We start from the raw sequence: 72,089 nt of genomic DNA, 5'->3' as shown, positions 1-72,089 counted from the left end.
CATTATAGCAAGGCGTGCTGGCAACCAGATTAAACTATTAGAATATGTGATGTCAGGCTGCATTTAGAAAGAAAATGGGGGGGGTTATAGTTGCACAGTTTTGTTTCTCATCCAGCTGTCCCAGGTTGAGTGTGAGTAGTTATTATTCCAGCCCACCCCTGACTGGGTAACTCTGGGCAAACTTGGTCCAATTGGACAACTGCAGGTCACTGAGGTAGCAAAAGAGGCAGTCATTCTGATTGACTGTTTTACCCCCAATTTGGTTTGGGTTTCCACTTTCCACTAGAGTGTCCACTCTAATAAGACCCAGGATGTGACCTGAAAACATGTGCAACGTAATTAATTCCTCAATATGATTGAGTGGTTCAGAATTTGACACCCATCAGCATTTTCAGAGTTTTTAAGTACGTTTTGAACTTCACCTCCATTTGGTAGGCCGGGGCTTTTAGGTAAAACGATTCAACACTTACAGAGTAATTGCAGACGTTTCAGAATCTTTTTAACGACATCCTTTTGAATTGCAGTTCAAAAGAACGTAATTGTGCCAGTTTCTCAACCAAATGAGCTGAATCGTAATGATCACGTTGTAGGAACTGGTATAAGCTATACCATTCCTTTTGTGGTGGGTGCCACTCATATCGCTCTGAAATCATTTGAATCTATCTTGTCTTACAGACCTTGGCACTGAAAACAGACCTTGGCACTACTCAAGGTGTGTATTTCCGAGATGTTTCACAAAGGCTTCTTAAGACATACACAATGGCCCTCTGTAATGCAGTGGTCCATCATCGTTACTATAGAATGGTTGGGTCTGGGCAGATCTGTGCTCCATCAGGAATTTGTTTGGTGTTCCCAGGTGGGCACTGTGATGGATGATCCAAATCAATACAAAATCCCTGTCATCACTGAAACATTCCAATGTACCTATGCAGTGTATCAGTTGGAGCAAGAGGGTAGAGGTAGAGAAAGCAGAGAAAAGAGTGACGATGTTGTTGTTCGAGAATTTTAGCATCCTTGATATCAATCGGAGTGGACACTGGCATGTTAAGGTCAAACAACACATTCTGTTTTGCTCCTCTAATTGCTCTGTCCTGATCCAAACCTAACAACACATTTGAAGTACTTTTTTTGAATAGACAAAAACGCACGCACACACACAGTTTCAAATCCATATAAATATAAATATACAGTTGAAGTCGGAAGTTTACATACACTTAGGTTGGAGTCATTAAAACTCGTTTTTCAACCACTCCATAAATGTCTTGTTAACCAACTATAGTTTTGGTAAGTCGGTTAGGACATCTACTTTGTGCATGACACAGATAATTTCTTCAACAATTGTTAACAGACAGATTATTTCACTTATAATTCATTGTATCACAATTCCAGTGGGTCAGAAGTTTACATACAATAACTTGACTGTTCCTTTAAACAACTTGGAAAATTCCAGAAAATGATGTCATGGCTTTAGAAACTTTTGATAGGCTAATTGACATCATTTGAGTCAATATGAGGTGTACCTGTGGATGTATTTCAAGGCCTACCTTCAAACTCAGTGCTTTTGCTTGACATCATGGTAAAATCAAAAGAAATCAACCAAGACCTCAGAAAAATAATTGTGGACCTCCACAAGTCTGGTTCATCCTTGGGAGCAATTTCCAAACACCTGAAGGTACCATGTTCATCTGTACAAACAATAGTACGCAAGTATAAACACCATGGGACCACGCAGCCATCATACCGCTAAGGAAGGAGACGCATTCTGTCTCCTATAGATGAACGTACTTTGGTGCGAAAAGTGCAAATCAATCACAGAACAACAGCAAAGGACCCTGTGAAGATGCTGGAGGAAACAGGTACAAAAGCAAGGAAGAAGCCACTGCTCCAAAACCTCCATAAAAAGCCAGACTACGGTTCGCAACTGCACATGGGGACAAAGATTGTACTTTTTGGAGAAATTTTCTCTGGTCTGACGAAACAAAAATAGAAGCGTTTGGCCATATTGACCATTATTACCATTATGTTTGGAGGAAAAAGGGGGAGGCTTGCAAGCCGAAGAACACCATCCCAACCGTGAAGCACAGGGGTGGCAGCATCATGTTGTGGGGCTGCTTTGCTGCAGGAGGTACTGGTCCACTTCACAAAATAGATGGCACCATGAGGAAGGAAAATTATGTGCATATATTGAAGCAACATCTCAAGACATCAGTCAGGAAGTTAAAGCTTGGTAGCAAATGGGTCTTCCAAATGGACAATGACCCCAAGCATACTTCCAAAGTTGTGGCAAAATAGCTTAAGAACAACAAAGTCAAGGTATTGGAGGACCATCACAAAGCCCTGACCACAATCCGATAGAAAATTTGTGGGCAGAACTGAAAAAGTGTGTGCGAACAAGGAGGCCTACAAACCTGACTCAGTTACACCAGCTCTGTCAGGAGGAATGGGCCAAAATTCACCCAACTTATTGTGGGAAGCTTGTGGAAGGCTACCCGAAACGTTTGACCTAAGTTAAACAATTTAAAGGCAATGCTACCAAATACTAATTGAGTGTATGTAAACTTCTGACCCACTGGGAAAGTGAAGGAATAGTTTGAAATAAATCCTTGTCTCTACTATTATTCTGACATTTCACATTCTTAAGATAAAGTGGTGATCCTAACTGACCTAAAACAGGGAATAATTTTTACAAGGATTAAATGTCAGGAATTGTGAAAAACTTAGTTTAAATGTATTTGGCTAAGGTGTATGTAAACTTCTGACTTCAACTGTAGATAATTCCTCACACTTCACAAATGAACGACAGACTGTGATTATGCATTTTCCAAGCAGTAACGGCTAAGGTTTGTTTTCAGTTTTCAGCACCACTGCCTTTCCACATTTTCTCGCTCTCTTAGAAATCCAACGATGGAATGAAGTTATGAAAGGAAATGACTGGATGGAAACATCACCTTGCTGTCTGTCGCCTGCTGCAGAACAGAACAGGAGTGTGAGGGGAATAGTGAATTAGGATTAAAGCATCTGTAATTCCAGTGATTATTTTTTACAATTCAGCCACTTCACCGCTGTCCACCTTTTCTATTCGATGTTATATAAGCTTCACAGCTGTGATTCTACATTATACATATGGCAACCAATACTTTGTTCTCAGAAGGCATGCATTAAATCCTTTCAATTTAAATCTGAGTGAGGAAGTAATGGTCAGAAATGTTAAAGCTGTAGCCATGTACTTGTTAAAGGACACTTTTTTTTTTTTTACCAAATCTAAAAACATTATGTAAATTGCATGCTAAAGAAGTGTTCAGACACTTTTTTTGTGTGATTTTACTTGATTTCGAGAACATTACCACACCATCAACCTCCTCAGACTTATTTGGCAGCACACATGGAAGAAAGGGTTCCGAAGGGATTCTTTGGCTGTCCCCATAGAGAACCCTTTTGATTCCAGGTAGAACATATCTGGTTCCATGTAAAACCATTTTGGGTTCCATGTAGAATCCTCTGTGGAAAGGGTTCTACATGGAACCCCAAAAGCTTCTACCTGGAAGCAAAAGGATTCTACTTGGAACCAGAAAGAGTTCTTCAAAGGGTTCTCCTGTGGGGACAGCTGAAGAACGCTTTGAAATTTTAGATAGCACCGTTTTTTCCAATAGTACACGCAGTTCAAAATCGTGGACAATCAATTTCAGGCATTAAAATTACCTTCAGACTTCAGCATTTTTTCCCACGCTGGGGCCACCCAAGCAAACATTTATGAAAGCATGACTGTCAGTCACTTTGGATAAAGCGTCTGCTAAATGGCATACATTATTATATTATTATTTTTTTTTATTTTTTTTATTTTTTTTAAATTTTATCCCCTTTTCTCCCCAATTTTCGTGGTATCCAATCGCTAGTAATTACTATCTTGTCTCATCGCTACAACTCCCGTACGGGCTCGGGAGAGACGAAGGTCGAAAGCCATGCGTCCTCCGAGGCACAACCCAACCAAGCCGCACTGCTTCTTTTAACACAGCGCGCCTCCAACCCGGAAGCCAGCCGCACCAATGTGTCGGAGGAAACACCGTGCACCTGGCCCCCTTGGTTAGCGCGCACTGCGCCCAGCCCGCCACAGGAGTCGCTGGAGCGCGATGAGACAAGGAAATCCCTACCGGCCAAACCCTCCCTAACCCGGACGACGCTAGCCCAATTGTGCGTCGCCCCACGGACCTCCCGGTCGCGGCCGGCTGCGACAGAGCCTGGGGGCGAACCCAGAGACTCTGGTGGCGCAGTTAGCACTGCGATGCAGTGCCCTAGACCACTGCGCCACCCGGGAGGCCCCCATTATTATATTTTACATCAACATTATGAACTGCTATTTGGTTGCAGTTTGGAACATATTGACACTATGGCACAACCCTTCACACACACACACACACACACACACACACACACACACACACACACACACACACACACACACACACACACACACACACACACACACACACACACACACACACACACACACACACACACACACACACACACACACACCTACACACACACCTACACACACACACACACACACATACACACACACCAAACACACACACACACACACACACACACACACACACACACACACACACACACACACACACACACACACACACACACACACACACACACACACACACACACACACACACACACACACACACACACACACACACGCACACACACACACACACACACACACACACACACACACACACACACACACACACACGCACACACACACACACACACACACACACACACACACAGCCAAACAGACGCATGCTAGACACATCTGTACCATCCAACAATTCTTCAGCCTCCCTCTGAGCGTTTCCCAAAATAGCTCCCTCAACAAGATGAGAGAGTGTGAGAGAGAGAGAGAGAGAGAGAGAGAGAGAGAGAGAGAGGGGGGAAGAGAGATAGAAAGGAGAGCAAGAGAGAGCTTACTCAAGGTCGTCTCCATCCCTGCTGGTACAAACTATGATATTTCCAAGAAGATGTAATGTCTATGTCGCATATGCTCTAGCTCTGGTGTAGAACTGCATGAACCCACTGAGCATTTCCCATGGTTTTGAAGAGAAAACCCACTAAGCATTTCCCATGGTTTTGAAGAGAAAACCCACTGAGCATTTCCCATGGTTTTGAAGAGAAAACCCACTGAGCATTTCCCATGGTTTTGAAGAGAAAACCCACTGAGCATTTCCCATGGTTTTGAAGAGAAAACCCACTGAGCATTTCCCATGGTTTTGAAGAGAAAACCCACTGAGCATTTCCCATGGTTTTGAAGAGAAAACCCACTGAGCATTTCCCATGGTTTTGAAGAGAAAATCAGTGGCCTTGGAGACTAAGAGGTTGTGCTAAAATGTTGTTCATTTGAACTGAGGCACCAACATTATTTAGTCAATGATTGAAGACAGAAGTCCACCTTTTTTTATTCTGTTGTGATATAAAAAGGCACACTGTGAAATTCACTATTAAGTAGAAAATGTTTTGCAACTGTTGGTGCCAATTTTCTCTCAATATTCAGCAAGGTTATAGATGAAAACAACTCCACTTGATTGGATTAAAAAAAATATTTTTTTAAATTGAAACATTTATTTAACTAGGCAAGTCAGTTAAGAACAAATTCTTATTTACAATGACGGCCTACCCAGGCCAAACCATAACCCGGACGACACTGGGCCAATCATGGCTGGTTGTGATACAGCCTGGAACGAACCAGGGTCTGTAGTGATGCCTCTAGCACTGAGATGCTGTGCCTTAGACCGCTGTGCCACTCGGAAGCACAATTAAAGATAATAGATATTTACTTTTCCTTAAGCTGCATCATCCAGGTCAGATCTATCATCAGGGCCATCAAAGCTGAATAGTCTATCACATTTTTTATGCTACTTTCAATGACACTCTGATTGTTAAATATAGCAAGGGATTTGAGAAGGCAATTCCTGAATGCATCATGACTCATGCGTTATTACTGGATAATCATTATGACTTCACCTGACTCTCTAGAAATGAACACTATGTGTATGACACTTGTTGTGTCAGACCATTTGTCTCTTATATTTGCAGGTAATGGGTTTGTAAAAGTCCTCCCTCTTGCGATATTCTCATTAGAACTCTGTCTCTGAAATAGTGGCATGATATTCTGTTTAGGTCTAGCATCAAATTGGCTAAACCACTGTCTCCAACAGTTCTTCGTCTATTGAGCCCGGGCCTGTCCAGGAGGGCATCAGGATCAGATAGTCTCCACAGGCTTTCCTGTGGTACCTTTAATGTGTAGCCTGTCTGGGGTGGTTACTGGAAAGGGGTGTGGCCCCAGCTGGACATGGCCAATTGAGGAGGAGATCACAGAGTGGCCAGGACAGCTGGTCCTGTTCCTCTCATGTCTCTCTCTAAGGGATGAAAGGGATGTGGGGCATCCCCCGCTAGCCCCTGTCGATCAGCATCCTCGTGCACATCTCCACACTGCCAGACCCCAGGTGGGATGTGTGTCCCCAGGGGTAGCAGCAACAGCCGGGCAGGTAGGAGATGTGGGTTCCCTGGGAGAGCTGGAACACCTGAGGCAGCCCACAGGCAAACCCTACTGGGGCATGCAACACTTCTATCACGCAACACTCCTATCACGCAATACAGCATAGTATTGGCTAAACTATGTTAGCTTCAAGTTTGAAATATTGACAAGGCACGATTAATTGAGGACACATAACAGGGAATAATTTGGTGCATATGTTTTCAGGATGCATACAACAATATAGATCGATCTAGAAGGTTGACCCTTAAAAACTAAAGTGCCCCAAAGCTTATAATATCCGCCGATATTTAATTTGCCTCTTGTCTGCCGCTTTGTCTCAGACCCCAGTTCTCCTAGTTAATTTGAGGAGAGTCCTCCTTCACCTTTAATTGGTGTTATTTTTCCCTCCGCATTTCTCTGTAACGAGTCCATTCCTCACCCTATTTAGCATGTGCTGTCACGGCTGTCTGGGAAGTGTTCTGTGTAGAAGGCAGCAGAATCGGTTACAGAGAGGGAGAGAAAGGGAGAGAGGGACAAAACCTCGAAAGTCTGCAGTGTGCCCGCCACTCTGGGGAGCCATATTTAAAAACTCTGGCAAGGGGAGCTTGCCAGCTGCTGCAATGGTATTATAATTCCTCTATTTCTCAGTTGAGTCAAAGACAGCGCTAATAACTCTGCCAACTGCCCCTGCAGTCACGGAATTGGAGGGTATTTTAAGACGTTAAACTCTCCATCCATCACAAGGCGGACAGATTTGGCTGTCTCACCCACTGCCTGCAACCCTTGTCCCCATCTCCTACCTCCTAACCACCACACCTTCCTGCCTGCTCCCCCGCACTGTCACACACAAATGCACGCACGCACACATACACACAATCAATAACTTGATGGCACAGGAGAATGTTCAGAAGACCAGAGAGAGGAAGAGGGAGAGAGAGAAACAAAGAGGGAGAGAGAGACAGTTAGTGATGTCTTCAATGGGTGGAATAAATCTGACTGTTGATGGAAAAATCACAAAAGCAGCTGCAGGACAAGGTAACAGATGAGTGTTAATAAATGTTTACCTCTGTCAGAATGGGAGAAAAGGTGCAGCATAGTTGTTTAATTAACTGGCCCTCAGCAGCTCCTCTTCTGATTCTGTGGTGGCGTTGGCCCCGGGGGCCCCTTGTAGCCCACTCAGTTCAACTCATAACCCACCTAATTTAATCAGTTATTGCGTTAATTGCCGTAGTTAACTGTTTTGCCTGTCTTAAGCCCATGAAGATACATTTTCCCAGTGCGATTGTTGGCAGGTCTGCAGCCCTCAAGGACAGAGAGTAAAAATCATCACCTTGATGACTACCTGGATCAGGCTACAGCTATTAGGCCCCACTGTCTCTCAGCAGGGGTGTTACTGTCAGGAACTCAGTTTCACTGAAGGCCATGCAGTGGAAACCTACAGACAAGCAACTGGATGTCATTAAAAATGTATACCTGCCATTTCGGAGCCTCTTACACTACAAGCTATTTTTTGGGTGTCCTCGGTGATGCCTTCCCCCAAAACTATTCCCACATAGCAACTAGAGGAGGATCAGTTTGACATGCACTCTCACATACCCAGAGTTCTCTCTGCCTATCTGCCATGGCTATGTGGTCTCCGTCTGGCACCGTCCCATGATCCCCCAGCCTCCTGGGGATAGCCATCTCAGCCTAACTGGAGTGTGGACATACAGCTACAATCACACCCTACTTAGCCTACTGTATGTGTCAAGTGGAGGGGAATTATCATTATTCCATATTACAGTAGAGAATGAAACGAATGAGTCTGTTGAACGGAGGATATAATAAAAGTGTGCTGGGTAGATCGACTGGCAGACTGGACACTTCTCTACAGGTGTCTCTCTGTTGGAAAAGCTGGACAGGCTTGTCTCATTAAGTGTTTTTCTACCGTTATTTACTCTCAGGTTGACGTTTATTGGGATGAGTCTTGTACTGGAGGCAGAACTGAGCGATTTCCGCTAGACGGGCCAGCTTCAAAGTCAAAATTGGCTATATTGTAAAAGTTAATGAAAAAAAGGTTAGGGTTAGGTTTAAAATCAGATTTTATGACTTTATGTCTGTGCCAGCTAGTGACCACATTTGTTACACAGATAATAATTTGAAATCAATTAGGTACCAGCACCCAAGCTTGCCAAATTGATGGGCTTCACTGCAGATGTAAAGCCATTTGAATACAGCAATAAACTGAACACAAGTCCTGTCCGCTGCTTTTTAGAAGAGTTGGGCAAATTGTAATGGCATTGAGTGATACCTTTGATGTTTACTTCCGTTGTTGGACAACTAGCTGTGTATGTAGTAGTTGTCACGGGTGCTCCCTCTCCGGCCTCTAGGTCACCAGGCTGCTCATTATGGCGCACACCTGTCACCATCGTTACGCGCCCCTGCGCATCATCAGACTCACCTGGACTCCATCACTTCCCTGATTACCTTCCCTATTTATGTCACTCCCTTTGGTTCCTTCCCCAGGCGTTATTGTTTCTGTTTCATGTCTGTGTGTTGTTCGTGTGTTCTTGTTTTGTATTGTATTGTGTTACGTTTATTTATTAAAACGCTCACTCCCTGAACTTGCTTCCCGACTCTCAGTGCACTCCTTACAGTAGTTGATGTAAAGAAGACCTACTGTAGCTACTACCCTAACAATCTGTATTGAGAAACTTGGATGATAAGATCTCTGACAGTTTGCCTCTTACAGTATGTTGTAGTGCTCTGTCCTAGCATCGAATCCTTCAGTCTGCACCTGGTGGGATGGTTGAACTAGACTCACTACACTGGAAAACTGTTGTATAAAAAGAAGTTCAGCTCTGAGATACAACATGCCCTGTTATCTGTTGTCACCTTCTCTCTCATTCTCCAGCCTAACACGTACACTCTGCTCCTGTGATGGGGTTGGTCAGATGAGGCAACGGGCGGGACGTAGAGCTAGCTGTCAGTCCTCTAGAGATGGACGATGTTTGTATTTCACAATTTTCCAGGATTGTCAAGATGGACGTATAAATCATATCTGCGCTCTGACACTTTAAATCGGTTACGTCAAATTAACCTGATAAATCATGGCAGGATCCTGCAATTTCAAATTGGTTTTGTCCCAATGATGAGAGATGGGCTCGTATTCATCAAGACTCTGTTTTATTCAGTTTGCCTGTGGCTCGTCTTATTTTTGCTTCAATCACTGAGTGAAGTCAAAGGTGATGTGGTAATTTGTCATCATGAGTAACTGTCATTATAAGATGTCTCTAAAATAGATACAACTCCTACCTTTAGTTAATATGTCTGGACAGTGGACAGAGCCAGATGTAGGCTATTGATACGCTGCAGTCTCACCCGGAGACCCATATAGCTCTATACCATCTGGTTCATGGCTGGCTGTCAGATGTGGAGTTTAAAAAACATTACTTCCACTTTCCTTCTATGCTTTAGAGAAGATCAATAATGGAATAAATCATGGAGGAATTAATGAGCATTTCTCCTCTCCTACCAGAGACCATTGGCTCAATAAACGGGACAGTGGAGTGTGTTGGTGGGAGCATACACAATGACTCAGTGTGTTGAGAGATACAGTCTAATGCTGATGGATCCATCACTGTAATCCTCTCCCACTGTTGACGGGACTGGGTTTGTGTGTGTGTGTGTTTCTTCATTTTTGTTTGTCTGCATGTCTGAGCGTGTACCTATCCATCTGTTCATATACAGTAAGTAAGGTTTAGGGGATATATCTTAAATGTTTACTTCAGAAAGCACTTTAATAAACGGAGTCTGGGGATAGATTACATTAAATTGGCATCGAGTAAAGTTATCAAAGAAAACTTTCAGAAAACTTTTCAGACAGATGTCTCATTACCGCCTGCTTAGAGTATGAACCAGAATCTGCATTCAGATACTGCAGTTTGTGTGTCTGTGGGTCCGTGCGTGTGTGTGTGTGCATGCGTGTGTGTGAGTGTGTGCGCGTGTGCCTGTGTGTGTGTTGAAGAGGTTCAGTCAGTATGTGGTTATCTCACCATTGCATGCCCTGTTGAGATGTGTCTAATAAACACAGCCAAAGTAGGATGTGTCTGGTCCTGGAACTGCTGGGTTCACGTCACTAATTACAGCCTGACAGCCAGTGTTCACAGACATGAGTGACACTTATTCACGTCTCCTGGTCCCTGCCACTAGCACATTACCAATACATTATAGGGCCAGAGCCAAAGGAATGTGCAGGATGAGGGGAGGGGGTTTTGTGTCTCAATTAGAGCACCAGCCTGCAGTCTGGATAACAACCATTTATTATTATGGCAGCAGCGTCACACACCAAGCGCACACACACATATAGGAAAGCTGGCAGACAGGCAAGCGGGAAGAGATGAGGTGAGGCCACATACAGTCAGTGGTGTAAAGTACTTAAGTAGAAATACTTTAAAGTACTACTTAAGTCGTTTTTTGGGGGTATCTGTACTTTACTTCACTGTTTATATTTTTGACTACTTTTACTTTTACTTCACTACAATCCTAAAGAAAATAATATACATTTTCTCTGACAGCCTAAAGTGCTCGTTACATTTTGAATGGCTAGCAGGACAAAAAAAATTGTCCAATTCATGCAGTTATCAAGAGAACATCCCTGGTCATCCCTATTGGCTCTGATCTGGCACACTCACTAAACACTGCTTCTTTTGTAAATTATGTCTGAGTGTTGGAGTGTGCCCCTGGTTATCCGTAAATACAAAACAAGACAATGGTGCCATCTAGTTTGTTTAAAATAGGGAATGTGAAATTATTTACACTTCTACTTTCAATAATTCAGTATATTTTTGCAATTACATTTACTTTTGATACTTAAGTATATTTAAAACCAAATGCTTTAGACTTTTACTCAAGTAGTATTTTACTTTGTGACTTTCACTTTTACTTCAGTAATTTTCTATTAAGGTATCTTTACTTTTACTCAAGTATGACAATTGGGTACTTTTTCCACCACTGCATACAGTACACACACACACACATGCACTCTGACGCACGCACTTGAGTGGCCTCATTCCCTTGTTGGAGATTTGACAGACTGCTCCAACTTTTTCTACCGGGCATATCGAGAAGAGAATGGTAATTCTACCAAGGCAGCAGAGGACTCAAAAATGTACCATGTTAAAATGTCTGACAACAACCACTACTGTATTTCTGCTGACAATGGAAAGTGTCTCATCTGCTTCGTTTTGAAAAAGGTGCAAGTTATGTATGAGTCTATGAGGCTCCTCTGAGGATTTGAGGGAAACCCATTTTTTAAAGGCCTATTGTACGTACTGTCCATGTCTCAAGCACTCGCCATCTGCAGTCCTGTTATCGTTCACTCTCACTACTCCATCACTCACTCTGCCCATCTCATCTCTCTCTGGCTCTAGCTATACAGTGTAGAGCAATGAGATCACTGCTTGGCAGATTAAAGCTTGTAGCAGCTTTCTGTTCTCAGAGAGATTTGGGCTAGTGTATTTAACATAGGCACTATAGCATGCCATACATGGTCAAACCCGAAACCTATACTTATAGAATAATTAATGAGGACTCTATCCACACTCACACACAACGGTGCATGCAGGTACAGAAGAACAGAGACGTACACAGGCTATATTGGAAAGACGTAAATATGCTTTCTTACAGGAACCACAGCTCTACCTCCAAATCAAACCAATAATGTGTGTTGTGTTTTTAGGTGCCCAGTTGTAGATTACAGTAATTTTGTTGCTTTGACAAAGTCATTTCTGAAGATTATTATTTATTTAATGTGATTAGTGATTCATTTATGTTTGTCCCTCATTTTTAAGGTCAACCCAGTTACGTGAACTGAACTCTTGTTTTAATATGGGGGAAACTATTCATTTTAAAATATTTTTTTCAAAAGAAACATAGAACATCTAATAGTCAAATCATATTGTAAAAGCAGGTGAGCCGGTTCTACTCTTTTTGGCCATTTTCTGGTGTTTTGTGGTGGAAAACTGAGCGGGTCGAGCACAACATGTCAACCCTGTTACTCATAGATAGACAGGCTAGAAAAAATCTTGCATTCAATTGTCCCTCCCTGTTGCACACAACAAGCTTCCATTCCCTCTGTCACAAAGGGTTTCATGGCTAATTTAAGATAAAATCATCAACCCTGTTACAATCAACCATGTTACTTTATTAGGCAATAAATAAGTACTTACTATAGTCATTTTTTATTTAACCTCTTGAGATGGGAAAACTTGTTTCATTTTACGAAGTTGAACATGTTCTCTTTGTGACAGAATGTCACATTTAGGTGAAATCTGAATAAATACATTTGACCAAGCTACTGTACACTTATTAAAAGGCACCAAATTGGTGGAATGACCCATTAACCTTCTCTAATGCTGATTTAGATTTAGAGAAGAGTAAGACAAATCCAGCTCAAGATTCTGCAGTAAATTCACTCCAACATTTCCCCAATGGCCTGTATTCAAAGCAAGATAGAGATAAAGAGGAGCTCTTCAAAGCTACACTAGATTTCCAAATTAACAAAATAACAACATATTTTCAGCATGCTTACAGAGAAGGGCACTCAGCATGTACTGCACTGACACAAATGACTGATGATAGGTTGAAAGAAATTGATAATAAGAAGATTTCAGTGCAGACTTCGATATTATTGACCATAAACTGTTGTTGAATAAACACGTATGTGTTATGGCTTTTCAACCTCTGCCATATCGTGGATTCAGAGCTAGCTATATAATAAGTCAGAGGATTTTCTTTAATGGAATCTTCTCTAATGTCAAACATGTCAAGTGCAGGGCAGGAATACCTGTAGGGCAGCTCTCTTGGCCCTCTTCTCTTTTCTATTTTTACCAATGACCTGCCACTGGCATTAAACAAAGAATGTGTGTCCATGTATGCTGATGATTCAACAATATAGGCAACAGAAACCACAGCTAATGAAGTCACTGAAACCCTTAACAAAGAGTTGCAGTCTGTTTTGGAATGGGTGGCCAGTAACAAACTGGTCCTGAACATCTCTAAAACTAAGAGCATTGTTTTTGGTACAAATCATTCCCTAAGTTCTAGACCTAAGCTGAATCTGATAATGAATGGTGTGGCTGTTGAACAAGTTGAGGAGATTAAATTACATGATGTTACCTTAGATTGTAAACTGTCATGGTCAAAACACATTCATTGGTTTCAAATGTTGTAAATGGTTGTGGATGTAAAGATGGGGAGAGGTCTGCCCGTAATAAAGAGATGCTCTGATTTTTTGACACCACACTCCACAAAGCAAGTCTTGCATGCTCTAGTTTATTCTTATTTTGATTATTGTCCAGTCATATGGTCAAGTGCTGTAAAAAAATACCTAGTTAAGCTGCAGCTGGCCCAGAAGAGAGTGGCATGTCTTGCTCTTTCTTGTAATCAGAGGGCTAATATTAAACTATGCATGCCAGTCTCTCTTGGCTAAAAGTTAAGGAAAGACTGACTGCCTCACTTCTTGTTTTTATAAGAAATTCCAAATTGCTTGCATTGTCAACTTACACACAGCACTGACAAACACACTTACCCCCACCAGGCATGCCACCAGGGTTCTTTTCACAGTCTCCAGGTCCTGAATAAATTCAAGGAAAAGTACAGTATTATACAGAGCCATGAGTTCATGAAACTGACATCCATCTAATATAGCGCAAGTGAACAGCAAACCTGGTTTCAAAAAACAAATAAAGCAACACCTCATGGCACAATGCCGCTCCCAATGTGACTTACTTATTGTGTGTATGTACTAACACTACATGTTCATGTTTTTAAATGTATGTAAAAAGTATTTTGGCTGTAATGTATTTTTCATTATACAGTACTAGTCAAAAGTTGACACCTACTCATTCAATGGTTTTTCTTTATTTTTACTATTTTCTACATTGTAGAATAATAGTGAAGACATCAAAACTATGAAATAACACATATGGAATAATTCAGTAACCACAAAAGTGTTAAACAAATCAAAATATATTTTAGATTTGAGATTCTTCAAAGTAGCCACCCTTTGCTTTCTTTGATGACAGCTTTGCACACTCTTGACATGCTCTCAACCAGCTTCACCTGGAATGCTTTTCCAACGGTCTTGAAGGAGTTCCCATATATGCTGAGCACTTGTTGACTGCTTTTCCTTCACTCTGTGGTCCAACTCATCCCAAACCATCTCAATTGGGTTGAGGTCGGGTGATTGTGGAGGCCAGGTCATCTGATGCAGCACTCCATCACTCTCTTTCTTGGTCAAATAGCCCTTACACAGCCTGGAGGTGTTTTGGGTCATTGTCCTGTTGAAAACAAATTATAGTCTCACCAAGCGCAAACCAGATGAGATGGTGTAATGCTGCAGAATGCTGTGATAGCCATGCTGCTTAAGTGTGCCTTGAATTCTAAATAAATCACTGACAGTGTCACCAGCAAAGTACCCCACACCATCACACCTCCTCCTCTGTGCTTCACGATGGGAAGTACACATGTGGAGATCATCCATTCCCCTACTCTGCGGCTCACAAAGACACGCCGGTTGGTACCAAAAATCTCAAATTTGGACACATCAGACCAAAGGACAGATTTTCACTGGTCTAATGTCCATTGCTCGTGTTTCTTGGCCCAAGCAAGTCTCTTCTTATAATTGGTGTCCTTTAGTAGTGATTTCTTAGCAGCCGTTCGACCATGAAGGCCTAATTCACAGTCTCCTCTCAACAGTTGATGTTGAGATGTTTCTGTTACTTGAGCTCTGTGAAGCATTTATTTGGGCTGCAATTTCTGAGGCTGGTAACTCTAATGAACTTATCCTCTGCAGCAGAGGTAACTCTGGGTCTTTCTTTCCTGTGGCGGTCCTCATGAGAGCCAGTTTCATCATACTGCTTGAAGTGTGCGTTAGAATAAACTTCAAAGAAATTGTCCAGATTGACTGGCCTTCATGTCTTAAAGTAATGATGGGCTGTCATTTCTCTTTGCTTATTTGAGCTGTTCTTGCCATAATACGAACTTGGTCTTTTACCAAATAGGGGTATCTTCTGTATACCACCCCTACCTTGTCACAACACAACTGATTGGCAACAAAAATTAACTTTCAACAAGGCACACCTGTTAAATTAAATGCATTCCAGATGACTACCTCATGAAGCTGGTTGAGAGAATGCCAAGAGTGTGCAAAGCTGTCATCAAGGCAAAGGGTGGCTGCTTTGAAGAACCTGAAATATAAAATATATTTTGATTTGCTTAACACTTTGGTTACTACATGATTCCATGTGTGCTCTTTCATAGTTGTATGTTCTAACTATTATTCTACAATGTAGAAAATAGTGAAAATAAAGAAAAACCCTTGAATGAGTAGGCGTGTCCAAACTTTTGACTGGTACTGTATGTCGGACCCTAGCAAGACTAGCTGTCGCCATTGGCGTCGGCTATTGGGGATCCTAATAAATCAAATCCAATCCAAACTGCCTCAACTCCCAGCCTTTTCATCATCTGAAGTCAACTAGACTTTCAATCTCCATCATGTTAATTTAAATGTGCTGTTTGTTTGTTTTGCTCCATGCACTCTAGGGACCACAATGGAAATAAGTCTCTTACTTTATTGTGTTATCCCTGTCACATTTTTTAAATGTATTGACTGTGTGTAATATATGTGTTTTTATTTTACTGGCAAATAAAATCAATCAATCAAAAAGCCCAGTCAAAGTAGATTGAGTATGATTACATCCAGTGCTTCCAGGCACAGGCTCTTTCTCCAAAAATGCTAACTCTGTCACTAAAGCCATTCCACAACATTACCACCTCAATGGTCGATTCCTCCAGCCCGTGGATTTGTAGATGCAACTGAATCGACAGGGGTAGTTTCATTAGGAGCTTTGATTTAACGATGCACAGGGTTAAGTTTTGACCCTGCTCATTGGAGTACCCTCTCCCTCCACCCCCATCCTGCTCCTGGCCCTAGGCTATAGCCCACCCCCACTCTAGATGTAACATTGGACTGAATAAATATTTAGAGTAAGTGCATAGAGACAGAGGGTGAGAAGGCATGTATTGTCATCAAAATGCTAATTGCTATACAAATATGTCTGTGCTTTAATGTATTATTTCTCAACAAGGTCATTTTGTTCCCTTCGCTCCAAAACTGGAAGAGGCGATCAGAGGCAGAAGACAGAGAATTGAGTGATAATACACTATATTACCTGCCCTTTCCGACTAGCAGCACTTTCGGGAGAAATATAGTCTTTCCTTGCTGCAGGCATAGTTATTACGTTGTTGGTTGTTCTCTCTAGTGTTTATATGTGTGCGTTATCACCTTCCTCCAGTGTTCCAAACGCCAACCCCTCTCTCTCCATGACGTGGACTACCCTTCCAAGAATGTGGCTTTTGACATCGTAAGTAGTGAACCAGGAAGGAGGAAGCAGACGTAAATACAGATGTAGGATCTTCATTTGATCCAGTTTGCTACAGCAGGAAAATAATCCTGCAGCAACAGGAAATGTGAATTATTATATAGATTAAATCAATGGACATTTCTGGAGTGGTTGATACATGTTCCGTAAGGAAAAATCAAGTCTGAAATTTCTAAGTGGAAACTACAAACTCCAGAAGCCTTTTTAAATCTCAAATACACTACAAGTTGTACATGTCCTGCATTGAAGGAACGTTCTTATGCAACAGGGTGATCAAATTAAGATCCTACATCTGCACATGCGCTATCAATACGGTTGACATCTCTCAGTTATGTTTTGATGTGTTATTTTGACCGTGACCACTGTGCCTTGCCAGCCCTGTGGATTATGGATCCATCCTCTCCTATCGAGCTTGTGTTCTCAGATGGACATGCAATATGTTTCAACATTCTGTCCTATATCTGCTTCATTGTCCCTACAGCCCTGCACTGTATCGCTGCACTATGATTAGAATCAGAACCTACAGTATCTGGACACTCAAATTAGCTACCCACGGGGCCCACCAAGTCATTTTAACGTGGAAATGTGGATAATATGTGGTTGAGACTTTGATCATTGAGATTTCTACCTTTATTCACCCACTCAAAAAGACAGACAGAAGTTTGTTGAATTCCTAATGTGTTATCATTTTGCTTTTAACCATTTAAAAACAACCAAATTCCAATGGGAAAACAATGTCTGATTTTTGGTTTAGTTGTCACCCAGATGTCTATCACTGCGCTTTCAACCACTTAAAAGCACAGCGAAGTTGAAATGGGAACACAATGTCAGATATCTTGGATTAATAAAACAACTTAACGTGTAATCACTGTGCTTCATCTAATAGGACAACCAAATTACCTGGATTGTAGTTTAGATTCCATTAAAAGTTCATGGTGCAAGTGATCAATGCTGTTGGAGCTACTGCACAGATTACCACAGCAATTGTGAAGATCTCTACAGACCTATGACAACCTATGCATGCGTTATAAGATTACATAAGAAGTTACAGTAACATCAAAATGTGGCCATGGATCCTTTACTCATTTTAAGGTTGAATGTTACAGTACTTCCGTTTGTAAGATACACTAAATGACCTAAAGTTAAGGCTATTACAAAAGTAGTATTGAATTGTGTTTGGTTGACAACGCAACCAAATATCAACATTTGAAGGAGAATAATCTTCTGCTTGGATAGTTCCATATGTGCCACTGACTTAGTCTGGCTTTAATTCCAGTGTGTTGTGTCGTGCATAAGAACAGCCCTTAGCAGTGGTATGTTGGCTATATACCACACCCCCTCGGGCCTTAATGCTTAATTAAGTAAGTGGCACAGATGGAACTATGCCAGGAGAAGAGCCATCTCCTTCAAATGTTGATATTTGGTTGTCTTGACAACCAAACACAATTCAACACCACTAAATATCATTACATTTGAAATCAACCAGAGCTTGATGACTTTGTAAATGCTATGTAGGCATAAGTAGCATCATTGATGCTATATGAGTGATAAAGTATGGTTACATTTAATTTGTTCTTTGAAGTCTGTTAACCTGTCTAGGATCAGCGTGGCGCTAGCGGCACACCCCCCCCCCCCCCACTGAAAAACCAGTGCCGCGAAATTCAAAAAAAATATTTTTTTAAAATATTTAACTTTCACACATTAAAGTCCAATACAGCTAATGAAAGACACAGATCTTATGAATCCAGTCAACATTTCCGATTTTTAAAATGTTTTACAGGGAAGACACAATATGTAAAGATGTACATCTATTACCTAAAAACACATTAGCATATTCCACCATCTTTTATTTGTCCACCAACACCAGTAGCCATCACCAATTCGGCTAAACTAAGATATTTATAGCCCCTAACCAACAAAAAAACTCATTAGATGACAGTCTGATAACATATTTATGGTATGGGATAGGTTTTGTTAGAAAAAAGTGCATATTTCAGGTATATGGCATAGTTTACAATTGCACCCACCATCACAAATGGACTAGAATAATTACAATGAGCAACGTGTTTACCTAACTACTAATCATCAAACATTTCGTAAAAATACACAGCATACACGAATCGAAAGACACAGATCCTGTGAATACAGACAATATTTCAGATTTTCTAAGTGTCTTACAGCGAAAACACAATAAATCGTTATATTAGCTTAGCACATAGCAATTAGCAGCCCAGCATTGATTCTAGCCAAAGTGAGCGATAAAAGTCAACATCGCCAAAAGATATTAATTTTTTCACTAACCTTCTCAGAATTCTTCCGATGACACTCCTGTAACATCACATTACAACATGCATATACAGTTTGATCGAAAATGTTTATATTTAGCCACCAAAATCATGGTTAGACAATGTGAAATGTAACTCGGCTGGTCAGAATTTGTCCTTGCGCCACTTAGACAGTGATCTACTCTTATACATAAATACTCATAAACGTGACTAAAAAATATAGGGTGGACAGGGATTGATAGACAATTTAATTCTTAATACAATTGCGTTATTACATTTTTTAATTTATCCTTACTTTTCAATACAGTTTGCGCCAAGCGAAGCTACGTCAAAAAACATGGCGTCCTAAGCCACTAAAATGTTTCGACAGAAACACGATTTATCATAATAAAAATGTCCTACCTTGAGCTGTTCTTCCATCAGTATCTTGGGCAAAGGATCCTTTCTTGGGAGAAATCGTCTTTTGGTGGAAAGCTGTCCTCTTGCCATGTGGAAATGTCAACTACGTTCGGGATGAACTGAAAAGCGTGTCCAACTTTTCACATCGTTGCAAAAATAAATGTCACAAAATCGCACTAAACGGATATAAATTGCTATAAAACGCTTTAAATTAACTACTTTGTGATGTTTGTAACTCCTATAACGAGTGAAAAGATGACCGGAGAAATATAACAGGCTAAACTAATGCTTGGAACAGGAGAGGGTCGGTGTCTTCCACGCGCGTTACGCAGCAAGAAAAGACTTGCTAGCTAAAGGTTTTTTTCATTTGTAGGGCCTGTGAACGAGCAATCGAGCCCGTTGGAATCGTCATCACGTAAAGGCATCCAGGGGAAGACGTAAGAAGTGTCCGTATAGTCATAGCAACGACAGTGCCCGTTTAAATGACTTCAGAAAAGTGGCCAACGTTTCTCAAATCTGACTCCATGTCAGGGAAATTGCTGTAGAATGGGCTCTGTTCCACTTAGAGACAAAATTTCAACTCCTATAGAAACTATAGACTGTTTTCTATCCAATAATAATAATAATATGCATATTGTACGATCAAGGATTTTGTGGGAAGCCGTTTAAAAAATTAGCCACATTAGCATAAATAGTCTAAACAGCGCCCCCATCCCCAACAGGTTAAACCTACCCTATGGACTGTCTTCGATATCAACAGTGAATCTATTTCGTTTTTAAGTGGAGATGTCTCAACAATCATAGTACTTTGGTAATAGTTGGTGCCAATTATCATAGCTAATCAGGTCTGGGATTGGTTAAAACCTTGGGTGGGAGACCAAAAGAATAGCTGTAGAGAGATTAACTCTCCAGTAGGAGGTGCTGACTTCCTTTTAGTTTTTTCTGATAGTGTATATAACTTTGAAGATCTGACGTTGTTTTAAAGGTACTGAAAAAGAGCGCCACCATGTATGTGGCTGTCTCCGATAGAGGTGCCAGTTTCTATTATAGGTGCAACTGTCCCGAGTCCCGGTAAGATGACTGATATGACTTCTATCCCCAGGCCATAAGACTGTTAAATAGCTAACTAAATAGCTAACAAAATGGCTAAACGGACTAGCTGAATTGACCCTTGTATTTGATTTGTGTCTCTATCCACACTCACAGGGCCCTACACACTCACGCACACTGAAACTCCAATACACACAGACACACTAACACTTACTTCATAATTTGCTCACACACACATAATATGCAAATACTTTTATACTGACTCTACACACACACACATGCAAACCCACTCACATACAATCATAATTTACTTTGCTGCTACTCTGTTAGTCATATATCCTGATGCATAGTCACCTTACCCCTATACATATCTACCTCCATCACTCCAGTATCCCAACACATTGTAAATATGGTACTAAATATGGTACTACAAATACGGTACTAGAACTGACCCTGTATATAGCCCCGGTGCAAAACTGAGCAAGAAGACAAGTACATTAGAGTGTCTAGTTTGAGAAACAGACGCCTCACAAGTCCTCAACTGGCAGCTTCATTAAATAGTACCCGGGAGGCCCCGGTACAAAATTGAGCAAGAGGACAAGTACATTAGAGAGTCTAGTTTGAGAGTTCATCTGTCCAGTGTCTGTGTTCTTTTGCCCATCTTAATCTTTTATTTTTATTTGCTAGTCTGAGATATGGCTTTTTCTTTGCAACTCTGCCTAGAAGGCCAGCATTCCATAGTCGCCTCTTCATTGTTGACGTTGAGACTGGTGTTTTGCGGGTACTATTTAATAAAGCTGCCAGTTGAGGACTTGTGAGGTGTCTGTTTCTCAAACTAGACACTAATGTACTTGTCCTCTTGCTCAGGTTTGCACCGGGGTCTCCCACTCCTCTTTCTATTCTGGTTAGAGACAGTTTGCGCTGTTCTGTGAAGGGAGTAGTACACAGTGTTGTACGAGATCTTCAGTTTCTTGGCAACTTCTCGCATGGAATAGTCTTAATTTCTTAGAGCAAGAATAGACTGACGTGTTTCAGAAGAAAGTCTTTGTTTCTGGCCATTTTGAGCCTGTAATTGAACACACAAATGCTGATGCTCCAGATGCTCAACTAGTCTAAAGACGGCCAGTTTTATTGCTTATTTAATCAGGACAACAGTTTTCAGCTGTGCTAACATACTTGCAAAAGGGTTTTCTAATGATCAATTTAGCCTTTTAAAATTATAAACTTGGATTAGCTAACACAACGTGCCATTGGAACACAGGAGTGATGGTTTCTGATAATGGGCCTCTGTACGCCTATGTAGATATTCCATTAAAAATCAGACGTTTCCAGCTACAATCATCCTTTACAACATTAACAATGTCTACACTGTATTTCTGATCAGGTTGATGTTATTTTAACAGACAAAAAATGTGCTTTTCTTTAAAAAACAAGGACATTTCTAAGTGAACCCAAATCATTGAATGGTAGTGTACACTCATCCTTTTGCCAGTGTTACCTCAGTGACGCCCACCCATCCATCTTAGACACAACTTGGCACACTGATTTTCTTGTAGCAGTACAATTCTTTGTAATTGACTGCTGTTACTTTTTCAGATTCTTAGTTGGCCTTCAGACATCATGATCTATTTTAACCTGTTGGGGATGGGGGCGCTGTTTAGACTATTTATGCTAATTGGGTAATTTTTGAAACGGCTTCCCACAAAATCCTTGATCGTACAATATGCATATTATTATTATTATTTGATAGAAAACAGTCTATAGTTTCTATAGGAGTTGAAATTTTGTCTCTAAGTTGAACAGAGCCCATTCTACAGCAATTTCCCTGACATGGATTCAGATTTCCGAAATGTTGGCCACTGTTCTGAAGTCAGTTAAAACGGCACTGATATTGCTATGACTATACGGACACTTCTTACGTCTTCCCCTGGATGCCTTTACGTGATGACGATTCCAATGGGGTCGATTGCGCGTTCACAGGCCCCACAAATGAAAAAACCCTGAAGCTAGTCATTCTTTTGGAGCTGCGTCATGCGCCTAGAGGACACCGGCCCGCTCCTGTTCCAAGCATTAGTGAAGGGGGTAATATTACTCGGGTCATGTTTCTACTCGTTATGGGAGTTAAAAACATCATAAGGTAGTTAATTTAAAGCGTTTTATAGCAATTTATATCCGTTTAGTGCGATTTTGGGACATTTATTTTTGCAACGATGTGAATAGTTGGGCACGCTTTTCAGTTCATCCCGAACGCAGTAGGCATTTCCACATGGCAAGAGGACAGCTTTCCACCAAAAGACGATTGCTCTCAAGAAAGGATCCTTTGCCCAAGATACTGATGGAAGAACAGCTCAAGGTAGGACATTTTTATTATGATAAATCGTGTTTCTGTCGAAACATTTTAGTGGCTTAGGACGCCATGTTTTATGACGTAGCTTCGCTAGGCGCAAACTGTATTGAAAAGTAAGGATAAATTAAAAAATGTTATTCCGCAATTGTATTAAGAATTAAATTGTCTATCAATCCCTGTCCACCCTATATTTTTTAGTCACGTTTATGAGTATTTATGTATAAGAGTAGATCACTGTCTAAGTGGCGCAAGGACTTTTTCTGACCAGCTTGTCTACATTTCACATTGTCTAACCATGATTTTGGTGGCTAAATATAAACATTTGCGATCAAACTCTATATGGAATGTGTAATATGATGTTACAGGAGTGTCATCGGAGGAATTCTGAGAAGGTTAGTGAAAAAATTAATATCTTTTGGCGATGTTGACTTTTATCGCTCACTTTGGCTAGAATCAATGCTGGGCTGCTATGTGCTATGTGCTACGCTAATATAACGATTTATTGTGTTTTCGCTGTAAGACACTTAGAAAATCTGAAATATTGTCTGTATTCACAGGATCTGTGTCTTTCGATTCGTGTATGCTGTGTATTTTTACGAAATGTTTGATGATTAGTAAGTAGGTAAACACGTTGCTCTAAGTAGTTTTTCTATTCCATTTGTGACGGTGGGTGCAATTGTAACCTATGCCATCTACCTGAAATATGCACTTTTTTCTAACAAAACCTATCCCATACCATAAATATGTTATCAGACTGTCATCTAATGAGTTTTTTTGTTGGTTAGGGGCTATAAATATCTTAGTTTAGCCGAATTGGTGATGGCTACTGGTGTTGGTGGACAAATAAAAGATGGTGGATTATGCTAATGTGTTTTTAGGTAATAGATGTACATCTTTACATATTGTGTCTTCCCTGTAAAACATTTTAAAAATCGGACAAGTTGACTGGATTCACAAGATCTGTGTCTTTCATTAGCTGTATTGGACTTTAATGTGTGAAAGTTAAATATTTAAAAAAATTTTTTTTTTTGAATTTCGCGGCACTGGTTTTTCAGTGGGGGGGGGGGGGGGGGGGGGGGGGGGGTGCCGCTAGCGCCACGCTGATCCTAGACAGGTTTTAAGGTGACTCAGAGTTATATATTTGAAAAAATGTTATGTGGCGTGTACACGGTTGTAAAAACAAAATTCAAATTAGGTGGGGCACTTTTCTGGATAGTTATAATTTAACTGTCTAATTTTCTTCATCTTCTACCCGTTACTGATAGTGTAATCTGTCTGGAGCCTTCTGCCATAAGAGACCTCCATGCAGTTGTAAGTGCTCTTAATACTCCACAGATTTTTCAGAATTGGGTTGGAGTAGAACTGCAAAATTGTTCATTTTCATGACAGGGTGATGAAGACACCTTGTCAGCTGCCACAGACAGGGAACATACAGAGAGGCCTATTGAGGTTTACACCTTAAAAATAACATCTAACAGTTGATGATAGTGTTGTACCATAATAAAACTTTCTCCTTCATTTTCTCTAACAGAGCAATGCTGGAAATTACAATGAGGAAGAGGGTCCATCCAGCTCCACAGCACAACTTACCTCAGTAAGATGTTGTTCAGCATTGGCCCATGACTTAAAATGAAACTAAGTAGACCTGGCACTGTGAAATTCAATGTCATTTCGTGTTCCTATACTTTAGCTCCCTGTGAAACAGCTCTACAAGGTGTACTTAGAGAAACAAATTGAAACATTTAATTTAGAAATTGACCACAAGGCTGCAGATGCAAAAGATAAAAATAGAAATACAACTGCTGGAACATCAGTCAAAAGGTGGATGACTTTACTTGTTTGAACAACAAAAAAATGTTTACTACTGTACTGCATATGTACTGGCAGGAAATAAAGAAGACTTCATTAAAAGAAAGGCATATTTGACTTTATTTGACACTGGGGAGGTGATGGGTCAATCAGAAATGATGGTAGCATATTGTGTCTCTGACTGCTCTTCCATCTCGTGCGTCAGGATCGTTATCAGGAACGTTCACGGGTTGAGTAGGACATTGTTCTCCTCTAATTGTGGCAATGTTGTGGAGAATCATACACGCCACAATAATGTCACATGCCCTTTCTGGGGTGACCCTGAGCCTACAAAGGCATTGGAACCAGGCCTTGAGCATCCCAATGGTCAACTCTACCCTGGCTCGTGTCCTGCAGTGAGCCAAGTTATAACGTTGCTGCAGACCGGGCCGGGCTCAGGATCAGGGTAAGGGGTCAGCAAATAGAGCTGGCTCTGTCACCGAGCAGGTAACCATCAAACTCTCATATGAAAATATGATACAGTTAAAATGTTCAGTTGCAATAGGAGGAAACCAAATATTGATTATATTAGGACACACACACACACACACACACACACACACACACACACACACACACACACACACACACACACACACACACACACACACACACACACACACACACACACACACACACACACACAGTTGAAGTCAGAAGTTATAAATTCTCAGACAACACAAAGATTCCTTGATGCCCTTCCAGACTCCTTCTGCCTACCCAAGGACGTCAAAGGACAAAAATCAGTTATCCACCTAACTGAGGAACTCAAATTAACCTTGCGCAATACCCTAGATGCAGTTGCACCCCTAAAAACTAAAAACATTTGTCATGAGAAACTAGCTCCCTGGTATACAGAAAATACCCGAGCTTTGAAGCAAGCTTCCAGAAAATTGGAACGGAAATGGCGCCACACCAAACTGTAAGTCTTCCGACTAGCTTGGAAAGACAGTACCGTGCAGTATCGAAGAGCCCTCACTGCTGCTCGATCATCCTACTTTTCCAACTTAATTGAGGAAAATATGAACAATCCCAAATTTATTTTTGATACTGTTGCAAAGCTAGCTAAAAAGCAGCATTCCCCAAGTGAGGATGGCTTTCACTTCAGCAGTAATAAATTCATGAACTTCAAATTACGGACTCCTCTTTAAATCTGCGTGTTCCTCCAAAGGTCAGTTGTCCTGAGTCTGCACAACTCTGCCAGGACCCAGGATCAAGAGAGACACTCAAGTGTTTTAGTACTATATCTCTTGACACAATGATGAAAATAATCATGGCCTCTAAACCTTCAAGCTGCATACTGGATCCTATTTCCAACTAACTACTGAAAGAGCTGCTTCCTGTGCTTGGCCCTCCTATGTTGAACATAATAAACGGCTCTCTATCCACCGGATGTGTACCAAACTCACTAAAAGTGGCAGTAATAAAGCCTCTCTTGAAAAAGCCAAACCTTGACCCAGAAAATATAAAAAATTATCAGCCTATATCTAATCTTCCATTCCTCTCAAAATTTTTAGAAAAAGCTGTTGCGCAGCAACTGACTGCCTTCCTGAAGACAAACAATGTATACGAAATGCTTCAGTCTGGTTTTAGACCCCATCATAGCACTGAGACTGCACTTGTGAAGGTGGTAAATGACTTTTTAATGGCGTCAGACCGAGGCTCTGCATCTCTCCTCGTGCTACTAGACCTTAGTGCTGCCTTTGATACCATCGATCACCACATTCTTTTGGAGAGACTGGAAACCCAAATTGGTCTACACGGACAAGTTCTGGCCTGGTTTAGATCTTATCTGTCGTAAAGATATCAGTTTGTCTCTGTGAATGGTTTGTCCTCTGACAAATCAACTGTACATTTCGGTGTTCCTCAAGGTTCCGTTTTAGGACTATTATTGTTTTCACTATATATTTTACTTCTTGGGGATGTCATTCGAAAACATAATGTTAACTTTCACTGCTATGCGGATGACACACAGCTGTACATTTCAATGAAACATGGTGAAGCCCCAAAATTGCCCTCGATAGAAGCCTGTGTTTCAGACATAAGGAAATGGATGGCTGAAAACTTTCTACTTTTAACTTCTTGCGACTACAGGGGGTGCTGTTTACTCATTAGCATATTTGCATTACAGATTAAACGGCTTCCTACTCTCCTACTTTATCGTACAATATACATATTATTACTATTATTGGATAGAAAACAGTCTCTAGTTTCTATAGCCGTTGGAATTTTGTCTCTGAGTGGAACAGAACTCATTCTACAGCAATTTCCCTGACATGGAGTCAGATTTCACACATTTTGGCCCCTGATCTGGAGTCAGTTTAAAGGCCACTGTGAATGCTATAAGGATACGGACACTGCTTACGTCTTCCCCTGGATGCCTTTACGTGATGACGCTTTGAATGGTATCGATTGCCCAATCACAGCCACTATAAAACAAAAACACGTGTAGGTAGGAACTCCTTTCCAGCTGCGCCGGACGCACGGTGGACACCGACCCGTTCTTTTTCCAAGCATTAGTGGAGCCAGTAATATTTCTCAGGTCATGTTTTTACTCGTTATAGGAGTTAAAAACATCATAAGGTAGTTAATTTAAACCGTTTTATAGCAATTTATATCCGTTTAGTGCGCATTTTGGGACATTTATTTCTGAGACTTTTTGAAGAGCCGGGCAGGTTTCCAGTTCATGCCGAACGCAGTTGGCATTTCCACATGGCAAGAGGACAGCTTTCGACCAAAAGACGATTAGACCCAAGAAAGGATTATTTGCCCAAGATTCTGATGGAAGAACAGCTCAAAGTAGGAACAATTTATTATGATAAATCGTGTTTCTGTCGAGAAATGTTAATCGCTTATGACGCCATTTTGTTTGACGTAGCTTCGCTTGGCGCAAACTGTATTGAAAAGTAAGGATAATTTAAAAAATGTAAATAAGCGATTGTATTTAGAATTAAATTGTCTATCAATCGCTGTCCACCCTATATTTTTTAGTCACGTTTATGAGTATTTATGTATACGACTAGATCACTCTCTAATATGGCGCACGACATTGTCTGACCAGCTGGGCAACTTTTGTCATTGTCTAACCATGATTTTGGTGGCTAAATATGCACATTTTCGAACAAACTGTATATGTATGTTGTAATGTGATGTTACAGGAGTGTCATCGGAAGAATTCTGAGAAGGTTAGTGAAAAAATGTATATATTTTGGATGATATCGCTCTCTTTGGCTAGAATCAGTGCTCGGGTAACGTTTGCGTATGTGGTATGCTAATATAACGATTTATTGTGTTTTCGCTGTAAGACACTTAGAAAATCTGAAATATTGTCTGTATTCACAGGATCTGTGTCTTTCGATTAGTGTATGCTGTGTATTTTTACGAAATGTTTGATGATTAGTAATTAGGTAAACACGTTGCTCTATGTATTTATTCTAGTCCATTTGTGACGGTGGGTGCAATTGTAAACTATGATATCTACTTGAAATATGCACATTTTTCTAACAAAACCTATCCTATACCATAAATATGTTATCAGACTGTCATCTGATGAGGTTTTTTCTTGGTTAGTGGCTATCAATATCTTAGTTTAGCCGAATTGGTGATAGCACCTGATGGAGTAAGAAACTGATGGAGTTAGAAAAGTGGTGTCTTTCGCTAACGTGGTTAGCTAATAGATTTACAAATTTTGTCTTCCCTGTAAAACATTTTAAAAATCTGAAATGGTGGCTTTATTCACAGGATCTGTATCTTTCATTAGGCGTCTTGGACTTGTGATTTAATGATATTTAGATGCTACTATTTAATTGTGACGCTATGCTAGCGATGCTAATCAGTGTGGGGGGGGGGTGCTCCCGGATCCGGGGTAGATGCTCGTTAGAGGTTAAACTCGGACAAAACAGAGATGCTTGTTCTAGGTCCCAAGAAACAAAGAGGTATTCTGTTAAATCTGACAATTAATCTTGATGGTTGTAAAGTCGTCTCAAATAAAACTGTGAAGGACCTCGGCGTTACTCTGGACCCTGATCTCTCTTTTGATGAACATATCAAGACTGTTTCAAGGACAGCTTTTTTCCATCTACGTAACATTGCAAAAATCAGAAACTTTCTGTCCAAAAATGATGCAGAAAAATCTATCCATGCTTTTGTTACTTCTAGGTTAGACTACTGCAATGCTCTAATTTCCGGCTACCAGGATAAAGCACTAAATAAACTTCAGTTAGTGCTAAATACGGCTGCTAGAATCCTGACTAGAACCAAGGAATTTGATCATATTACTCCAGTGCAAGCTTCCCTACACTGGCTTCCTGTTTAGGTAAGGGCTGATTTCAAGGTTTTACTGTTAAACTATAAAGCGTTACATGGGCTTGCTCCTACCTATCTTTCCGAGTTGGTCCTGCCATACATACCTACACGTACGCTACGGTCAAAGATGCAGGCCTCCTAATTGTCCCTAGAATGTCTAAGCAAACGGCTGGAGGCAGGGCTTTCTCCTATAGATCTCCATTTTTATGGAATGGTCTGCCTACCCATGTGAGAGACGCAGACTCGGTCTCAACCTTTAAGTTTTTACTGAAGACTTATCTCTTCAGTAGGTCATATGATTGAGTGTAGTCTGGCCCAGGAGTGTGAAGGTGAACGGAAAGGCTCTGGAGCAACGAACCGCCCTTGCTGTCTCTGCCTGGCCGGTTCCCCTCTCTCCACTGGGATTCTCTGCCTCTAACCCTATTACAGGGGCTGAGTCACTGGCTTACTGGTGCTCTTTCATGCCGTCCCTAGGAGGGGTGCGTCACTTGAGTGGGTTGAGTGGCCACCCCTCATAGCCTGGTTCATCTCTAGGTTTCTTCCTAGATTTTGGCCTTTCTAGGGAGTTTTTCCTAGCCACCGTGCTTCTACACATGCATTGCTTGCTATTTGTGGTTTTAGGCTGGGTTTCTGTATAGCACTTCGAGATATTAGCTGATGTACGAATGGCTATATAAAATAAACTTGATTTGATTTGACATACACCTTAGCCAAATACATTTAAACTCAGTTTTTCACAAATCCTGACATTTAATCCTGGAAAAAATTCCCTGTCTTAGGTCAGTTAGGATCACCACTTTATTTTAAGAATGTGAAATGTCAGAATAATAGTAGAGAGAATGATTTATTTCAGCTTTTATTTCTTTCATCACATTCCCAGTGGGTCAGAAGTTTACATACACTCAATTAGTATTTGGTAGCATTGCCTTTAAATTGTTTAACTTGGGTCAAACGTTTCGGGTAGCCTTCAACAAGCTTCCCACAGTAATTTGGGTGAATTTTGGCCCATTCCTCCTGACAGAGCTGGTGTAACTGAGTCAGATTTGTAGGCCTCCTTGCTCGCACACGCTTTCTCAGTTCTGCCCACAAATTTTCTATGGGATTGAGGTCAGAGCGTTGTGATGGCCACTCCAATACCTTGACTTTGTTGTCCTTAAGACATTATGCCACAACTTTGGAAGTGTGCTTGGGGTCATTGTCCATTTGGAAGACCCAAGCTTTAACTTCCTGACTGATGTCTTGAGATGTTGCTTCAATATACCAATATAATTTTCTCTCCTCATGAAGCCATCTATTTTGTGAAGTGCACCAGTCCCTCCTGCAGCAAAGCAGCCCCACAACATGATGCTGCCACCCCCGTGCTTCACGGTTGGGATGATGTTCTCCGGCTTGCAAGCCTCCATCTTTTCCCTCCAAACATAACGATGGTCATTATGGCCAAACAGTTCTATTTTTGTTTCATCAGACCAGAGGACATTTCTCCAAAAAGAACGATCTTTGTCCCCATGTGCAGTTGCAAACCGTAGTCTGGCTTTTTTATGGCGGTTTGGAGCAGTGGCTTCTTCCTTGCTGAGCGGCCTTTTAGGTTATGTCGATATAGGACTCGTTTAACTGTGGATATAGATATTTCTGTACCTGTTCCCTCCAGCATCTTCACAAGGTCCTTTGCTGTTCTGGGATTGATTTGCACTTTTCATCTCTAGGAGACAGAATGCCTCTCCTTCCTGAGCGGTATGATGGCTGCGTGGTCCCATGGTGTTTATACTTGCGTACTACTGTGTGAACAGATGCACATGCTACCTTCAGGGGTTTGGAAATTGCTCCCAAGGATGAACCATACTTGTTGATGTCTACATTTTTTTTTCTGAGGTATTCAAATCAAATTTTATTTGTCACATACACATGGTTAGCAGATGTTAATGCGAGTGTAGCGAAATGCTTGTGCTTCTAGTTCCGACCATGCAGTAATATCTAACAAGTAATCTAACCTAACAATTTCCCAACAACTACCGTATACACACAAGTGTAAAGTAATGAATAAGAATATGTACATAAAAATATATGAATGAGCGATGGCCGAACGGCATAGGCAAGATGCAGTAGATGGTATAGAGTACAGTAAATACATATGAGATGAGTAATGTAGGATATGTAAACATTATATAAAGTGCCATTGTTTAAAGTGGCTAGCGATACATTTATTACATCAAGATGGCAAGATGTAGTAGATGGTATAGAGTACAGTAAAAACATATGAGATGAGTAACGTAGGGTATGTAAACATCAGTGGCATTGTTTTTAGTGGCTAGTGATACATTTATTACATACATTTTCCATTATTAAAGTGGCTAGAGTTGAGTCAGTATGTTGGCAGCAGCCACTCAATGTTAGTGATGGCGTTTAACAGTCTGATGGCCTTGAGATAGAAGCTGTTTTTCAGTCTCTCGGTCCACGCTTTGATGCACCTGTACTGACCTCACCTTCTGGATGATAGCGGGGTGAACAGGCAGTGGCTCGGGTGGTTGTTGTCCTTGATGATCTTTTTGGCCTTCCTGTGACATCGGTTGGTGTAGGTGTCCTGGAGGGCAGGTAGTTTGCCCCCGGTGATGCGTTATGCAGACCTCACTACCCTCTGGAGAGCCTTACGGTTTTGGGCGGAGCAAATGCCGTACCAGGCGGTGATACAGCCCGACAGGATGCTCTCGATTGTGCATCTGTAAAAGTTTGTGAGTGTTTTTGTTGACAAGCTGAATTTCTTCAGCCTCCTGAGGTTGAAGAGGCGCTGCAGCGCCTTCTTCACCACGCTGTCTGTGTGGGTGGACCATTTCAGTTTGTCCGTGATGTGTACGCCGAGGAACCTAAAACTTTCCACCCTCTCCACTACTTTCCCGTCAATGTGGATAGGGGGCTGCTCCCTCTGCTGTTTCCTGAAGTCCACGATCATCTCCTTTGTTTTGTTGACATCGAGTGTGAGGTTATTTTCCTGACACCACACTCCGAGGGCCCTCACCTCCTCCCTGTAGCCCGTCTTGGCTGATTTATTTTGATTTTCCCATGATGTCAAGCAAAGAGACACTGAGTTTGAAGGTAGGCCTTGAAATACATCCACAGGTACACCTCCAATTGACTCAAATGATGTCAATTAGCCTATTAGAAGCTTCTAAAGCCACGACATAATTTTGGGGAATTTTCCAAGCTGTTTAAAGGCAGTCAACTTAGTGTATGTAAACTTCTGACCCACTGGAATAGTGATACAGTGAATTATAAGTGACATAATCTGTCTGTAAACAATTGTTGGAAAAATCACTTGTGTCATGCACACAGTAGATCACCTAACCGACTTGCCAAAACTAGTTTGTCAACAAGAAATTTGTGGAGTGGTTGAAAAACTAGTTTTAATGACTCCAACATCAGTGTATGTAAACTTCTGACTTCAACTGTATATATAAATATATATATAGAAACTCACCACGGTCAAATCTAGTGCTCAGTGTACGCTCAAGAAAAATTTGCGAGTCATGTACAGACCCAGGCCACTTTGCTTCTACGTTGCTGATGATGTGGGCTGCATCACATAATATGTTATGATCTTCACAGTGCAGAACAGTAACTAGGTGCAGTAGCTGTATTGTGATGTTTCTTTAATTTGGAATGCTAAAGGCTTCTATTTAGGCCTACCTGCACATTAATGCTGTGGAAAGACTTCCTATTCACATAATCTCCTTAATTTACTGAAGGAGCTGTGATAGGAATATGAGTTCCATCTATGCAGCTAATCACATCTGGAAACCTTAAAATATATAACATTTACTGATTAGTGCTTCAAGTCTAAAAGCTTCATACTAAATAAATGAATTATTGCTTAGACTGATTCTGTGGAATTCTTCTTTGATGAGTCTTGTGGGTCTGTGACTTCGGAACACCACACAAGTGTACAGTAAACCTTTAAGTGCAAGAGTCACATTTCTGACAGCCTGGCAGAAGGTTGGAATTTGCTCAGCGTCACCAATGTTATATAGAAAACTCCTCTAGGCAAAAAAAACAAAGTGCAACACAAAGAATTTGTTCCTCACTGAGAGCATGTCCACGCATGTCCACGTGTCATATGAACTATATGAGGACTGAGAATATTGTTCAGATGAATGATCGATTGTGCAGAAAAACCGAAAAGCTCCAACAGATAATCATCAGGGAATGATAAAACATCCAAGCAGGGTCTGATCACCTTCTCCCGACGGAGATTTATGCAGAGTATTTGTGCTTCAATATCAACTGGCTCTTCAAGAAAAGGTCACTCCATTTCTGACACTTCCTTCAGTCTGCAGGCTTCAGCTAAAAAGGGGGAGAAACTCAGGGTTAGTTGAAGAAAACCTGCCAGCGAGCAGGTTAGCTTCACAGAGTATGTTGCCATAGTAACTGACTCAGAGTTAAGCTGAACTGGCTTTGTGAAACCAAAAACCCAGAGTTTCCTTCAACTCTGAGTCAACTGAGTTTTCACTAAACCCGTTTTCTGAAACAGGGCCCAGATCAGCTGACTCCATTCCCTTGCAACCTGGTCCCTAACATAGGTGTGAAGTGCAGTATGCCACTAATCAATGGGGTCAGGGGATGGTAGCCTACCTCAGCGGTAAAAAGGCTACAAAGTTTGTCTGTTCAGTTTGTGCTTCTGTGTCCCAGGGCCAGGGGCCAAACAAGGTTTGCCAATGTTGAAATTTGGGTACCATAATAACATAATCCTGTGGTTGAAATTTCACCCTCAAAACATTATAAAAAAAATGTTTTTATACAAATGTATTTTCCATGTCACAATATGCTGACAAATTACATTGATTCACCCATGTAATGATGAACAGTGGCGAAGAAGGAGCTGACAAGGGGTCGAAGTATCAGAGTGGAATACATCAGGATCCAGTCAGCCGTGAAGCAGTTTGTGCCCAGTGGGTAGTCCAGTTTATTGGAACAGGACTAAGATGACATTTTTATTTATTACATTTTTTTATTGTTATTATTATTTATTATAGCTTCTTTTATTTAACTAGGCAAGTCAGTTAAGAACAAATTCTTATTTACATTGATGGCCTACCAAAAGGCAAAAGGCCTCCTGCAGGGAAGGGGGCTGGGATTAAAAATGTAAATAAAATATAAATATAGGACAATCCACAAATCACGACAAGAGAGACAACACAACACTACATAAAGACAACATAACAAGGCAGCAACACAACAACATGGTACCAACACAACATGGTACAGTACAGCAGCAGCACAAAACACGGGACAAACATTATTGGGCACAGATAACAACACAAAGGGCAAGAAGGTAGAGACAACAATACATCACGCAAAGCAGCCACAACTGTCAGTAAAAGTGTCCATGATTGAGTCTTTGAAAAAAGATATTGAGATATGAGGCATCCTTAAGGTGTCCGCATGCTTCCCAGCTGAAACAGCTCGGAAGAGTTTGTGCACATATGACGATTTTGAAAGATGAGGATAGCAGACGTTTTACATGCCCGTAACCAAATGTGTTATTTTGTTTGTTTTTTGCGTTGCTTGTAACTTATTTTGTACATAATGTTGCTGCTATGTTGCTGCTAAATATCAGAACTGGGATTACTCACCACAAACTGGAATATTTTTTTTCCTTTAACAAGTCTGATGAGAAAGATATACTGCTCTCCCGGGAACAGGCCCAGATCCCTGTTATTTACGTGAAGACGAAGGAAAAGAGGACGCAGATTGGGCTGACTTTTGAGAATCCGTAGGTGAGCGAGTAAACTCCCACTGCCATCAATTCTATTTGCTAACATGCAATCATTGGAAAATAAAATTGATTACCTACGATTACGATTATCCTACCAACGGGACATTAAGAACTTTAATATCTTATATTTCACAGAGTCGTGGCTGAACGACGAAACGTATAACATAGAGCTGAAGGGATTTTCAATGCACCGGCAGAACAGAGAAGCTACGTCTGGTAAGACGAGGGTTGGGGGTGTTTGTCTTTTTGTCAATAACAGCTGGTGCGCAATGTCTAATATTAAAGAAGTCTCGAGGCATTGCTCACCTGAAGTAGAGTACCTTATGATAAGCTGTAGACCACACAATCTACCAAGAGAGTTTTCATCTATATTATTCGTAGCCATCTATTTACCATCACAGACCGATGTTGGCTCCAAGACCACACTCAACCAACTCTACAAGGCCATAAGCAAACAACAAAATGCTCATCCAGAAGCGGCGCTCCTAGTGGCAAGGGAATTTAATGCAGGCAAACTTAAATCTGTTTTTACCAAATTTTTACCAGCATGTCACATGTATAACCAGAGGGAGAAAAAACCTCTAGACCACCTTTACTCCACACACAGAAATGCATACAAAGCTCTCCCTCGCCCTCCATTTGGCAAATCTGACCATAATTATATCCTCCTGATTCCTGCTTACAAACAAAAACTAAAGCAGGAAGTACCAGTGACTCGCTCAATACGGAAGTGGCCAGATGGCGTGGATGCTACGCTACAGGACTGTTTTGCTAGCACAGACTGGAATATGTTCCGGGATTCATCCAAAGGCATTGAGGAGTATACCACCTCAGTCAGACTTCATCAATAAGTGCATTGACGATGTCATCCTCACGGTGACCAGACGTACATATCCCAAACAGAAGCCATGGATCATAGGAACAATCCGCATCGATCTAAAGGCTAGAGCTGCCGCTTTCAAGGAGCGGGACACTAATCCAGACGCCTATAAGAAATTCCGCTGTGCTCTCAGACGATCGAGAAAACAAGCAAAGCGTCAATACAGGATTAAGATTGAATCCTACTGCACCGGATCTAACGCTCGTCGGATGTGGCAGGTTTTGAAAACTATTACGGACAATAAAGGGAAACCCAGACGCGAGCTGCCCAGTGACACAAGCCAAATGCATTTTATGCTCGCTTCGAGGCAAGCTACACTGAAGCATGCACGAGAGCACCAGCTGTTCTGGATGACTTTGTGATAACGCTCTCAGTAGCCGTTGTGAGCAAGACCTTTAAACAGGTCAACATTCACAAAGCCGCGGGGCCAGACAAATTAACAGAACGTGTACTCAAAGCATACGCGGACCAACTGGCAAGTGTCTTCACTGACATTTTCAACCTCTCCCTGAGTCTGTAATACCTACATGTTTCAAGCAGACGACCATAGTCCCTATGCCCAAGGAAGCGAAGGTAATCTGCCTAAATGATTACCGCCCATTAGCACTCACGTCGGTAGCGATGAAGTGCTTTGAAAGGCTGGTCATGGCTCACAGCAACAGCATCCTCCCGGATACCCTAGACCCACTCCAATTCGCATACCGCCCCAACAGATCCACAGACGACGCAATCTCAATCGCACTCCACACTGCCCTTTCCCCCCTGGATAAAAGGAACACCTATGTGAGAATGCTATTCATTGACTACAGCTCAGCGTTAAACACCATAGTTCCCACGAAGCTCATCACTAAGCTAAGGACCCTGGGACTAAACACCTATGCAGGACAACAACCTGGCACCACCAAAGGAGCTGATCATGGACTACAGGAAAAGGCGGGCCGAACAGGCCCCCATTAAGATTAATGTGGCTGTAGTGGAGCGGGTTAAGAGGTTCAAGTTCCTTGGTGTCCACATCCCCAACGATCTATCATGGTCCAAACACACCAAGACAGTCGTGGAGAGGGCACGACAAAATCTTTTCCCCCTCAGGAGACTGAAAAGATTTGGCATGGTTCCCCAGATCCTCAAAAAGTTCTATAGCTGCACCATCAAGAGCATCCTGACCAGTTGCATCACCGCCTGGTATAGCAACAGCTTTGGCATCTGACCGTAAGGCGCTACAGAGGGTAATGCGTACAGCCCAGTACATCCCTGGGGCCAAGCTTCCTGCAATCCAATACCTGTATAGTAGGTGGTATCAGAGGAAAGCCCATAAAATTGTCAGAGACTCCAGTCACCCAAGTCATAGACTGTTTTCTCTGCTACTGCATGGCAAGTGGTAATGGAGCGCCAAGTCTAGGACTTAAAGGCTCCTTAACAGCTTCTACCCCCAAGCCATAAGCCTGCTGAACTATTAATCAAATGGCCACCGGACTATTACATTGACCTCACCCCCCCTCCATTTGTTTTGTACACTGTTGCGACTCGCTGTTTATTATCTATGCAGTCACTTCACCCCTACCTACATGTACAAATTACTTCTAACCTGTACCCCCACATACTGACTCGGTACCGGTACCCCCTGTATATAGCCTCGTTATGTTATTGTGTTACTTTTTACTTTTTTATATATATATATATATATTTTTTTTTTTGGGGGGGTGGATCAGCTTAATATTGCGGAAAGAATGTTGCTTCCAATGTAATTGTCTGCATCATTTCCAATCCCCCATATTTTTGGGGGTAAATATATATATCCATTCACGTATGCATACATATACACATATATACATACACATACCTACATAGACATACATACTTTTTTTTAAAGAGTATACCTTTATTATTATTCCCCGCAAACCCTACCACCGATCCCCCAATTGGAGTAAACTGATAAACATTTCTGTTTTTACCTTCAATTTATACATCTTATACACATTTTACAGACACAGTCTACTTTATAATAGTTCTCTCTTGTTTGTTCTTAGTCCTTCCTCTATTTCTGTTGTCCATCCAGTTTGATTTCCACTTGTAACTGTGCTATTTCACAATAGCTCCGCACCTATACACATTTCACAGATCCCGTATGTCCTACATTGTTTATCTTGTTATTAGTCCCACCCTTCAGCTCCACTCAACCTTTCCCATCTATCTTCCAACATCATCCATTTCGGATTTTTATTTGCCATATATTTTTCAACTGTGCTGTGATGCTTCACAAAAGATTTGAATCTTCCTATTCTCATAGCTTCCACGGATTGTAAATTAAAAATAAACATTTTTGCTAAAATAATTATTATATTATTGATTGATTGACTATGGCTTTTCAAATCCCCCAGTATTGCTATCTGTAGCGTTAGTTCTATGCAAATGTTGCAATTCTTCAGCCATTCCTGGACCTGTGACCAAAAACGAGCTACATGCGGACAATACTGTCGTGACGTTGTATTAGTTCATGTGGCGACTGTTGCTCATCGAATGATAACAAGTTTCTAATTACGTGATTAACTGAATCAAGCAATTATTAACTCATTAACCTGGGGCACCATGGGAAAACTAGTTTTTATTGAGTTTCTATTTCCCAAATTAACTCAAAGAATATCGATTTTACCACAGCCGCTAATTAACCAGTTACCTCTAACAGTCTCGTTCTGAACGTCGTATAGCCCGGGATTCTGCACGGACCCGAGTCTCACTAATGAATTAGCACCACACCAGTCTTAGTTGAATGTTTATTTACTAAAAAGCTAAAATGATGATAAAAGATACACATACACAAAAACACACTCTAGGCTATGGATTAGAACTTAGTATAACGGGCCAACACACTAGGGCGCGTGTTACCCAAAATGGGGATTTAAAAGAGAGAGAAAGAGAGAAAGTACACAAGAGGAATATACATTTGGGTGAAATTGTCAGCTATGCTCAACCCTAGCCTTGCCCCAAACTGCCGCTGTTATGAGTCGGAATATAATGATGTAATTACTTGTGGAGGTTCTCCGTGGATTTTCCCGCGTGGACCGTTCAAGCTGCTCAATGACGCACTTCTCATGCGCACCGCTCTAGGTGTCCTCACGACACGATGTCCGTGTCCTTTGGCTTTACCGGCCTGTTCCTTTGTCCTCGCTCTGGAAGGGGTCTTCGGAGGACAGATAGCTCTGTAGCTCAGAGCTCACAGCGTAAAGATGAAAGAGTGTAGATACCACGATTCGATGGGGAGTGTAGGCTAGGTGGTTCGGCTTGAATACACCCGCTTAGACACGCTACTCATCCGTAGCTTGGGTAGAAAAAGATTTCTTTGTCTTCAACTTGTTGCGTTTTGGGTTCGTTGACCTTTTAGACCTTTGGCTGCAGCTCGGGTCCCTTAGTCATGTATGTTAATTCTGCACTCACAGGTTTTATACCCTTGGGTCAGAAGTGGGCGTAACCACCTTCAGGGCAATTCTCTGGGCGTACCGAGTTTGAGGGGCAAGGTATAGATTTTACTTAAATCCAATTTTAGACAACTAACTTCACATTTCATCTCTACCAAACATTCTCTTTGATTTGGACATTTTCCACACAACGTACAATGTATAAACATCAAGCATATACGAGGAAAACTCTTAACGTTACAATGTTTTCATAATAACGTCATCTATTAACCTTTAATAACAAAACAAAAATGACATACATTTTCATATTCCATCTATCGTCATGACCACCATTGTAGTTGACGGAAACCATTGTTCCAAAGTCCCTTTATTGCATGTTTACAGTTCTGAGACTGGTCCTCCATAGTGAGAGGGACAAAGGAATGTGGTCTGTGGCTTCAGAATTACCATGGGTGTGAGGGGTCATAAAACCCCCACATCTTCAGACCCCCTAGATCTCTCCTGCTCTGTTGGGTTTGAGGGTCGTGGTCTCCTGTAACCTGACCTGATCAGGACAGTCATGACAGTCCCCCTCTGGTAGGTTCAACTTGGAATGATTCTGCAGGTTGCAACCCACCATAAGAATGACCATCGGATGTCCTGGTTTGTGGATCATCATAGCAGTCCCCCCCCCCTTTGGGGGTTCACCCTGGTAGGATTTCCGCAAGCTGCGGACCACCACCAGAATGGACCTGGTAGGTCCGGCAGTGGCTCCGTGTTCCGGCCCGTCATCCGGTTATCCCGGCTAGTGGATCTAGGCAGTAACTTGGCAGACGTTAATAATGCACAACACTCAGGCAATACATCATTACATTTCCTCCCCAAACGAGCGGCATTGGGCTCTACTGTTTCCTAAGTGTCAAAGGAAATTAAATGAAAAGTTGGAATAAAAACATAAAAGTATACAAAATGTGTCTACCACACCCTAATCATCTAATTTGGATTATGTCCTATATATGTCCATGGTCTTGGCTAAATGACTCTATCATGGCATTGTCTCTAATGTCCTGCCTAGGGTGATCCTACTTGCAGGTGGGTAGTTAAGGCACTTGGAAAAACTTGGCCCCTGAAGGCCAAAGCTTACATTGGGCACATTACTGGGCTGACCTAGCGAGTTCGGGAGAGGAGGCTGGGACTGGGTCCCCAAAGGGGCTTTCCGGATCTATTGCCAACTTTCCAAAAATTGGGATTGCTTCCGTCCCACAGGTGATCCTAGTATAAGACCTCATTAGGTCTTCCATTGCACGTGTGCGCCTGTGTACGTAGTAGGTGCACACGCCAAGGGAAATAAGACCAAGGATCATGGTAACAGTCAGGATACTGTCCGGCACCGTCCAAGAGCGGGCAACAGACCAATCTCTTGGTCTGTAGTTAGTCGGGTCAACTAAAAGTGCCTCATCCAGTACGCTAAGATCAACAGTCATGGGTCCCTCGTACTGGATTTGGTTTTGAATGGCTTGTGGTAACTCAAGGGAACGTTTAGCAAAAGCGTCCGGCATTTCAATCTCTGTGTCTATCCTGTCGTCGGGAAGTCGGTATAGAGCGAGGTCGTCTATGTGAATAATCGCCCCCTCTGGTACCTTAACAAAAACAGTCTGGTTGGGGAGGTTCAATTGGGTGATGGAGTCATGGCGTTCGTAAGTCATAGTGGCGGACGCGAACGGTGTATTGACCAACCATCGGTCCCCTACCACCTCCACTTGTGTGGTGGTGGCCCCATCCCTGGCTGTTAGTTTGGCTCTACAGCGTTCTTCGCTGGTGATAGCTTTAATACCACAAAGACGCTCAGTGTTATCCCTGACAAACGGTTTGCTAGGACAGAGGTAGTGGACATCTTTGGTTAGAGTACACATTAACAGGTTAGGGGTGAGATAGAAATCTGGGTTGTTTTCCTGGTAAGCTACTACTGGGGGCGTGGCAATCTTTACGTGGGTACTATCGCGCCAAAATCCTACATTGAGAACTGTTTTCAATCTATAGATATTCTCCAGTTCAACAACCGGCAGCGTCAGTAGAAATCCCACTTCATTACGATCAACATCAATGTGTATGGGGATGGCCGACCCCAGACTATAGGCCAAATGTGACTGTAATGGCCTTATCGTGGTTGAAGTAGCTGAGGTCAATATGTTGTGCACCATTGAGAGGGGCACTAGATATGAGGGGATTCTATTCATGGCCAATTGGTCCATAGAAGAGCTAACTTCACGGAGAAAATCCTCCAGTAACAATCGAACCAGTTGGACATGGGCATAGTCATGATTCATGATCTCTGCTAGCTTTCCTACAGACAGGATAGTTTTGTTCAGGAGAGTAGCGTGTGTGTTGACCACCAGAATAGTGTCCTGGAGAGACTTTCCCACATGTTGCAACTTGAGGGCCTGTGCCTTCATCTGCTGCTGGATAAGTGGCATCTCTTCAGTAATCTCCCTAACATTCCTCTTGACTGTGGCTAGACTGACTGCGTTGATGGCAGTGGTGCCTAGGGCAAATAGTGACCCTACGGCTGCCCCTATCGATAGTAGGGCCCCGACGAATCGTTTCTCTCGCCTGGGCTCGGCTAGTTCTGACTGGGTTACTGTGAACTTTTGGAGTTGGGCCAACATATGGGCAGTGTCTAGCTGGGCGTGCTTAATTGCCTGGCTGGTCCAGTCAGCCCCGGCCCAACTCAAATGCGCCGCAGGTGGAATGTGTTGGCGGTACACATTCTCTGCATCTAGGCGGACATACACCCTCTGCGTGTGTACTCTGCAGTTAGTTATGAGGAGTCCTGGATCGTCGCGTAGAACGATTCCCGTAGGAGGTCCGTTCGTGATTACGTCTGCTGGGTTGGTTTTGACCAGGGCGCAGAGTGTCAGGATCAGCCAAAGGAACTCCATCCTACAGAAACGCATAATCAGAGATTGTTGGATTATTTAAGTTATTTGTCTTTGTAAGCAAAAATTGTTTTGACAACTATTTTTCTTTTTTCTTTTTTGTTTTGAAAACAGTACAGCGCAGGACGATATCAATAGTGTCAACAGATGTGTATCTGGTAGCTGGGAAGAAAATAAGAGATTTTAGGTGCAACGTACTGATCCCCTGGAAGGGGTCAGCTGAGGGTACTTAAGAATTTTCTTAGTACCTCTGAATTTGCTAGGTTTTATCTATTCGGTGCTGGCTAGCACCCCTTCTATTCCCATGGGGGGAGTGTACAACTTGATTTGGTTCCGGTGGACCCACTTTAATGTGGTGTTTTGTCGACCTTTGTTGATTCTGATCTGGTAAGCTACAGGCGATAGCTTCACCAGAATCTCGTGTGGCCCCGTCCAGTGGGGCAGGAACTTTCTTGCAACACCCGCGGGTTTGGCGTATATGTAGTACCACACCTTATCCCCGACCTCGAACACCTGGTGTGAGGCCTTTTTGTCGTAATAGGTCTTGTCACCTTCTGCACTTCTTTCCAACTGTCCTTGAGCATACGCAAAGGTAGTCTGGAGATGGTTCCGCAAGTCGGTCACGTATTGATGAGCCGTGTAGGCGGTGGCTGCGGCGACATCTCCCGGTTGGTACAGGAGATGCAGTGGAAGTGTCATTTGCCGCCCCATCATCATCTCGAAGGGTGTTATTCCTGTAGACCTGTTGCGTGTGGCTCTGATCGCCATCAGTACCAATGGGAGTTTGAGGTCCCAATCTTTGTGGTTGGCTGCCACATATTTCCTCAAGATTCTGACGATGGTCTGGTGACTCCTTTCCACCCTGCCCGAACTCCTAGGGTGGTATGCGATGTGGAGTTTAGCTTTGACTCCCAAAAGTCTCCACAGTTCGGTCATTACGGCTGCCGTAAAGTGGGTTCCTCTGTCGCTGTCCACGGTTTCTCCTGGCAGGCCGAAACGACTGAAAACGTGGTTTAGCAAAAGAACGGCCGTGGTTTCCGCTGTGTCATTGGTCGCCGGCAGGCACTCCACCCACTTTGTGAATGCGCAAGTCACTGTGAGGAGATACTTGTTGCCTCTGGCCGACCTGGCAACTGGGCCGACCCAGTCGATCTGGATCGAGCTCCAGGGGAAAGACACACCCTTGCGTTGCAGGGGTGCTCTGTGAAGTGGCTTGGAGGGTTGAAACTGGCAGCAAACTAGACACCCCCTCACGTATTGTGCCACGTCTTGTTCCATGTGAGGCCAGTAGGCCACCTGTCGCAATGTTTCACATGTAGCCTTGACACCCCTATGGCCTCCACATGGCTCGTCGTGGGCATGGGCTATCATTATCCCCCTCTGTGTTTTAGGAACCACCCACCTTCGAGCGGTGTCGGTTTCTGAAACATACACCAGTAGGTCATCTACAAGTGTGAGGTGCTGCTTAGTTGCGTACAGCGAACGCAAATCGTGTGAACCTGCCAAAGCCAGTTCGGACACTGGGTGGTTGACAGGATCCGACAGGAACGCCATCAAAGTGGCGAGGGACTCATCTTGGTGTTGCATTGCTACCAGGTCGCCATTCAGGAATGAATGCGTTAGCAACACATTATGTTCGTGCGAAGACGTTTTCCCTGTTGCTACATGGCTACGCGTTACCGCAGACACCATAGCATCCTCAGTGGTTTTTTTGTCTCGAGCATCAAACACCCAAAGGGTGCCGTGAATTGCACCGGATTTTGCCATGCTGTCGGCATGGTCGTTGCCAAGTTTGTCACGACCAGGTGATTTGGAGTGTCCTTTGACTTTTTTCCAATAGACCTGTATGTTGTGTTTGGTGATGAGGTCATCACAAGCTAGGATGAGTTCTTTGTTTTTCACCTCCTTACCACTTGAAGTAGTCATGTGCTTTTGTTTCCAAAATGGCAAGTGGCATAAGAAGGTGAGTCTCGCGTAGTTTGAATCGGTGCAGATCGCCAGTTCTGACAATTCGTGTTTCACCGCCGTTTGCAGGGTGATCAGCACGCCAGCCACTTCTGCAAACTGTCTGGTCTTGTTGCCAAGCTGAAATTGAAGTGGCTTGCACAGAATGTCGTTGTGCCATACCAATCCCACACCAGCTTGCAAGTGATCTAGATCTAGCGGTAAGAACAGCCATCTACAAATGCCATCGGCATTTCAAGACACACGTTCTCTTCGAAGTAGTGATGGTTCGAAGGCAATGGCGGAGCGATGTCACGCGGGGGTGGTGCGGAGTCGGTTTCATCGTCACCACAGCGTTGACACATCGCCAAAGCACTGCCCAAAGGCAGGTTTTTCGCTTTTGCGTAGTTGATTACTACATCATGGCTCTGTAGCGTCATGAGCCAAGCCGCTATCCTGCTGTTGTGTACAGCACCTTCACGGATTCGTTGGCTTTTCAGAAAAGTCACAGGCTGGTGACATGTTTCTATGATCACCTTTTGTCCTCCGACATAACTGGTGAAGTGTTTGATTGCCCAGACTGTCGACAGCAGTGCTTTTTCGCAGTCTGAGTATTTGTGTTCTGCAGGGTTGAGTGTTTTGCTCGCGTAAGCAACCACGCGTTTGTCTTGGTCGTATTTTTGGTACAACCCTGCGCTAAGGCAGTGCTCTGAGAAACCAACTTCCAAGAAGAATGTCTTGTCTTTGTTGGGGTATACCAGGCAGGGTGCCTTGCAAAGCTGGTTTTTCAAGGAAGCCACAGCTTCGTTGTGAGTGACCTCCCAAATGAATGGGGTGTCTTTCTGAAGAAGATGAGTCAATGGTTTTGACAAGTCGGCGTAGTTTTCGATGAATTGGCGGGAGTAATTACATACTCCCAAGAAGCTGCGCACCTCGTGAAGGTTCGTAGGTGTTTTGATGTTGCGGACAGCCTGGATTCTGTTCGACTGTGGCAGGATGCCCTCGGCACCCACCAGAAGCCCAACGTAGTTTACCTTGGTCCTGCACCATTGTCCCTTCATGATGGCCAACTTAGCCCCTGCAGTCCCGAGTTGGGTGAGAACGTGGTCCATTTCATTGAGGTGATGTGACCAAGTCTCACTTCTCATGAGAACGTCGTCCACGTAGATTATCGTCCCCCTAGAGGCTGCGTCTGGCATTGCCTTGTGCAGGAAGATGTTGAACTCTGAAGGGGAGTTCGCATACCCGAATGGGCAGCGATTGAACGTAAAGAGCTTGTTCGAGAAAGAGAAAGCCAACTTGTGTTGGTCACGAGGGTCGACTGTCATGGTCCAGAAACCATTAGCCACGTCGACGGTGGAGAAGTACTTGGCGTTTGCCACCTTTGGCAACTCTTGGTCTAGCTGTGTCATTGGCCAACGAGACAGCGGAACCAGTTTGTTGAGTTGTCTATAGTCAACGGTAAGACGCCATTTACCCGTTGGTTTTAGAACGGGCCACACGGGAGCGCTGTACGTACTGTTACATTCCCTGATTATCCGTTTAGCTAATAAGGAATCGATAATCTCTTGTACCGCTGCGTATGCTGCGAGCGGGATTTTGTATTGTCTAACAAACGTAGGAGTTGCTCCGGGTGGCGTAGGAATACGCACCACATGGATATCCGTAACCCCGCAATCCAGGGAGTCTGTTGACCAGATCTCACTGTGTGTGTTAAACAATTCTCTCAACTGATGGCGTTCCTTGTCATTGACAAGAGCATCAGCCTCCGACAGTAGTTGTATTACCTGCGCATGAAAACCAGGATATGGTTCGGCGGCGTTGTACAGGTCTTCATCGGGTGGTGATGGCGTGTCACCTTTGGGAGAGTCATCGGTTGTTACCTCACAAGAGTGTACTTCGCGTGCAGGAGGAGACGCGATATCATCCTCCGTGATGATGGAGTATACTAACAGGTTGCTGTCAGAATCGACATCCAGCCTGAACGTTGATGTGTCGTCAAGTGGCAATACGGGAGTTAGTGCGATTGCTTTTGACTGACAAGTAAACAGCGTACCTCCCTCGCCATCTAGGTCTAGGGAGGACGGAAGAGGCCCAATCACGGGAACAACCAGTTCAAAATCATGGAAGGAGTAATCGATCAATGTTCCTAGCTGAGTGTGCCGCGAAATGGAAATATCCGCTTGAGTCAGATTTTGTACCAGGAGGTAAGTGGATCTAGCGGTTAGTTCCAACAGCGGGTTGCCATTGATAGTTAGCCCCAAGTCGGATAGTTGCGGAGAAGGTTGGAAGAACGCGGTGGTGCCTTCCATCCGGTATCCGGGCGCCAGGTTCAGTCTTACAGGAACCTCTGTAGTTCTTGCCGGGATCAACATGGCGGACTCAGTAATCACCTTGCAAGCTTCGGGAATAGTCTGCCCGGATGCCATTCGCACCGGGTCGAAAGAAAAGGCATGTTGGTTTGGCTTAGCCAAAGACCAAAGAACTTGGTGTATGGTGTCGAGTTTAACACCCAATCTTACCAAAATGTCCGCTCCCACATAGACTGTATGTGGGAGGTCCGCGACAACCAGTAGGTAGTGAGATACTTCCTTGGTTCCAATGCGGATCGATAGCGCACACACCCCTACTGCGGTGAGTGTTGTCTGGGGAGTCGTTCCCAGTGGAAATCTAAACGTTTTCGGCACAAGGGGATGGCAGTTAACCGTTTTCGAAATTTCGTTGAACAGTCCCAGACTGATTGCGGATTTTTCTGACCAGGTTGCCAGTATGGCATCCTCAACCTTAGTACCGTTTAGGCACACGCCCCCTATCAGAGGAGGGCGGTAAGTGTCAGCTGGTGAGTCACCCAAGCCACACAGGAAGACCTCATGTTCGGTTAAGTTCCGAGTTGAACTAACCTTGTCATTTGCCACCAATGGCGGGCTCATGGCCAAGTTCACCGGGTTTGCGTCAGATGCTGACGTCGGACCCACGTCGTTGCACCATGTATGGCAGGTAGCCTTGGAAGAATGCGGTGCAGTCAACGGAGTTGGCATCGGTATTTGTGACCAGATTTGATTGGTTTTCCAATCCATTAGTGGTACCAGACGGTCAATTAAATCAATCCCAATCAGCATCCGTTCAATTTCGATGCTAGTCACATACACGGGGTGGATCAGTGACACGCTTTCGAAGTTGAGTTTAAGTAGGAGACGCTTGGTTAGGGGCGAGGTGGCTTGCGTGAAGCCTCGAAGATTCGTATCGCAATGTTCCGTTTTCAACCAACGTTTTGCAGGGTCGACTGCCCTTTTTAGGTCATCCAGCAAGGTTTCGGATATGAGGGAAATTGTCGAACCCGAATCTATCAGAGCATGACAGGTCAAACAGTCCTCCAGGACTGTTCTAAGGTATGGCCTGTTCGAGTTGGTTTTTCTCGTCATATCTCCAACAAAATGGAGTGGGTTGGGGGAACGGAGCGGTTTGTAATCTGTGTCGATTTCCAAGACAGATAAGTCACCAACGTGACCCAGCGGGTCCTCTATCGGAATGGGAGAGGAATCGTCGGTTGCAAAGCTACTTATCTTGTGCATCTCCACATCCGTATCCAAGTCAGTAGACAAAACCTGCGGGCTTGTGTCTAGAACGAGCGGTTCTTGGACGGGGGTTTGAGTGGGGGCCGGGGTAATGGAAATGTTTGCGTCCTCTTGAATTGCAAGAGTTTCGGCGGACTTGGTTTCCGACGATTTTACGCCTAGTCATGATGACTTATCCTTGTCCTCTTTCTCAGGTTTCTTACGCTGCAGTATCTCTCTTACCATAGCTTCTATATCATTTCGGTTAGCGTTTAGATCATTGTTGAACCCTTTGTTGCCCTTGTTACGCTTGTTACCCTTAGGTCCTGACCATTTGTGAGAGTTAGGCGCAGGGGCATATCGGCTAGGTTGATCTCTACGGGACCTGTTAGATTGGGAACGTTCATCGTTGCTGTTGTTACGGCGGTGGTTGTCGGAGTGGTGGTTACTTGGTAGCCACCCCCTTTGATCGTCATCTTTTACCGCACATGTCCCCGATGCCGCACCTTCCAATTCGAGTGATGGTTCCCGCCTAAGCTCGAAAGTCGAGGTGTCCGGGCTTTTAGCCCGGCTTGCTTTTGATGCTTCAAAAGCGGTGCTTGCAAGTTCTCGGAGCGTCGAGATTTGCAACCCAACGTGGGCAGTAGGGCCCAAGTAGTTTATGAAGTTGGGAGACATGTTTGACAGGAACAGTTGTTTAAATGGTAATAGATCTTCCATTCCGGTTTCAGTGAGCATGCCAAAGTAAGCTGAACGAAGCCGGTGATAGTAGGCTTGTGGATGTTCATTTCGAGCTTGTCTGATATTGTTAGCCAACGAGCTATCGTGTTTGCGAGTCGCAGAACCACTGAATTCTATTTTCAAAACCGTGGCAAGTTGAGCATAGTCGTTTTGTACGTGTTGCTCTTGTAAACGGATGAACCTTGTCACGTGTCTGTTGGACGTTCGCTTCAAAAGGTAGAGCCTGTCTGCATTCGTAGCGTTTGGGTAGCCATCCAAGGCGTCCTCTATGTCTGCTAAGAATGTCTCAGTGTCGTTTGGCTTTCCTGGAACGGGGTCAAAGAGGCGGAAGTTTTTTACGATTTTGTCAAGGCGGTCTCCGCCAAGTGCACGGGGAGCATCTGCACTCTCCCGTGGGCAATTGTGGGCCGAAAGGCCAAGAGGAAAAGTCAAGCTGTGGTTGTGTTGGCGAGGAGGCCCCAATTCACTGTGGTCCGAATGGCCAAGAGAAAGAGGCTGACCTCTCCTGTCATCTACATTCCCTCGGTCTCTGAGCTCCGGATGTGAGCTATTTTGCTTGGTTTGGTTGTCCCGCGATAGCGCGTGACTGTTCTGGAGTTCCTCCAGATGATACCTAAGGGTGGTGTTCTGCTGCATCGCAGAGTCCACCTGGGAGTTGAGGGTGTTTATTTTAGACACGTAGGTGTCGCCCTTGCTCCGCTCGGCCTCATACTTATCCGCCATGGTTTGCAGTGAGAGGTCTCGAGTGTGGAGTGAGAGATCCAGTGATTCAATGTCCTCCTTTTGTTTAAAGGTCACATTTTCCAACTTTCTCACTTGGTCTTTCTCATCCTTCATTAAATCAGCGACTTCAATGAGTTCTGCTGTTTTGTCCTCCAACTTGGTCATTGTGTTCATTAACTGATCGTCTTTGGTCTGCAGCTTTTGGAATAGAGCATTATTGCATTGAGTGGTTTCATTCACAACCGTTTGCAGGGCCTCAAGTTGCTCGCCCCGGTTTCTAGCTAGCTCGTTAGATTCATCAAGTTTTGCGTGGACTTCATCGTATTTAGTTTTGGCTAAAACGAGTTGTTCCTTTAGAATACGTACTTGGTCAAGAGTTTGTTCGCGTTCTTTGTTATAGGTGTTAGACAGATCTTCCAATTTATCTGTCCTCACACACAGTTCCTCGGCTAGCAGTAGCTTATCCTTTTCGGCTTTCGATGCCAGCTCCCTGGTTCTCTCCACCTGTGCCTTGAACATGCCAGCTTCCTGCTCGTGCCTCTGCTGGGCACTGAGGTACTGGTGCACTGTCCATCTCTGCTGGTGGGCATAGTTGAGGGCTAAACTGGAGAGAACCTTCACAAGGCCTCCGCCTGATGGTCTATTTTGAAGAGCATCTGTCGCAATGTCTGCATTTTTCTCGCTTATGGCTTCGAAATCTAACATTTTCAGCCCCTCAGCATAGTTAGGATTTGCATCGTTGCTGAGGTCAGCGATCAATCTTTCCGTGGGTGAAGGTCCACTGATGAGAGGGGAAATGGGTGGAAACCCATCTGATGGATTGCTCATTGTTACGATTATCAGTTATTTCAATTTACGTAATGTTTTGGTTTTTGAGTAGGAGGCTGCAAACACGATTTAACTCAGTTTGTAAACGTCAATGAATCATCAAGACTGGGTCAGTAATGTGAGTTGGTTATTACTGAACTTGCCAAAACAGGTTTAATTGATTAAATCAATTTTAATGATAAATCTAACCTGTATAGGCTATTTGGGAATTTTAATTTTAATTCACCTGAAAGAGTTGCTATCTCTAAGTTAACGTTGAAAAGTTTAACTATGTCTCATTGGTTAGAACACATGAGTTTGTGTATTATTCAATTAACCAACCTGGAAAGGTAGTGTATCAATTTAATGTGTGTATAAAATTGAATGAGACAATGATATCCAATCAGTTGAGACTGGTTAGATATCGTACAGCATAACCTGAATTATTTTAAAATAATTACTGGTGATTCTTCACCACCGGAGGTCGCTGTTCACACAAGCTAAAATCGACCAGGTACCAGTAAAGGTAGAATTTCACAATGCTGTACAAAGGTCTCCCTAAACACCATGAAGCTGGTAAAACCTATTTAATTAATTAATCAATTTGAATGATTAGTCAACCCCGTATAGGCTGCAGGAATTAGCTTTAATTAACCTGAAATAGTTGCTATATCTAAGTTAATGTGGAACAGTTTAACCATGTCTCATTGGTTAGAACACATTCGTTTGTGTATTATTCCAATAACCACCCTGAAAAGTAGCGTTTCAATTTAATGTATGTATAAAATTGACTGAGACAATGATATCCAATCAGTTGAGACTGGTTTGATATCCTCCAGCGTAACCTGAATTATTTAACGAAAAATGACTGGTGATTCTTCACCAGAGGTTACTGATAGCGCAAGCTGAGATCTCACAGGATTCCCGCCTGGCGCGGGAGTTCACTATGAACAAAGGGGGAAACAAAAATGGCTGCTCCCCTTTGTTAGCTTAGCATCTAGAGCAATGCTTAGCTTTCTTTGCGCGGGGTTTCCACCTCGCCGCACACGGGGAATTCCCTCCAATGAGGGAACGGATTTACTAGGTGACGTCTCACGTTCAACCCTTAAACTCTTCACGTTACCAAACGCGAGAGGTAGAGAGATAATGACTTCGCTTCGGTCAAACGAATATATCTACTCCAATTTCCGTAATGGCTGGCTCATATGTCCTCGCTCTAGGAATTGCTTATGACCGAGTCAGGTCGCTCCTTGAAGCGATCGACAGAAATAACACTAAATTGGGCCCAACTAGTATTATTCTCAGAATGCTTGCAATCGGCTGGTACATATGCCCTAGCCCATAGCATTCAGTAGACCCCCCCTACACACTGGCTTTCGTCAGAAATGCCACCGGGTGTCTACTCCCGACCAGTATCTGGGTGAAATTGAACGTCACACACACACACACGCTTCTCTCCCACACTAGTCCTGCCTATAGCTATTAATGGTATATATGTATCTGGCTTCACAATTGGTATGGAATTAACCCACCAGTGCGGCCTAGTCCTATCTTAGAATCCTCACACGGGGCGCCAATATGTCGTGACGTTGTATTAGTTCATGTGGCGACTGTTGCTCATCGAATGATAACAAGTTTCTAATTACGTGATTAACTGAATCAAGCAATTATTAACTCATTAACCTGGGGCACCATGGGAAAACTAGTTTTTATTGAGTTTCTATTTCCCAAATTAACTCAAAGAATATCGATTTTACCACAGCCGCTAATTAACCAGTTACCTCTAACAGTCTCGTTCTGAACGTCGTATAGCCCGGGATTCTGCACGGACCCGAGTCTCACTAATGAATTAGCACCACACCAGTCTTAGTTGAATGTTTATTTACTAAAAAGCTAAAATGATGATAAAAGATACACATACACAAAAACACACTCTAGGCTATGGATTAGAACTTAGTATAACGGGCCAACACACTAGGGCGCGTGTTACCCAAAATGGGGATTTAAAAGAGAGAGAAAGAGAGAAAGTACACAAGAGGAATATACATTTGGGTGAAATTGTCAGCTATGCTCAACCCTAGCCTTGCCCCAAACTGCCGCTGTTATGAGTCGGAATATAATGATGTAATTACTTGTGGAGGTTCTCCGTGGATTTTCCCGCGTGGACCGTTCAAGCTGCTCAATGACGCACTTCTCATGCGCACCGCTCTAGGTGTCCTCACGACACGATGTCCGTGTCCTTTGGCTTTACCGGCCTGTTCCTTTGTCCTCGCTCTGGAAGGGGTCTTCGGAGGACAGATAGCTCTGTAGCTCAGAGCTCACAGCGTAAAGATGAAAGAGTGTAGATACCACGATTCGATGGGGAGTGTAGGCTAGGTGGTTCGGCTTGAATACACCCGCTTAGACACGCTACTCATCCGTAGCTTGGGTAGAAAAAGATTTCTTTGTCTTCAACTTGTTGCGTTTTGGGTTCGTTGACCTTTTAGACCTTTGGCTGCAGCTCGGGTCCCTTAGTCATGTATGTTAATTCTGCACTCACAGGTTTTATACCCTTGGGTCAGAAGTGGGCGTAACCACCTTCAGGGCAATTCTCTGGGCGTACCGAGTTTGAGGGGCAAGGTATAGATTTTACTTAAATCCAATTTTAGACAACTAACTTCACATTTCATCTCTACCAAACATTCTCTTTGATTTGGACATTTTCCACACAACGTACAATGTATAAACATCAAGCATATACGAGGAAAACTCTTAACGTTACAATGTTTTCATAATAACGTCATCTATTAACCTTTAATAACAAAACAAAAATGACATACATTTTCATATTCCATCTATCGTCATGACCACCATTGTAGTTGACGGAAACCATTGTTCCAAAGTCCCTTTATTGCATGTTTACAGTTCTGAGACTGGTCCTCCATAGTGAGAGGGACAAAGGAATGTGGTCTGTGGCTTCAGAATTACCATGGGTGTGAGGGGTCATAAAACCCCCACATCTTCAGACCCCCTAGATCTCTCCTGCTCTGTTGGGTTTGAGGGTCGTGGTCTCCTGTAACCTGACCTGATCAGGACAGTCATGACAATACCAAAATAAATGGTCTAATGACTCTGCCTCCTCACAGCAGAATCTACAGAGCTGGGAAGATTGTATCCCCCATATATATAACATTCTATTAGTTGCAAGAATTTTGTACAATAATTTAAATAGAAAAATTCAAAGTTTTGAATCCGGCGTTGTTTTGCGTATCAATTCATAAACCATGTGCCATGGAATGGGTACATCGAAAATCTCTTCCCAACTATTTTGCAATTTATATGGCACAGCTGTAAGTTTTTTGGTCCTTAAATGAAATTGGTATATGTTTTTATTTATCACACTTTTCTTTAACCATTTATGTTCTTCAATATAAGGCCGACATACAAGTTCCTTACTTTTATCCCCTTCCACCTGCCTCTTCCATTTTTGTGGTAATGCCGCAATTAATTGGTTGTAATTTTGGGTAGAGCAGACATTTCCATATGTCTGTGTTAGCTGCATGTGTGACATTACTCCACCAGTCCTATTTATGATATCATTCACAAAAATTATACCTTTTTTTAAAATTTCTTCGATAAATACAGTTTTTTTTATCAATTACTATATTTGAATTTAACCACAAGATTTGTTGTACTATTTGTCCTGTCCTTTCAGGTGGATTAAACTGAAATTGCAACCAACTTTCTAAGGCTTGTTTAAAAAATAAAGATATTTTGGAGATTATTTCCTTTTCAAACAGCCGAAAGTGAGCAGGTGTAATCTGAATAAAGGGAAAAAGGCCCTTCTTGAACATAGGATGAGACATTCGTACCAATCTACTAGAGAACCAGTTTGGATTTAAGTATAACTTTTGTATGACTGATGCCTTTAGTGAGAGGTCTAATGCTCTCATATTTAATAATTTCTGCCCTCCGAATTCATATTCGTTATATAAATAGGCCCTTTTAATTTTATCTGGCTTGCCGTTCCAAATAAAATTGAATATTTTTTGTTCATATAATTTAAAAAACAGGTCACTAGGTGTAGGCAAAACCATAAGCAAATAGGTAAACTGTGATATGATTAAAGAGTTAATCAGGGTGATTTTCCCACAAATAGACAGGTATTTTCCTTTCCATGGTAGCAAGATCTTATCTATTTTTGCTAACTTTCTATAAAAATTTATTGGAGTGAGATCATTTCTTTCTTTTGGGATTTGTATACCGAGTATGTCCACATCACCGTCAGACCATTTAATTGGTAAACTACATGGCAATGTAAAATGTGTATTTTTTAGTGATCCAATACGTAATATGGTACATTTATCATAATTTGGTTTTAATCCAGAGAGGATAGCAAATGTATCTAGATCCTCTAAGAGGCCGTGGAGAGTTTCTAGTTGTGGTTTTAAAAGAAAACATGAATCATCAGCGTACAATGACACCTTAGTTTTTAGGCCCTGGATTTCTAATCCCTTAATATTAATGTTTGATCTAATTTTAACAGCTAACATTTCGATGGCAATAATAAATAGATATGCCGATAGTGGACAACCTTGTTTTACTCCTCTAGATAGTTTAAAACTTTCTGAGATGTAGCCATTATTTACTATTTTACACCTAGGGTTACTATACATAATTTTTACCCATTTTATAAGAGATTCCCCAAAATTGAAATATTCTAGGCATTTATATATAAACTCCAGTCGTACTTTATCAAAAGCCTTTTCAAAATCAGCTATGAAAACCAGGCCTGGTGTCCCCGATATTTCATAGTGTTCCATTGTTTCCAGTACTTGCCTTATATTATCTCCAATGTATCGTCCATGTAAAAAACCTGTCTGATTAGGATGAATAATATCTGACAAAACTTTTTTTATTCTATGCGCCAAGCATTTTGCTAGGATTTTTGCATCACAACACTGAAGTGTAAGAGGTCTCCAATTTTTTAAATGGACTGGATCTTTATATATACCACTTGGGTCCTGTTTCAGTAATAATGATATCACACCTTCTTGTTGCGTGTCTGATAATCTATCATTTATATAGGAGTGGTTAAAACAAGCTAATAATGGTCCTTTGAGTATATCAAAAAAATGTTTGTATACTTCCACTGGTATGCCATCCAGTCCTGGAGTTTTCCCATCCTTAAAGGCCCCAATTGCATCAAGTAGTTCCTCCTCTATAATTAGGCCTTCACATGAGTCTTTCTGTACAGATGTTAATTTTACATTATTATTAGGGAAAAAATCCATACAATTAGTTTCAGTTAGTGGAGATGGAGGAGCCTGAAACGAAAATATATTCTTAAAGTACTTTACTTCCTCTTTCAAAATATCATTTGGTGAATCATGCGTGACTCCATCATTTGTAACAAGTTTTAATACGTTTTTTTTGGTAGCATTTCTATATTGACGATTGAAAAAGAATTTGGTGCATTTTTCCCCATATTCCATCCAGTTCGCTTTATTTTTGTAATATATTACACTGGATCTTTCTTGAATAAGTTCCTCCATTTCTTTTTGTTTTTCCTCTAACTTATTCTGTGCCTCTATGGTACTGTTTTTATTGTTATCTAACTGTACTGTTAGTCCTTCAATTTCCTTTGTTAATATGGACTCTTTTGATCGAAATTGCTTTTGTTTTATAGATGAGTACTGAATTGCATGGCCTCTAAAGGCACACTTAAAAGTGTCCCATACAATATGGGGATCTGCTGTACCTATGTTATGTCTAAAAAAGTCAGTTATAAATTCTTCTGTCCTAGTTCTAAACAATTTATCATCTAGTAGGCTTTGATTAAATTTCCAATATCCTCGCCCACGTGGAAATTCTGTAAGAGTAATATATATGCCAATTATGTGATGGTCCGACCGCATTCTGTCCCCTATCAAACACTTTTTAACTTTTGGTGCCAGAGAGAATGATATAAGAAAGTAGTCAAGGCGACTAGCTTGATTAAGCCTCCGCCATGTATATCTCACTAGGTCAGGGTATTTAAGTCTCCATATATCCACTAATTCCAATACATCCATGACATTCCTGATTTCCTTAAGTGCCTGAGGGTGATAGTTTGTAGTGTGATTTCCTTTCCGGTCCATAGAGGTATTTAAGACCGTATTAAAATCTCCCACTATAATAATAGAGTCTAGTGTTGCTTGTAGAGTTGATACATTCTTATATATATTGTCAAAGAAGCTTGGATCATCATTATTCGGACCGTATAGGTTAATAAGCCATATATGTTTATTGTCCAATAACATATTTAAAATAATCCATCTACCTTGAGGATCTGTTTGGACAAGTTGCACATTTGGATCAAAGTTATTATTAATTAAAACCATCACCCCTTTTGAATTTCTTTGCCCATGGGAGAAATATATTTTGCCCCCCCAGTTCTTTTTCCACAAAACTTCATCTACAACTGTCGAATGGGTTTCCTGTAAACAGTAGATATTATAATCCTTCTCTTTTAGCCAGGTAAATACTGATCGTCTTTTCTTATTATCTGCTAAGCCATTACAATTGTAACTGGCTATACTTATTTCACCACTTACCATAATGAGACACACCTTTCAATTATTTTTATCAAAATATATGTTTGTAAACGTCCTATTAAAAAGTAACATAATGATTGAGTGTCTATATAGTTGTACCATGACATTTGCATCTCCACTAAGCAAACCTCCAATTGGTCCCCACTATACCACCCGCCAAAAGCCCCCATCTCGAGTTGGGTTGTCATCCCAATGCCCGGCAGACCACCCCCGACCCCCCGCATCGCACAGCCCCGGACCGACTGGCATCCATCCTTCGAAAAGTGCACACAGCACCATCCACCGAACCGAAGCAGATCCATTGCCAAATGCATTTCCATCGCCCTCACCTCGATTTTTATTACATATTGCTGTGAATCATCCTCTATAGTCCCTAACATCTTTTACTTCTTCCTTCGCAACAGTTGTGGGATACACACATACACCCACACACATTCAGCCCTTACCCCCACACAACCATAAGCTCACCCTCTCAACAATTGCACCATCCCAGAGCCCAACTCAAGATGGGTCATGATTTACAAATGTACTTGCAGGTTGCAGCTGCATGAGAAGGCCTGCAAGACCGCGCAAAAAATGAGCATAAATGTAGAGATTTATTTACCATTGTCACATCCTAGATGATGGAGGTCAAATGTACACCTTCTTCCTGAAACACCCACAATACGGTCATCCATTTTGACCATGTTCCCAAGCATCTCCATGCAGTCCGATTGGTTTCGTGCCACCAGGGCCACAATAATATACCCCCTCTCTGAATGTCCGAGTGTGACCCCCTCCCCATGGGTTACTGCAGCTAGTGTTGCCAGCACTGCCACTGCCTGGGTGGGGGCACCCCACCGGAATCCCCACCGGCTAGGTACAAGGTCGTCAAGGTTCTCATTAGCAGCTTTGAGAATTTCCTTGTTTATTATGCTCTCCCTTTAGGGGGCTTTGGCTTTGCAGGACCAACCCTGCCAAGCAGGCTCAGAATCTTGAGGGGGCAGTGCTGCTCATGGTCCCTGTCCTTATTTTGGCTGCATACAGACCGTTTACAGCATGCACATAAAACAGTTAGGGACTTCTCCTTAGTATCTGGGCCATTCATGTGGGTGTCTAGGGTATAGGGCCATGGACCGTACCATTAAAATAGGATAATAAATAATTAGATATAATTTATTTTAAAAATGTAGTTCCCCATGATAGGACAATAAATAAATAAGACGTATAATTCATTATAAAAGTATATCCATCATTTGAACAACATTGAAAGTCCTCTCATACCCGGCCCACAGCAATACACTGGCTCTGGGATATGCAACTATTTCATTACTCACTCACTCAACTTTCCAAACATAACAAATAAAAATAAACACACACCACACCATCCACACATACTGTGCCTTCTGTTTACTTAGTTTTTATCTTCACTATGTAGAAATAGTGCTTGTGTTCAATTAGTTATATGTGAAGATTTATAGAAAAGCTATATTTTGTATTGTATTGTTACAATCAGTAACCGGGCTTGAATTGTGTTTATTTTCCTCATCTATGAGAACTTTGTAATTTTTAAAATAACCATGGAGTAATCTTTGTGTCTCTGAACAACTGGTTATCAATATATAGTTTATCCACGACGAGAGCTACTCGTTTCGCTTTTAATCTATTTTCTTTGAAAATTGGATACAGAACTTTGCGCCGTTCTGCAATTTCTTTCGGAAACTGATCATTCATGCCAATTTTGGTAACAGCAAGTCTTTTACCCAGGCTTTTAACCATTATTTTATCTTTAAATGAAGCAAATTTGGCAACGATTGGGCGTTCGTACCTCTGCCCTCTCTGTCCGAGGCGGTGTACACGTTCAAGTTGGATCTTATCGATAACTTCGAGTGGAATCTGAAGCGCTGCAAAAAGGAACTCTCTAACTACAGATTCAGGAACCTCTCCTTCTTTCTCTTGGATACCTGTAAGTACCAAATTCTCTCTCATGGATCTAGTTTGTATGTCTAGTAAGCATTCTTTCAGAACGTTGTTCTCCTTTTTAAATTCATTCATTTCGGTTTCAATCTTATTGACCGTCACTTTTAGCGAGTGTGTTTCCTTCTCCAATGTTGCAGCTTTTTCATCACTCATCTCTAGGCTTGCCTTCAAGTCTTTTATATCTTTACTAACTAATTCAAGTATACCCAGTTTGTCATTTATTGATTTTAACAGATCGGTTTCGACCTTTACCATTGCTGGTGTTGAGAATATTAGATCATCCGTGTCGGTTGAGGAGTCACGTTTTCGTTTTTGATTCGGTTCCCCTGTCTTATTCTCCGTCATGTTTGGGTGTTGCTTGTTTTCGTAATATTTGTCGATAAATGTCTCTAGTCTTAGGATTTGTTTTGTGTTATTATCCAGATTGAAGGTTATCACCCACCAGATTATTTAGTGCTAATATTTTAGTCTAATTTAGCAGATATTTCGAATATTATGTTTTATCTTGAGGTGCTCTACATAACTTCGTTCAGTCCGCCATTACCTTTACGTCCGCCGTCTACGTCCTTTGTCCTACCTACGTTTTTATAATTTTTTAATTGAGTTAAGAAAATATTTACCAAATAAACTATTCTTAAACTGCACTGTTGGTTAAGGGCTTGTAAGTAAGCATTTCACGGTAAGGTCTACACTTGTTGTATTTGGCACGTGACAAATAAAGTTTGAATTTATTTGATTTTGTGATGTTTTTGTTCGTTTTTTTTCTCGGTTGTTCGTGCACACATTTTTTCTTGAGGCAAGTCTGAAGTTGGTAGCCAAAGTGTACGCCCCTTCTTCTGTGATTGGTCAACAGTAGGGATTCTTCAGTAAAGTCTGTCATTCAACAAGAGACGACTTGTTTTCATTACCATTTTTTCATTGAGAAATACTGCACCAAACATCTTAGTTGTATAAAGTTGCGCAAATAAGATATCGTTGGCAAAAACGTCAAAATGAATGACAGATTTCTTGAGTTAGAGTTAATCTTCGAATCATTCTGACTATTTTGAGGAAGTGTATACTGACAATTGCGTCTCAAAATGGACAAACAGTACTATTGCTGTTTCTTTCTCCTTTTTCAAGTGAAGGTCTTTTAAGGGAGTATGCGAGCACACTTGTTCGGTTCGCCTTGACGACTTTGGATAGAAAGGAAAGGAAGCATGCTGACGCCTTTACATGTAACGCCTGTCGGAAGAAGTGGACCAAGGAGCAGCGTGGGACGTGTTCATGATTATTTATTTCCTCAGAACACCAAACAAAACAACAAAAGAATAATGAACGTCACGTTCTGTAAGGCTACACAGAGCTAACAAAAAACAACATCCCACAACCTAAGGTGGCAAAACAGGCTGCCTAAGTATGATTCCGAATCAGAGACAACGATAGACAGCTGTCCCTGATAGAGAACCATACCTGGCCAAAACATAGAAACACAAAACATAGAATGCCCACCCCACATCACACCCTGACCTAACCAAATAGAGAAATAAAACAGCTCTCTAAGGTCAGGGCGTGATATTACACATTCTGATGTTCAGGGATATAATAGAAAACCATGGCGCTACCATCTCCCTTGCATTACTGTACCATACCACTTGCATACCCTATAGCATTGACAGCACTCAAACCTCTCTGGTACAGAACACATTATCATAATAAAAACAATTCTAATAAATAGCATTTGTAGAGCTCTTTTCATTTACATTTGTAAATCACAAAGCTCTAAAGTGCTAATGACTCCATTCCGGAATATGACTCAGTTCCAGAATATATTTAAACTCAAACATCTACCACACAATATGATGGGTAGTTGATGTTTGCATCGTGCCAATGACCCCTGCTGTCTCCTGTCTGTCCACAGTGGCCCCTATATTGGCCTTCCAGGCTGTTAGGAGGGCCACCAGACTGCAATTCAGAGAGAGTGCCGGTCCCCTACGGACATTGATTTCAGCAAAGCACGGTGACATTTGGGCTAATTAGCACTGGGCGACCGTGCAGTTCACTCTATAAAAATAATCCGAAACGCTTCAACCGACAGCTGTAAAAAACAGGTCGGCGATACTTGGTAATGATGAACAGTGGCGAAGAGGGAGCCGACCAGGGGTCGACGTGTCAGAGTGGAATACATCAGGATCCAGTCAGCTGTGAAGCACCTTGTTTTTCTCCCATTCTAATCAATTGAGTTCTGCCTTGGTCTGTACAGATGTAGAATCTTAATTTGAGCCAGTTTGCTACTAGGAAAATAATACTGCAGCAACAGGAAATGTAAATTATTTGTGTATTATAATTAATGGCATTTTTTTGGAGGGGTTGATACATTTTTCGTTAGGGCAATTTAAGTATGACATTTTAAATGGAAATAGCAAACTTTAGAAGCCTTTTTAAACATAGAATGCACAACAAGTTTGCATCTCCTGCTGTGTAGAAAATTATCAGTAATAAAAGAGTGATCAAATTAAGATCCTCATTTGTACTTGTAATCAGACATAGTGTACTCAGGCTCAGAGCTCAGGTACTCAGGCTCAGAGCTCAGGCTCTACGCTTCACAGCGCTGTATGGGTTGACTGACAGCCTTTCTGAACTTGCCCCCATGCCCCTTCCTAATTGGGCAATTTTTGCTGCTGCAGCATTGCTCATCTTCACAGTGGGAATCGAGTCAAGATGGGTGTCTTGTGCTCAGCTGGTGAACCTACAACATAAACAAATGAAAAGAACACCTGATGTTAGAATATCACTTCTTAAGGTCAACTACAGAGGGTTGCCAGGTGACACGACGCCTCCTGGAGTTCATGATGGAAGACCACCACATCAGTTCTACAGACAACAACAGCAGACTTTTACGTTTTGGGGAAGCAATTTTTTCACCATAATAATGCACCTTATAGTAAATTATTGCATCCGTCTATCATTGCATTTGCAGACTAATAAAGCCTATTATTACTAATGTGATGAGTAGATTGGATAGTCATAATTTATTAGGCTAACAATATAACTCAATCTAATCACTGTGTACGGCTGAGCGGATAGTGGCAGAGGCCTATAGGCTATATCAGAGACATTTCTTTTTTTCCTTTGCACAGGAAAAATGTGACCTTTGATAAAAACATTTAAGGCATTTCTACTACACTTTACATGACTGGAGACATTAGCAGAATATTTTGAATATGACAAATCAAGGGGTAGCATAGGTCTACTCTGCTGACACTGACAAACAGTTCAATAAAAATGTATTGAATGCAACCATCTAATCTAGGCCTAAGAAAAGCAGAGACACAAATTCCACAATATGATGTCCGTCTAGCCTACAGAAGGACACTATTGTAAAAAAAAAACAACTCCTGTTGCACTGACCCAATGACAATTTGTTGAGAACTTTATTCATAAGAGGATGGGAAATGTATGGACATTACAGCATAGGACAAAGGCCTCAATGTGATAGGACAACCTGCTGTGTTGACTACTGGTTGTTCCAGCCCAACAATAGATTTAACATTTCTACACGAAAACACCTGAATTAATTAAATACAAACAAACAAGACAGCTCATGGTATAGGTGACTTGAAGAAGTGGTATTCTAACATCAGGTGTCCTTTTCATTTGTTTATGTACTGTAGGTTCACCAGCTGACCTCTATCAAGACACCCATATTGACTGGATTCAGTTTCTACTTCTACCCCTTCTGTTGTGCCATTCGAGTAGAGAGCACCTTCACCTTGTTGTCATGACAAAAGTGCCCCCTTAAACCAAATGAGAGGTTTAGCGATAACTGCTGATAAATAAATTATTTACATGTATGAATATGTAAAACGCCATTTGGATCATGTAAAAAACTATTGTTTATGATATTGTAAACATACTGTACCTTAAAGCAAATTCACATAGGAATGTGAGTTATAGATCTGCTCTATGTGTGCTATTTCTATGCTTCCCGTTGTTGATTATTGAAAATATATTTCACAGCGGTTTAAATGGTACAATGATTCTCTACACGATACAGTGCAATCGGAAAGTATTCAGACCCCTTGACTTTTTCCACATTTTGTTACGTTACAGCCTTATTACAAAATGTATTAAATTGTTTTTTCCCTCCTCATCAATCTACACACAATATCCCATAACGACAAAGCAAAAACAGGTTTTTATAAATATTTGCAAATTTATAAAAAAATAAACCCTGAAATATCACCTTTACATAAGTATTCAGACCCTTTACTCAGTACTTCGTTGAAGCACCTTTGGCAGCAATTACAGCCTCGAGTCTTCTTGGGTATGACGCTACAAGCTTGGCACAGATGTATTTGGGGAGTTTCTCCCATTCTTCTCTGCAGATCCTCTCAAGCTCTGTCAGGTTGGATGGGGAGTGTTGCTGCACAGCTATTTTCAGGTCTCTCCAGATATGTTTCGATCAGGTTCAAGTCTGGGCTCTGGTTGAGCCCCTCAAAGACATTCAGAGACTTATTCTGAAGCCACTCCTGCGTTGTCCTGGCTGTGTGCTTAGGGTCGTTGTCCTGTTGGAAGGTGAACCTTCGCCCCATTCTGAGGTCCTAAGCGCTCTGGAGCAGGTTTTCATCAAGGATCTCTCTGTACTTTGCTCCGTACAGTACATGTTTCACATAATCCTGACTAGTCTCCCAGTCCTTGCAGCTGAAAAACATCCCCACAGCATGATACTGCCACCACTATGCTTCACCGTAGGGATGGTGCCAGGTTTCCTCCAGACGTGACACTTTGCATTCAAATCAAATTTTATTTGTCACATACACATAATCGCATGGTGTGCTTTCGCCGTAAAGCCTTTTTGAAATCTGACACAGCGGCTGGATTAACAAGAAGTTAAGCTTTATTTTGATGTATTACACTTGTATTTTCATGAATGTTAAATATTTATATTTCTGTAATTTGAATTTCGCGCTCTGCAATTTCACCGGATGTTGACCAGGTGTTCCGCTAGGGGCACGTCTAGCCATAACAGGTTTATTGTCTTCCCTGGAAAAATAAAGGTAACATATTTTATAATAATTATTTCAAGTGAACAAAACAGTCAATACCAGGTGTCCAACCTCGCTCCACTGATCTCTGGTCTATTTAGGCAGCAGACTTCTATTCCAGCCCAGCAATAGCACATGTGATCAACTAATTAGGTTTGACAAATTGAATCAGTTGTGTTAGTGCTGGGTTGGAACAGAAGCCTGCACACCCAGCAGGTTTGGTCTGCTGCAGTTGTAAATGGTTTATACACTGTGTTTGACTTTTAAACTGTTTCTATTTACAACGTTTGCTAACATAGCTACACATACAGTGTACAAAACATTAGGAACACCTTCCAAATGTGGGCACATTTGGGCAGTCTTTGAACCTAAATTCAATGGTTCATTGGATCAGTCTAAAACTTTGCACACACTGCTATGTAGTGGCCAAAATCTAAATTGCGCCTGGGCTGGAATAATACATTATGGCCTTATGGTCTCTTGCATGTCAAAGATGGTACAAAAAAAGAATACATTTCCCCCCCCCCCCTTTGTATTATCTTTTACCAGATCTAATTGTATGCATTATGATTAACGAGATGTGGTGTGATCATAACAACATACAGGAACTCAAGTCCTTTTGTTCACCTGACCTAGAATTCCAATCAAATGCCGACCGCATTATCTACCAAGAGAATTCTCTTCGATCATAATCACAGTCGTGTATATCCCCCCAAGCAGACACATCAACGGCCCTGAAAGAACTTAATTTGAAGTTATGTAAACTGGAAACCACATATCCTGAGGCTGCATTTATTGTAGCTGGAGATTTTAACAAGGACAATCTGAAAACAAGGCTCCCTAAATTTTATCAGCATATCGAATGCGCGACCCGGGCTGGCAAAACCCTGGATCATTGTAATTCTAACTACCGCGAACCTCTCTTTCTAAAATTATCTGCCAAAATTGTTGCAAACCCTATTACTAGCTTGTTCAACCTCTTTTTCGTATCATCTGAGATTCCCATAGATTGGAAAGCTGCCGCGGTCATACCCCTCTTCAAAGGGGGAGACTCTCTAGACCCAAACTGCTACAGACCTATATCTATTCTACCCTGCCTTTCTAAGGTCTTTGAAAGCCAAGTTAACAAACAGATTACTGACCATTTTGAATCTCACCGTATCTTCTCCGCTATGCAATCTGGTTTCAGAGCTGGTCATGGGTGCACCTCAGCCACGCTCAAGGTCCTAGACGATATCATAACCGCCATCGATAAGAGACATTACTGTGCAGCCGTATTCATCAACCTGGCTAAGGCTTTCGACTCTGTCAATCACAACATTCCTATTGGCAGACTCAACAGCCTTATGTTTCTCAAATGATTGCCTCGCTTGGTTCACCAACTACTTCCCCCGATAGAGTTCAGTATGTCAAATCGGAGGGCCTGTTGTCCGGACCTCTGGCAGTCTCCATGGGGGTGCCACAGGGTTCCATTCTCGGGCCGACTCTCTTCTCTGTATACATCACATATGTCAGAGTCAAGGCCCGCGGGCCACATCCGGCCCGCGAGAAGGTTTTTTACGGCCCCTGGGATGATCTTGATTTATTATTAGAACCGGCCCGCAGACCGCAGCAAGCCGGCAGCCCGCAGATCTTTTACACGCACCAATACTACATTTCCCACAATGCAACGGTGACGCACCGAGCAGTAGGCTGCTTCATTTCAATATTTATTGGCACAGCAGTCGTCAGCATCACAGTAAAATTAACTTTCAGATACCCATCAAAAATGGCAAAACGGAAGGATATGGACATGGAACAAAGGCTACAAAAGGCAGAGGAATTAAAACGAGGCCTCAAATCTCGACAGGCTCTGTTCAAAAAAGCCAAATCACAAGGCCAGGCTGCTGTCAAGGCCAGTTTTATTTTGGCAGAAGAGATCGCTAAATCAGCCCGGCCATTTACGGAGGGGGATTTCATCAAAAACTGTATGATTAAAGTTTGTGACGAAGTTTGCCCAGAAAAAAGGCAACTCTTTTTAAATGTGAGTCTGAGCAGAAACACCATTGCCGAGAGAGTAGACCAGTTGTCCATCAATCTAAAAGAGCAGCTTGTGAAAAAGGGAAAAGATTTCATTGCATATTCCTTGGCTGTGGATGAGAGCACCGACATTTCTGACATTTCCCAGTTGTCAATTTTCATCCGCGGAGTGGACTCCAGCCTAAGCGTGACAGAGGAGTTTTTGGCTTTACGTCCTATGCATGGCACAACTACGGGGCATGATTTGTATGAAGAGGTGTCAAGATGTGTAAATGAGATGGAGCTGCCTTGGGAAAAACTCGTGGGTTTGACAACCGACGGAGCACCTGCGATGTGTGGACACAGGAGCGGACTGGTGGCGAAGATACGGGAAAAGATGCAAGAGGAAAACGCGACAGGTGAGCTGACAGCTTATCATTGTATCATACACCAGGAAGCGTTGTGCGGTAAAGCCTTGAAAATGGAGCATGTAATGAGCATCATCACGCGCACAGTTAACTTTATCAGAGCCAAAGGTTTGAATCACCGCCAGTTCAAGGCATTTCTGACGGAGTTAGAAACGGAGCATGGTGATTTGCCTTATCACACAGAGGTGCGATGGCTAAGCCAGGGAAAGGTGCTTCAAAGATGTTTCGAGCTTCGTGAGGAGATTTGTCTGTTCTTGGACAGCAAAGGGAAAGACACAACACAACTCCGAGACGAAATGTTTCTGTGTGAAATGGCTTTTCTGTGTGACATTACGAGTCATCTGAATGCAATGAACTTGCAGCTGCAGGGTCGGGATCATGTCATCTCTGATATGTACAGTACAGTGAAGGCATTTAAAACCAAACTGACTCTGTGGGAGACGCAGATGCGGAAAGAAAATTTGAGCCACTTTCCCAGCTGCCAGACCATGAAAGAGAAGCTCTCTACCAGTGCGTTCCCGAGCGCACAGTTGGCTGATAAAATAGGTATGCTTGCCGCTGACTTTCGACGCCGATTTGCTGACTTTGAAGCACAAAAAAGCAGGTTGGAACTGCTCGGTAACCCATTTGCTGTTGACGTGGAAAGCTCACCACCAAACCTCCAAATGGAGTTGATTGACCTCCAATGCAATGATGCACTGAGGGCAAAATATGCGGCAGTGGGTGCTGCGGAGTTCGCCCGTTTCCTCCCCGACACAATGCCCCAGCTGCGCATCCAGGCTGCTCAAACGTTGTCTATGTTTGGCAGCACATACCTGTGTGAACAACTGTTTTCTTTGATGAACCTGAACAAAACATCACACAGAAGTCGACTTACTGCTGAACACCTCCACTCAATTCTGAGGATTTCCTCAGCTCAGAGCCTTACCCCGAACATTGATGAACTTGTGGAAAAGATGGGACACCACCAAGTATCACCCTCAACCTCAAACAAGTGAACATTACTGTGCAATCACATATTTAGAGTTTTTACTCAGTTCAAGTTTAAAAGTTAAAGTTTAATATTTGTTTTCACTGCATGTTACTTCTCCTTAAACAAAGTGTTGTTTTTGATTAATAGATTTTTGCACTTTATTTTATTGTATTTCAATCCAATTATATTTTAAAAATATTTCAGTTGAGTGGATGATAGAAAATTGCTATTATTGTTTTTTTCTTTGAAGTAAATTTAGCCCACTTTTGCTAAAATAGAAAATATAGGCTACTGATGGTGCCTTGAATACCGGTTTCTTTCATTTAATGTTCATGTTATGGGGATTTTTATATAAAGGAAATTTGTCTTTTGTGTCTGTTGAAAATTAAAGATTACTGACAGAGCCATAAGAAAATATTGCTTTATTTATCTGATCATATTGGAATATATTTGTTAGGTTTTCAGTAGGTTCAATTAGGTTCACTAGACTATATGCGTCATTTAAAAATGTTTCAATGAACATTCGAACAGTCCGGCCCTCGGCTTGTAGCTAAAATTTTTATTTGGCCCTCCGTCCATTTGACTTTGACACCCCTGGTATACATCAATGATGTCGCTCTCGCTGCTGGTGATTCTTTGATCCACCTCTACGCAGATGACACCATTCTGTATACCTCTGGCCCTTCGTTGGACACTGTGTTAACAAACCTCCAGACGAGCTTCAATGCCATACAACACTACTTCCGTGGCCTCCAACTGCTCTTAAATGCAAGTAAAACTAAATGCATGCTCTTCAACCGATCGCTACGCGCACCTGCCCGCCCATCCAGCATCACTACTCTGGACGGTTCTGACTTAGAATATGTGGAGAACTACAAATACCTAGGTGTCTGGTTAGACTGTAAACTCTCCTTCCAGACTCACATTAAACATCTCCAATCCAAAATGTAATCTAGAATCGGCTTCCTATTTCGCAACAAAGTATCCTTCACTCATGCTGCCAAACCTACCCTCGTAAAACTGACCATCCTACCGATCCTCGACTTAGGCGATGTCATTTACAAAATAGCCTCCAACACTCTACTCAACAAATTGGATGCAGTCTATCACAGTGCCATCCGTTTTGTCACCAAAGCCCTATATACCTCTCACCACTGCGACCTGTATGATCTCGTTGGCTGGCCCTCGCTTCATACTCGTCGCCAAACCCACTGGCTCCAGGTCATCTACAAGTCTCTGCTAGGTAAAGCCCCGCCTTATCTCAGCTCACTGGTCACCATAGCAGCACCCACCCGTAGCACACGCTCCAGCAGGTATATCTCACTGGTCACCCCCAAAGCCAATTCTTCCTTTGGCCGCCTCTCCTTCCAGTTCTCTGCTGCCAGTGACTGGAACGAACTGCAAAAAGCTCTGAAGCTGGAGACTCTTACCTCCCTCACTAGCTTTAAGCACCAGCTGTCAGAGCAGCTCACAGATCACTGCACCTGTACATAGCTCATCTGTATATAGCCCATCCAATCTTCCTCATCCCTATACTGTATTTATTTATTTATCTTGCTCCTTTGCACCCCAGTATCTCAACTTGCATATTCATCTTCTGCACATCCTACCATTCCAGTGTTTAATTGCTATATTGTAATTACTTTGCCACCGTGGCCAATTTATTGCCTTACCTCTCTTATCCTACCTCATTTGCTCATGCTGTATATAGATTTTTCTACTGTATTATTGATTGTATGTTTGTTTATGTGTAAATCTGTGTTGTTGTATGTGTCGAACTGCTTTGCTTTATCTTGGCCAGGCCGCTGTTGCAAATGAGAACTTGTTCTCAACTAGCCTACCTGGTTAAATAAAGGTGAAAAAAAATAGAATAAAAAATACAAAGACCTCACACGCCCTCCTTTCGGAATATCTGACCACAATTCCATTTTGTTGCTCCCAGCCTATAGACAGAAACTAAAACAGGAAGCGCTCGTGCTCAGGTCTGTTCAATGCTGGTCCGACCAATCGGATTCCACGCTTCAAGATTGCTTCGATCACGTGGACTGGGATATGTTCCACATAGCGTCGGACAATAACATTGATGAATACGCTGATTCGGTGAGCGAGTTTATTAGCAAGTGCATCGGGGATGTTGTACCCACAGCGTCTATTAAAACATTCCCCAACCAGAAACCGTGGATTGATGGCAGCATTCGCGCAAAACTGAAAGCGCAAACCACTGCTTTGAAGGTGGGCAAGGTGACCGGAAACATGACTGAATACAAACAGTGTAGCTATTCCCTCTGCAAGGCAATCAAACAAGCTAAGCATCAATATAAAGACAAAGTAGAGTCGCAATTCAACGGCTCAGACATGAGAGGTATGTGGCAGAGTCTACAGTCAATCACGGACTACAAATGGAAAACCAGCCCCGTTGCGGACCACGATGTCTTGCTCCTAGACAAACTAAACAACTTCTTTGCTCGCTTTGAGGACAATACACTGCCACTGTCACCGCCCGCTACCAAAACCTGTGGGCTCTCCTTCACTGCAGCCAACGTGAGTAAAACATTTAAACGTGTTACGCATCCCCAGCTGTGTCCTCAGAGCATGCGCAGACCAGCTGGCTGGTGTGTTTACGGACATATTCAATCAATCCTTATCCCAGTACGCTGTTCCCACATGCTTCAAGAGGGCCACCATAGTTCTTGTTCCCAAAAAAAGTGAAGGTAACTGAGCTAAATGACTATCGCTCCGTAGCACTCACTTCTGTCATCATGAAGTGCTTTGAGAGACTAGTAGAGGACCATATCACCTCCACCCTACCTGACACCCTAGACCCACTCCAATTTGCTTACCGCCACAATAGGTCCACAGACGACGCAATCACAATCACACTGCACACTGCCCTAACCCATCTGGACAAGAAGAATAGCTATGTAAGAATGCTGTTCATCGACTACAGCTCAGCATTTAACACCATAGTACCCTCCAAAATCGTCATTAAGCTCGAGACGCTGGGACTCGACCCCGCCCTGTGCAACTGGATCCTGGACTTCCTGACGGTGGGTAACAACATCTTCACCCCGCTGATCCTCAACACTGGGGCCCCACAAGGGTGCGTTCTCAGCCCTCTCCTGTACTCCCTCTTCACCCACGACTGCGTGGCCATGCACGCCTCCAACTCAATCATCAAGTTTTCAGACGGCACTACAGTGGTAGGCTTGATTACCAACAACGACGAGACGGCCTACAGGGAGGAGGTGAGGGCCCTCGGAGTGTGGTGTCAGGAAAATAACCTCACACTCAATGTCAACTAAACAAAGGAGATGATCGTGGACTTCAGGAAACAGCAAAGGGAGCAGCCCCTATCCACAGACGAGACAGTAGTGGAGAAGGTGGAAAGTTTTAAGTACCTCGGTGTACACATCACGGACAAACTGAAATGGTCCACCCATTCAGGAGGCTGAAGAAATTCGTCTAGTCACCAAAAACACTCAAACTTTTACAGATGCACAATCGAGAGCATCCTGTCGGGCTGTATCACCGCCTGGTACGGAAACTGCTCCGCCCACAACCGTAAGGCTCTCCAGAGGGTAGTGAGGTCTGCACAACGCATCACCGGGGGCAAACTACCTGCCCTCCAGGACACCTACACCAACCGATGTCACAGGAAGGCCATAAAGATCATCAAGGACAACAACCACCTGAGTCACTGCATGTTCACCCCGCTATCATCCAGAAGGCGAGGTCAGGACAGGTGCATCAAAGCAGGGAAACGAGAGACTGAAAACAGCTTCTATCTCAAAGCCATCAGACTGTTAAACAGCCACCACTAACATTGAGTGGCTACTGCCAACATACTGACTCAACTCCAGCCACTTGAAAAATGTATGTAATAAATGTATCACAAGCCACTTTAAACAATGCCACTTCATATAATGTTTACATACCCTACATTACTCATCTCATATGTATATACTGTACTCTATACCATCTACTGCATCTTGCCATCTTGATGTAATGTATCACTAGCCACTTTAAACAATGCCACTTTAATATGTTTACATACCCTACATTACTCATCTCATATGTATATACTGTACTCTATACCGTTAAATTGTAAAAATATTCTGCTAATTTCTCCATCAATGCAGTTCAATAAATAGTCTATAGGCCTATGGCAATACAGGCTCAGCAATTTTTATATTTTTATTTATCCATTATTTTACCAGGTAAGTTGACTGAGAACACATTCTCATTTTCAGCAACAACCTGGGGAATAGTTACAGGGGAGAGGAGGATGAATGATCCAATTGTAAACTGGGGATTATTAGGAGACGGTTTGATGGTCAGATTGGGAATTTAGCCAGGACACTAGGGTTAACACCCCTACTCTTAGAATAAATACCATCGGATATTTAATGACCTCAGAGAGTCAGGATACCCGTTTAACGTCCCATCCAAAAGACAGCACCCTACACAGGGCAGTATCCCCAATCACTGCCCTGGGGCATTGGGATATTTTTTAGACCAGAGGAAAGAGTGCCACCTACTGGCCCTCCAACACCACTTCCAGCAGCATCTGGTCTCCCATCCAGGGACTGACCAGGACCAACCCTGCTTTGCTTCAGTAGCAAGCCAGCAGTGGTATGCAGGGTGGTATGCTGCTGGCTGGGAGTCCAGTGAGTTATAACTAAAAACCTAGAGTATGGCTCCCCAATCTACTCATCACATTAGGAATAGTAGGCTTACATTAGTCTGCAAATGTGATGATAGATGCATGCAATGCTTTATTATGGTGGATTTTTAGGGTGAACAATAGCTTCCCTAAAACTTGAAACTCACGCGCCTCCTATGAGAGAGACACATGCTAGATAGCCGACATTAGCTAGATAGTTTGTAGTCTAACTTAGTCTTGTTGATAACACCTTGTTAGCATAACCGCTAACAGCTAAACTAAACTCGATTAGACCTACTAGTGATGAAATGATCGGAGCAGACCCTGTACTGACAGGTTTCTATGCTTTTCTGACAGTCCTATCTCCTTGGTGTGTCATGATTGTGGGTATCCTGCCTTGTTAGATCAGCTAAATATGGCACAGAAATTAACCATGCTGATGAATCAAGTAGTTTTAGCCATTGTTATCGTGCAGCTTGGGGTAGCCAATCAGCTCTCTGTAGAACTGATGTGGTGG

This window comes from Salvelinus fontinalis, chromosome 37, assembly GCF_029448725.1.
Source record: "Salvelinus fontinalis isolate EN_2023a chromosome 37, ASM2944872v1, whole genome shotgun sequence".
Classification (NCBI taxonomy): Eukaryota; Metazoa; Chordata; class Actinopteri; order Salmoniformes; family Salmonidae; genus Salvelinus; species Salvelinus fontinalis.
This window is presented reverse-complemented; position numbering follows the sequence as displayed.